At 37.7% G+C, this 72,089-nt stretch overlaps 5 protein-coding genes across 9 annotated transcripts; 4 read left to right on the forward strand and 1 right to left on the reverse strand.

Moving 5' to 3' along the window:
* Positions 1-1,111: 1,111 nt before the first annotated feature.
* Positions 1,112-25,615, forward strand: prickle1b (prickle homolog 1b). Of its 2 annotated transcripts, none has more exons than XM_079868140.1 (8): positions 1,112-1,441; positions 17,305-17,487; positions 19,230-19,343; positions 19,886-20,020; positions 20,863-21,066; positions 21,153-21,339; positions 22,315-23,160; positions 23,251-25,615. In XM_079868140.1, the coding sequence occupies exons 2-8, from the start codon at positions 17,317-17,319 to the stop codon at positions 24,180-24,182; spliced, it is 2,589 nt and encodes an 862-aa protein (XP_079724266.1). In that variant the 5' UTR covers positions 1,112-1,441; positions 17,305-17,316; the 3' UTR covers positions 24,183-25,615. The 2 variants fall into 2 exon arrangements, with proteins under 2 accessions (XP_079724266.1, XP_079724265.1); XM_079868139.1 differs by lacking the exon at positions 1,112-1,441 and adding an exon at positions 14,730-14,950.
* pphln1 (periphilin 1) lies at positions 25,064-42,968 on the reverse strand. 3 transcript variants are annotated; one of them, XM_079868145.1, is made up of 11 exons: positions 42,616-42,968; positions 39,675-39,723; positions 39,314-39,378; positions 38,986-39,216; positions 38,665-38,732; positions 35,564-35,698; positions 35,296-35,471; positions 34,219-34,254; positions 32,779-32,855; positions 30,808-30,939; positions 25,064-25,820 (listed from the first exon to the last, which is right to left on the reverse strand). In XM_079868145.1, coding segments are annotated over exons 2-11 (1,116 nt in total). In that variant the 5' UTR covers positions 39,676-39,723; positions 42,616-42,968; the 3' UTR covers positions 25,064-25,625. The 3 variants fall into 3 exon arrangements, with proteins under 3 accessions (XP_079724271.1, XP_079724273.1, XP_079724272.1); XM_079868147.1 differs by having other exon boundaries at positions 39,004-39,216; positions 42,616-42,890; XM_079868146.1 differs by having other exon boundaries at positions 25,248-25,820; positions 39,675-39,715; positions 42,614-42,803.
* Positions 42,969-42,970: 2 nt separating this feature from the next.
* Positions 42,971-45,389, forward strand: zcrb1 (zinc finger CCHC-type and RNA binding motif 1). Of its 2 annotated transcripts, none has more exons than XM_079868148.1 (8): positions 42,971-43,124; positions 43,218-43,316; positions 43,921-43,949; positions 44,045-44,156; positions 44,245-44,352; positions 44,551-44,660; positions 44,776-44,848; positions 44,951-45,389. In XM_079868148.1, the coding sequence occupies exons 2-8, from the start codon at positions 43,233-43,235 to the stop codon at positions 45,089-45,091; spliced, it is 657 nt and encodes a 218-aa protein (XP_079724274.1). In that variant the 5' UTR covers positions 42,971-43,124; positions 43,218-43,232; the 3' UTR covers positions 45,092-45,389. The 2 variants fall into 2 exon arrangements, with proteins under 2 accessions (XP_079724274.1, XP_079724275.1); XM_079868149.1 differs by having other exon boundaries at positions 42,984-43,105.
* A 1,461-nt stretch (positions 45,390-46,850) lies between these two features.
* yaf2 (YY1 associated factor 2) lies at positions 46,851-59,199 on the forward strand. The gene is made up of 4 exons (XM_079868150.1): positions 46,851-46,975; positions 47,265-47,390; positions 57,178-57,330; positions 58,234-59,199. Exons 1-4 carry the CDS (start codon positions 46,950-46,952, stop codon positions 58,475-58,477), a joined length of 549 nt encoding a protein of 182 aa, XP_079724276.1. The 5' UTR covers positions 46,851-46,949; the 3' UTR covers positions 58,478-59,199.
* A 1,538-nt stretch (positions 59,200-60,737) lies between these two features.
* gxylt1b (glucoside xylosyltransferase 1b) lies at positions 60,738-67,509 on the forward strand. Its single transcript, XM_079868151.1, has 7 exons — positions 60,738-61,012; positions 62,576-62,762; positions 62,993-63,124; positions 64,988-65,239; positions 66,080-66,203; positions 66,283-66,455; positions 66,576-67,509. Exons 1-7 carry the CDS (start codon positions 60,819-60,821, stop codon positions 66,735-66,737), a joined length of 1,224 nt encoding a protein of 407 aa, XP_079724277.1. The 5' UTR covers positions 60,738-60,818; the 3' UTR covers positions 66,738-67,509.
* Positions 67,510-72,089: the final 4,580 nt, after the last annotated feature.

Below are 72,089 nucleotides of genomic sequence, written 5' to 3' on the forward strand. Positions count from 1 at the left end.
CGTCTGCTGTCAAGAGCTGCGGAGCCGGTTCTGTCAAGGTGTCAGAAAAGTGATGTTTCTGTACTCTAAAGCTGTAAAGTGAACGTCTCAGCGCAAACACACACAGTAACAAGGTACTGATGGACAGGACAGACGAGACTGTTAGCTGAAGAAACTCAGCTGGGTAGCATTAACCTGTCAACATTCCAGTTAATGCATTGAACTAATTGCACTTTGAGTCAGGAATTATTGATGTGCAATAACTATTTGATTGATATGAATCAAAGATCTGTCACTTATTTTAAATCTTCAATCAAACACGGTATAGGGTGGAGGGTAAGTGCGCTTGAGCGAGCCACTTCACTTCGGGGAGCCTCAAGAGTGCAGTAAATCTCTCTCCCTGCCTCCCTATTTTTCTCAGACATTCACAGTGCCAAAGAACTGGGATGTTTTTTGCCCTGAAAATATGGTGCTTCAAGACTTGTCGCATCAGGTTTGATGCCAATGACATGAAGTGTTATTGGTTCACGCATGTCTTGTCATTGAGATCAGTACTGGTGCGGTGCGTGTTGACATTTAAGTATACACAAGTATACACATGATATTTGAGAGCTATACGGATGCTTTTTGTCTGTGGACTATTGTCGTATTTGGGGGAAATGCAACAGACAAAATGTTGCTTTCCCGATAAATAAATATGGAATAACAATACAAAACTTTAAGAACTGTATCATTGCACAAATGATAAAGTAAAGTGAACCGATAGGGAATTTTTAAAGCAAAATCAACGTTTAATTCCATCTTAGTCTATTTATAGTATAAAATATTCTTGTAATTTTTCTTAAAATATGTAAAATTATCTAGGTTTTGCTACTGTTAAAAACTAAAGTTGTATAAATGGACTTTAGAAACAACTATTAAAATATTGTCAAAGAGATTTATGATCATTTATGGCTGTAGCTTATTTATAGGCCTAGTACAAATAAAGCATATTTTAGTGTCCCTAGAACATAATTAGATTATATGTGAATGGGTTAAGATTCGGATTTCGCCTCTATATCGCACCAATCGAAGCGCATTCATTCGTCCGATGATGTTTAATTTATTTTGGACCCCACAGTAAGAGAGAGGAGAAGCAAGAATGTGAGTGTGTGGAAGGATTGGTTGGGCCGCGCGTCTCAGCCAATCAGCGCAGAGTATCGCTCATGTCATTTCAGCGCACTGAACACACTGGCTCTTTAACTGACTGCATACTGCATGTTTACTCATCGCAGCTGGGATTCAAACTCGCTTTCTGCGTCTCCACTATGCTGACCCGTTGGTTTGCGCTATTTGGATACTGAACAGCTCCACGTCCTCTACAAAGACCACTGTTTACTTTCTGTCATCTGGACTCGAGCAAATGACACCAGTTGTGAATATTTTCTAACAGCAACGGAATAAATCAGCACATTTCGTCCCCGTAAGTATGCTTGTGCATTCTGTATGCCCTTAAAATAGGTTGATTTGTTTTGTTTAAAATGTTACGTGGTCGTAAATATCGATTTCTAGTATTAACGTGCAAAACACGGAAAAATCAGAAACCATCTTTTTTCAGATGCGTATGCTAGGGAATAACTAATGCGTGAACTAATAGCCATACGAACTTTGTGTGCGCGTGTGGGTCAGTGAAAAATAAAAAGATAATGATGAAAATGATAAATATTTAAGTTAGGTTCTTCAAAAATGTAATCGTTTTATTCATGATGGTTTTAAAGAAGTGTTATTTAAAAATAACAATTTAACATTTTCACACAATTACGGGGATCTAAAGTGGCCCCGCTCTGTTTTATGTTTGTTTTCCCCACACTAATACAAATAGGCTCTCTGCATGTTGGTTTTACACTGACCTGACTTTGTTTTTAAAGTATTAATATTGTCTAGCAAACCAAAGTTGCTTCACTTTAAAAAAATAAAAAAATAAATAATAGGCACACACACACAAAAAAAAAACATGCCAAAAGACTTTCCAAGTCTCCGGACCGGACAGTTAAACCGCCTAGACATTTTCATTCAGAATTCAGAAATTGAAAACATTTTTGTATGCATGATATAATTTTTTGCCTATTTATTTGCATTGCCTAACACAATAAATGTAACGTTAGAGGGAAAAAATGAGCCACTGACCCATGGTCGCTTTAAAAACGCCCGTCTGACTGAATGAACACAAAAAAATCTGGATGTAACGTTAAGGTTAATTGCAATTATGTGAGAAGGAACGCATGGACGTGTGCAACATAACTTAAACTGTAGCAACACAGCACTTTACCTACCAACTTGAGCGTAAAGACGCTCGGTGGGTTACAGCATATGGATTTCTATAGTGTGAAGCCCTGCATGTCTCCAGATGTGTGTGTACACACACTCAGCTGTTCCTTGTCACTCAGGTCACTACCGGCATTAAAGTGTCTCTCTTTCCTGTCAATCAGGGTGCCGTTTGTCTCCTGACCTGTAGCTCACGAATCCATGACCCAGAGACTCACCTTTTCCATAATAAAAAGAAAAGAATGCTGTTAGTTGTTAAATACTAGCCGTTGGGGACCATTTCCATATAAGGCAAAAGAGACTTTACCTTCGCGGTTCTCTGTTGAAAGATTAGTTTGAGCGCGAATTTGCCTGAATGACGCACATAGTTTTACTACACCTTTCGTAAGAGCATTATTTTGATAAAATATACTCTTAAACCTCATAATATCCGTCTGTATTATATTTTTTGAACGTGAGCGAGTTTGCTGTAGGCCTACATTAGGTGTTGGTGTCCCCTAGCGGTTGCTCTGCTCGTGCAGATTTGGTCTGAGTGACGATGTCGTAGTGTCCGTTGCTCAAAAACCGTTGCTCAGCAACAGTTACGAAGAAAAAACATCAGAACTACGGTTAACTTTATTGGCTAACTTATTAAAACAAATTTATCCATTTCATAAACCTAGTGCACGGTGCACCCCAGATATATTTGATCCTTTAGGAATGTTTAACCCGAAAATAAAAACTCATTTAGGCTAATCACCCTCATGCTGCATGGTTTGTGAGTGATAGGCAGAATGACAGCATTGCATCAACGAAAATTAATGATGAAAGTACATTTTTGTCACATGTAAAAATAAATATATTTTTTTTAAACTCATAACAGTTGTATAACTCACATAACAGTGAGTAAAATGCCAGAATTAGGTATTTTTAAAGCAGTGCCTGGTATTTTAAAAGAGACTCCATATGGGAGTGAATGACAAACCAGTTAACTAGACCCCTGGGGCTTCTCAGGTGACTTGAGTGGAAGTGGCAGATTTCCAAATGTGGCACCGAACAGGGATCTGAGTTTGTTATGTAAAGACTCGGTTAATTGATGAACCATTACGACCACATGTAAAGCTCGGATTCAGCTGACGGTACTAGAGAGTGATGTAGTGCGTCCTCATGGGTTGGTCTAAATATCTCTCAGATGTGTTTGAAGTGGTTGTCAAAACGAGTACAAGAAATCAGGATTGTATTGAGAAAAAGCCATAAACAATTTAGACAGTGAGTGGATATGTGAATTTCCATGTGGTTAAAGATAGGAAAATCTTGTAAATGTTTGTAAAATTGCATGTTTTGGAAATAAACAAAACAAAAGCAGCATTATTTAAACTTTTAAAGTTTGGGTTAGTTAAGCTAGAGCCGTGTTTGGAATTTATATGATAAATAAATTTGTCTAGTATGTGAAATAGAGGAATATTTGTGTGAGAACAAGTCTGTGTGTGTGAGTGTAGCTACTAGAACGACAGAAGGAACGATTCTAACCCCAGATCCCAGCCCACAGGATATGCTCTGAGGAGTGCTTGTGTATGTATCTGTGTTGATTTACTAGCGGTGAGCAGAGAAGGTTCACAGTGCCCTGTTTATGCTGGGAGGCCCTGACGTGTGCTCACCTATGCAAATCACCCCACACCTCAAACACATTTGGCAGCTTTCTATCTCTTCTGTTGCCCGGCCTGTGAATGCTGCCAAGCATGGAGAGGGGGACAGAGACAAGCTTCTCTTTAGTTGAGCTGAAAGAGTCAAACAGTCAGGTCCTGATACAGGCCAGCTGGTATTTAAACTAGCAACTTTAGACAACAGATATTTCCTCAGATAGCAACGAGAACAACATCCCAGTGAAGCCAAATAGTCTAAAGCAATGCAAGTCAATGCTAGTAGCTGTTTGATTTAATATATGATGCCATTTTGGTCTTTGGTGCCAGTTTAATCATATCGACAGTAAACAAAGAGAGTGGGAAATGATCAGCAAATCACGCAAGCCAAATTTAAACTTGAATCACCCACATGGTGCTCATTGCCAAGTCATGACTCTGGCATAATTGTTTTCTAATATATATATATATATATATATATATATATATATATATATATATATATATATATATATATATATATACTACCGATCAAAAGTTTGGGGTCAGTAAAGGTTTTTCTTTTTCTTTCTTTTTTAAGAAAAAAAAATATCAACATTAAATCAATCAAAGGTGAAATAATTATTTTGTAACAATGTACAAGTCTACTCTAATTCAAGTCTATTCTTTCCATTCGTCAAAGAATCCTGAAAAAATGCATTGTGGTTTCCACAAAAACAGCAGCACAACTGTTTTCAGCATTGATGTTTCTTGAGCAGCAAATCAGCATATTAATGATTTCTGAAGGATAAGTAATGGCTTCTCACATTTTAAAATAAGAATCTTTTAAAATCTTTAAAATAAATAAATTAAAAAACTTCACCGACCCCAAACTATTGAACAGTAGTGTTGCAAACAGCACAAACCCTATTGAAAGCTACGGAAAGTTGATCAAATGTGAGCGCATAAAAACTGAGAAAATGGAAATTACCCGCCATGACTGACAGCTTGTAGGTCAATGCACTTGTCTGGCTCACTGTGGGAGATGCTTGAGTTGTTTCTAATTATTCGGTGCCTGAAAATGAAACACAAATGTCTGGCCTTGGCTTACTCATGAAACCACATCATATTCACGGGTTCTTCATGTATCACATCCACGTGTTGGGGAACAGCGGGTCTATATTAAAACGTCATACCGCCACAATCCAACTTGAAGGAATACACAAGGGAAGAGACAAACATTGAGTTATGAGTATGAGGTAAGAACAAGTCAATCTTTTGCAAAGCCAATGGATAAGTGTAACTGATTTGATTATTTTTCTTCCTTCTTGTTTAGTTTTTTGTAAATGCAAGTGAGAGCAAGTTGATTTGGCACCGCAGTAATTACCCACAACGAGCCGTATCAGAGCAGGAGATTAAAGGCAGGTAATGATTTGGCTCAGTCAGACAGACGGCTGCCGGCAGTTGCCTTATAATCAGAGTGTGAGGATGAGACAAGGTAAACATGTACGGCAGACGTTCAGCAGCCGGCCGCTTCTGACAGCATGGAGATAAGGGCATCTCAACTGCTGAGGAGATGATCCTGACAGCTGAAAGGCGGCATGTTGCTTGAATTACAGTTGTTTGGATTGAGAAGTAGCACAGATCAATGCTTCCGCCGGCATGATAACCGATTTGCGTTGTGATTAAATATACATTTACATCACAACTACAAGAGCAGGTTTCGTGGCGTGTGCGCAAATGGATTTCCCGCTTAATTCCTCTGATTACTCTCATGTGAATGGTCACATTTCCAGGCCTTAAAAAGCCAATGCTGATTCAATCAGGACATGCCTTTTTAAGTACATGTAAACTTCTTTTTTTACCTTTCCTTCTCTCTCATGCACATTTGATGTCTCTTGATCTCAGAATGTTCTTCCTTACTAAAATAAAATAGGTGAAATATTCTATCAGAGCCATGGCTGTGTGCTCCGATACATTCAGCCATGGTGTAAACATGGGTGACGTGAATTCAAAATTGACTGCAACATTTGCCAATACTGTCCATCCTATCATTTCATATTGCATAGTGTTCTGAATGCAAAAACAAATAATTAAAACCATTATCTAATAAGTGGAAGCAATTTTGAGCAATTGGAAAAATCAAGGAATTTCATTGGTCAAAAGGTGTAGAGAAACAAAGAGTGTATGAACAACTTACTTAATATGCAGCGACACCTATAAGTATTTGAACATCAAAAACAAAAGATAAACATTTCAACGCTGAGATACTGTAATGGCTTTTTCCGCATAGCGTGGGATGGAAGACATGCTCATAAATTTTCTGAGGTTTACTAATGAATGCTTGGGGCTTTCCAGCACACTGCAACCAAACAGAGATTTTATTGTGTGCTTGTTTGGCTAGTAAAGGTATGGGGGTTTAATAGCTAGCATAAGTAACAAGTTGTAAAGAATCATCCTGTGTGCTATGAATGAACCCCGGAAACCAGACCGTTTGCTTTTCTATGAAAAGAAAAACGTCAGGACAAGATTCATTATCTAAACACATTCAGCTGTGAAATGCAACATGCAAAGGCTTGTTTTGGAGTCTCATCCTTTCTGCTTCATGGTTTTCATGCCATGATGCTGCTGAAATTCACACTGTAACTTATATATGTGTGCGCATGTGTGCAGTTTACTTCACTGAGAAACCCAGAATACCCCAAAGGGCCACTGACATCTGTTTGGAGACAGAGGGCTTTACCTTTCATTTCAATAACACTTGTTGCTCCTCAGAGAGACTTGATGAAGACCATTATGCATTGTACTCCCATAAACCATATCTTCAATGCCTAATGAGCTGAAATGTATTTCTCTCTCTCTCTCTCTCTCTCTCTCTGCATATTCATTTACACAGATCTCACAACATATCATAAACAAGATGACAATATACAGACTAAAGTAGAACAAATTATGATATCAGTGTCTTTGCAGCACCAAAGATGTGGCGTATCTCTTTACAATAACTACATGCCCACAAAAAAGATTAGGCTATGGAGGAAGTAAAGCTTCAGCCCAGGTTTAAGGAACAGAATAGCATTATTTTGTCAAAGGGGCCCCTGACACAGACAGGCATTATGTGAGGATTACTATATCATCCTATGGTGTCGAATTACATATCATCACCGCCACCCCAATGCGGCACTATTCTAACAGGTATAAATAGCCTTGCAGTGAAAGTAAAGTACAGTCTTGTTGGTCAAAAAGTAGGGTTGGTGATTAGCACCAGGCTTGTCATGCTACTACCAGTTGATGGATCATGTGAAACAGACTGGATTGTATAACAGCGTATGTGTGTTTTAAGCCCAAACAATCAACCTGCCCTGGGGTCTAGTGTCATCACGGTTGCATTCTCCCCTCTTCGTTTTTCTGGCTTGCATTTCCCTGCTGAGAGAGGAGTAATTACCTTCCAAATGGGGATGATGCAAGATAACATTCACAGTTGCACAATTTATCATCAGAATGACTGAGGTCTGTGTTTGGCACTCTCAAAGTGGTGTGTAGGTGGCCTCCGTTACGTCCCCATATCGCTTTCTAACACTTGACCAAATGAGCCAAAAATAGGCTTGCTAACTTCAACAAATGAACATAATGGATACTCTTGGTTCAATTTAAGATTTTAGGACCACAAATGCCATTTGAGATTTAACATCATGATACAAATGAAGTAGTGACAGATTTTTTCCTCTGTACACTCTTAAAATAAAGGTTCTTTACTGGCATCTATGGTTCCATGAAGAACCTTTAACATTTATCGAAACTTTCCATTCCACAAAAGTCTCTTTATAGGTGGAAAGGGGTTCTTTAGACTTTCAAAATACTAAGGTATATCTACTATCTATAAGATACTACTATCTTCTATATGGCATCATGCTGAGAAATTAGATGGAGGCGGATCGAAATGTAAGTGCAGTAAATTGTAAGAAAAGGGCAGGTTTTAAGCCGACAAAATGATTGGAGAAGTCCTGCATATATCACCAGAGAAAAGTCTGTCTGCTCACCAACATCAAGTTATGACATTTTGATTAAAAATTTGAAGCAAACTTTAAGCCATTCTAGGTGACAAATGGCATTATGTAAAATAAAATAAAATGCTACACAGTCAAAGTATACGGCAAAAGCTATGCATTTGTTTAAAAATTATACTCACCGCTTGACTGAATTCAAAGTCAGTTCACTCGGCAGCCATCTTGGAAATGCCCCTACTTCCAGTTATGCAAGTACAGCTCCTATCTATTTGAGTAAAGACCAAAATCTTTAAAACTGTTTGTATTTAATAACACATTTCAAATCAGACTTTAAAATCTGATAGTAATCGTTTCATAAAATGCACTTCTTCAGCACAAAACTTGCAAAAATTAGCATTTTTCAGGTTTGTCAAACTAACACACATTCAAACGTAAACAGACATTGGCTCCTTTAATTGTGAGGTCGGACCATTCTATTAAAAATATGGCTATAACTGTAAAACAAGACCACAGCTGAGCGTTGCGATTTGTGAAAGTAATACTATTTTGTAGTATAGATGACAAGCCAAAAGATAGAGTGACTGAAGTGATCATTAAAACTCATTAACAAAAGTTGTTTACTTAGAGGCAGAGCCTGTAAATCTCCATACATTAGCTAGATTTGCTTCGCTGTTTTTGTTACAGCCACATGAGTGTAAACTGACGTAAGACTGTGAGGTTCGTCAACCACATTAAGTCAATGATCTCTTCATCAGCACCTGGTTAAACGGCATGCCAGGATCCTGAGCCAGGAAAAACAGACTAATGAACTAGCAAAACATATCAGGCTCATTGCTTCAACATGTTGCAGTGTATCCTCGCTAATAAAAACAAATCGCACGGACTTGTACCTCTCCTTGTGATTCCTGTCTGTTGTGCTTCCTCTGTGTGTCGACCTGGGAGTAAATTCTCTTTAATAATCACAGTCAGCAGCATTAGGAGCAGATGTTCTGTGTTCGTTTGGTATGAGGCAAATGATTGTAATTAGGAGATGTAGAGGTAAGGGGCCGTTGCGCTCAGTGGAAACCCGGTCGAGTTTGAGGAGGGTTGTAGTTGGGCTGGGTGGTCTTCAGCTCTCTACATGAGGCCCTCAAGACATTTTTCAGACCACCTCTAATTATACATGATTTTGTGGTTTCAGGACTTTAAAAATGTCTTCTCATTACTAGTAATGAATGCACATATGTACAACATATACATTTACAAATTAAAAATTGCTGGCTGTCAGACACAAGCCCTGGTGGCCATTGCACGCATGCCTTATCTGCAGTTGATTTGCTTCGGTCTTATATTTATTTCACACTTGCACGTCATTTCTCGATCACATTCCCATCAAAATCTTCATGTGGGAACCCTACACTGTAAAAAAATATTTGATCAATAAGTTATGACCTTTTTACATTGCTTTAACTCGTTAAAATAAGTTAATGAGTTATTCAAGATTCAACAGATTTTTAAGTCAGTTTAATATAATTTAAGTTGAAATGATAAACAACCAAGTTGATTGTACTTAAAAATGTATAACTTTTTTTTTTTTTACAGTCCAGACTGATATCTCAATCCATATGGTGTCATGAGGCAAAAAATCTTTATAATCTTAAAAATAAGCAAAATTATCTTTATGCAAAAAATATAATTTCTTATATAACTTTAAAGCAAACTGTTTTTTTGTATTAAATGAGACTTTTTTTGTAGCAAACAATAAAACAAAATTGATGGTTTTGTGCATGCCTTTTATGTCATTGTTGAACTTGTGTATATCTTCTACAGGTAAGCCCACCTGTGTCTGGAGAGGTTAGCGTGACCTCTCCTTTTTTAAAGTGGAATGTATCAGTTAACAATATCAAATTAGGCAGGCAGGATAGGGCGCAGAGGCCAGTAATAAAACAAGGTCCATTATGAACTAAATGCATGCACACACGCAGCTGGATCCCTGTAGATGAGAAGCCAGACACGCTCTGCATATATCATCATTACTATAATCTTCTCCACATTATACTGTATACTTTTATAATGCAGTCACACCTAAATGCAATTACAGTACTTTAAAGTCTTAATTACAGTATTTTACAGTCAACAAAGGTTCAGGTCAGGATTTCCAAACTGAATGGACATGTTCATTCATCCACAAGAGGACACAATCTATCTTTTTAGCCCAGAGGACTCGTTCTTTTCAGTCTAGTGCAATACATATAATTTATGTGGCAATCATCTTGAATAATGTTGTTTTTACTGTACTACGGCATGAGAACTATCAAAACTGGCTTATGTAACAATACGCTATAAATCCCCATGGGATTAGCATAGGAAGGCAATGTTTTTTTTTATTCTGAGACCTTTATGTACTTGTTAATTGTTTGAAATGGTGGCTGATTTCTAAAGGTTTTAAATTAGCTTGTGTGAAGTCCTTTAAAAAAAAAAAGCTCTTTATCACACAATGTGTCTCTACACATTACTGCGTGTCTGTAATGTCGGCTAATCTGACCTTCTTTTCACTTGAAATCTATTCAGGAACACGACTGACGCCTTTTTATTAGGCTTCACAACCCCGTGAAGGTGTCTTGCAAATATTTATTGCCGTGCTATAAAGTTTTGGCACACATAAGTTTGCCGTTTTCTTTTATGGCCCTATATCTCACACCAGCTTGTGTCTTTTTACTCTTCCGTGACTCTGAATATTAACAGAGCAGTGAGAAAAGCACTTGCTAAAGCATTGCTGATGGATGTGGGGCTTTGACTGGCAGCAATGGTGAGACTTTAATCACTTTAATCAGACTTCAATGTCTGTAAAGCAGTTTAAAGGTGTGAATCAAGTCAATTCAAATTCAGACTTCAGGAGTCTGTGTGTGCTAAATGTGAATGGGTTGATAATGGGTGTGAATTAGGACTTTCTGATTGGAGGGAAAGTAAATGCTTGTTGATCTGCACTGTGTAGAAAATAGCGAAGACAGCCATTGGAGATATCAATGAACGTTTGAAATGGAGATGCTTAGGATTAAGTTTTGTGACTATGTTTTACTGATTATCTGAGATCATTTTTGCTGATTCTTTTGTAAATGATTTTAACCTGCCTTACTGCTAGGTTTTTGCTTTAGAGCACCTAAATAGCACATAAGTTTGTCAAGGAAGTAAATTTATACCTATCTAGTTTCAACGTAAACAGAGACGGAGCGCAGAAATGACCTGAATGTGGTTTTAAATATCTATGCCATAGTTGAACTGATACGAGATACCATTGGAAGGCATAAAAACTTTCCACCTTTTATTACTAAAAATCTTTTTATTTATTAAAATCTTTTAAAAATAATATTGGAATTATGGAAAATCTTGGTAAAAAAAGCCTTTACTTAAAGCCTTTACGTATACTGCTTTATAAAAGTATTTTTAATGCAGTAATTATGCCTTATAATGCACTGTATGGCCTCATGAATAATTGTAACCACAGTTATAATATATTATAATTCTTATCTAATCATTGAACACACCTTTAGAACGTGTAATGAACTGAAATAGATGACAAAAACAATTTCAGAAACAGCAAATATTATAATGCATTTTAACTTTGGTTTATGTAACTTAACTTTATGAAAAGATATAATGCATTATAACATACATTATGAATACCTTTATAATGCATAAGGGCTTTAAGTAAAATGCTACCAAAAGGGTATACGAGCTAAAATAATAATCCCTAAATCATTGTTGAAAAAACAAATAATATAAAAATGTATATTTTTGGCTGAAGTTGAACTTTCTTATTTGTTGCTCACATCTTTTCTCCTTTATTTCTTTCAGCGATTTAGCGCACAAACCATGCGTAACCAGGCCAGTTGCATAATGAATATTAATGACAGTATGTGACGTTCACCCTAAATGTTTAAAAACAGATGTTAGTAAGTGTTCATCCCATTGCTAAATTAACCATTTGGCAGATGCATCTGCTAGATCTTAAAACTGACTACATTTCTGTGCGTCATAATTCAATTACATGGCAAAAATGCTCAGACAGGGAAAATATGTCAGAGCGAATCTGAGTCAATTCGCAGCTTTGCCCTGAAAGAGCATTCAATGCGTCATTACTTCCTCCTCCGTAATCTTCAGTGTTACTAAAATTACAATGACTGATCTAAAGAAGTGGCATTCGAGAGACTGACTGCAGTTGTCAGGTGTAAACTGTCCTACATCAGAGACACTCTGATGTGTTGTCCTGACAGTGTGAATTAAAACACACACGTCGTGAGACACACTGATTCGGTCGTTATCAAATCAATAGTGCAATCACCATCCTACAGAGGCAGCGATAAAAAAATCAAAATAAGACAAAACAGGTTATCAAAAATGAATGATCAAAGCCTGAATGCAGAGAAAAGAGATTATTGTTTAATCCAAAAACCCTAGCTTGGCATTCAACACTTTATTTTTACACAAACATGACCTTATTTGCTTACAAATGTTGGTTTTTGCAGTAATTGGAGCAGCTGCGTGTGAGCAATTGTGCCATGTTCCATTAGTTTGATGCCTTGTCATTAACATGGGAAGGAAAGAGCGAATCTAAAGACTTGGAGAGATGAGCAGAGGGAGCAGGGTGTGTGCGGGGGTCAGGGGTCACTGAAAAAAGTGTCATTAGTTAGGTAGCACTGACATGTGAATGCAGCAGGGCAGCATCCATTCTTAAACACTTGTCAATTGGTGTGGCAATGAGGTGAAATATGCGTTATCGCTTATAATGGCTTGCCAGGGGATGGTCGGGCCATTTTACAATAGGAAGAGGAGGATGTGAACATCGTGTTTCGCAAGTAGCTTCCCTTTCCTTTAAGATAGCACAGAGGTAACTGTGCAGGGTTTTGGGGTAATAGACAGCAACTTAAGCTTTCTAAGGAAGCAGGAAGGGTTGTGCTCTCCCATCCTTCACATACACTACAAACACATTGAAGAACCTGCTCCAGGAAATGATGGGAACATTGTCTGCTAATTGTGGTTTCTTTCTGTCTACATCTGGACAAACAGTCGCAGTAATGTGTTATTTCTTTAGATAAACAAGGTTATTACCCAGTTCTTCACCCGGTTTTATATTTCGCTTTTGCGAAATGGCATTTTCTACCATTTCAATGGTGTTCCTGATAAACATCTTAAGCAGGGAAAAGGGTTTCTAACAAAGGTTATCTTGATAGGTAAGTGGTTCTTCATGGTTTCTGCCAAAAACCAGAGAGGAATCAATCTTGGTTTGTTTGTTCTCTCATTGCTATCTTATCTTGCTGTCTAAAACTACCTCTCAGATTTGGTAGATGCTCAAACTCAAGTTCTTCACGGTGACTTGAAATTTAACTGGGATGATTTGGCAATTGTTCAGCAATTTCACACAGGCTTAATGTGGCATTTCAACTGGATCGTGATGAAGTAGCTATGACCAAACAGAGATGCATGTGAAGATGGTCCAGCTTTTGTGTTTTGTAAGCAAAAACAGCACATTTATCACAAGATGCTTAGCCACAGTGGCATCCTGGAGCTTATGCTGCAATCCTTAAAATGGTTAGATGTTAGCATTATGAGAATAAATACAACCCTAAAACTTATTGATTATACTTGTTAACCATTATTCTTAAAGCTTCTTGAGAGAAGACGACTTCTCAGTGGTTTTTCCTTTGTGAGATTGAGATTTGGAAAGGAATCAACACAATAAGGTCATTGTATTCAACTGAAGTGTGGAGGTGAGAGATGGCCATTGGGGCCATAGTCACTGTCAACACACTGAGCTCAGTCTGAAGGAATGAAGAGGAGGGGGATATTGAGCTTATGGAAATGCCTTGGAACTTGTGAGAAGTGACTCACAAGTAGGGTTGGGAACCAACCCGCATTACCGTTTATGTCTAATATGAGAACAAATGATTCTGAATTGATTCTTTTTAGTGAATTTACTAAATACAGAGCAAGTGTAGTCTGATTCCCTAAAGAATAACCCTGAGTCAGTTCTTTTTAGTGAATCAAACACAAATAACTACAAAAACTAAGTGTAAAAACGTAGTTACATTTTAGATGATTGGCTTTGTCAGTATTTATAAAAATATTTATTACTTAAAAAATATACTAAAAGAACAGTTAAGGAGCCAGAATTGGTCACACTAAAATTGAAATTATTTGATCATTTACTCATCCTCATGTCATTCCAAACCTTTATGATTTACTTTCTTCTGCAGAACACAAAAAAATTAGAATTTGAAAAATGTTGTTGTAAGTAAATGGGGTCTAATGATGTGTTGGACCCAATGACTTTCATTGTAAGGACAAAAATATTCTTCCAAATATCTTCTTTAGTGTTCTACAGAAGAAAGATAGCCATTCAGGTTTGGAACGATGTGAGGGTGAACGCCTCAATTCTGGACACAAATGCATAAATTATTGTAACACATGCTTACTTGAAATGCAGGTACAGTAATGTTATATGATTCATTACACCATTCCAGTTTCTGATTCTGTGAGGTTAACATATTTCCTGAGCACACTTCATTCTTCCTTGACATGCCAAATGTAGCTAAAATAACAGGAACTCTTGGCCATTGGTGGAAAACAACAAGCACTTGATGCAACATTCAATGCCAAATGAACTTCTCCAGGATGTACTTGACTTTGAATGCTTAGGGACTAAACAAATGGCTCTGTGGATTGAAGAGAGTTTGTTGTGGGATGTGGACAGCTCTCTTACAGCAGGAATGTGGATGAAGGTTGTTTGGGGTGGGGGTGGATTTCAGTTTGAAGTATAGGGGGAGGGCTTAAATGTGAAGAGGGCTGTCCCGGGGCTGGCTCTGACTACAAGGAGACATGCTACTTGGCACACACATCGATACATTCATTTCAACGTTTTGAGAAACACAGGACACAACTGAATTCTCACCGACTATCTAAGCTACAAATTTTCAGGGGAATTTAGATGGAATTTACCCGGTAGACATGCTTGTTAGACTGTTCCTCTGCAACTTGCACTAATTGGAGGCTTTTCCTGAGTGCTGCAGGATGCATTACACACAGGTAAGATGCTTCTCGAAATGCAATCAAGTCTAAACTAGTCTCACATTGTAAATATGAAACTCTAGACTTTGCAGTGCATATAGTCACACAATCAGACTGATTGGGTGATAAGTATTTGATGACAGACAGAAAGCAGCAGTTTAAATAACATGTTACGATCACATGCAGTTTTGGCATAAGGGAGATCAAAAATTGGTCAAAAAATGGGATGTGAAAGAGGATGACAAGTGCACTTGGAATGTATCAGGCCTCATTTATACCTGATGTTAAGATTAATTTTTGGTGGACAGCTCTGAGATTCATAGGTAGCTAGTCGGAACTGTAAAATTCCGGAAATTGGGGATGATTTTTCTTTCTTTTTTTACATTATCAACATGCAGTTACTAGGAACCCTTTTTAATACTGCAGATTAATTTCCATTTTCTTTGAAATTTGCTGAACTTAAGGGAAAGGATTTAACAAAATGTCCAAATATAAAAGATTAAAAATCAGTCAAAAAACTGTAATTGATCATGCATAAATCTGAGTATTGGGGGATATGTGCCATTCAGATTACATGCAGGTATAATTGACCTACAGTGGTTTTTAGCTTGGTGGCCAGAGAATACATGAAACAATAATATAAAACAATATTTGAAAGATTAAATGCATGTTGCACGTCATCTCATGTTTTTTTGCTGCTTTCACTCTACACAGAGGTCAACTGTAGTCAGATTAATGTGATTAATTAATTAAGTACTATAGGTTTCATTCAGCTCTATCTTTGGTCTCTACACTGCATGAATCAATGCTTAGCTAAATCGATGCATGTAGCATGTCAGACTCACTTAGCTTTACTGGACATTTGCATTACAGAAAATGTTATATCCCAGACCTGACAACAGAGGCACTGTGAAGCCCAGGCTTGTTGAATCTTAGCCTCAGGTGGAATGGTTGTAATCCAAACCTCAGTTAATCCTGACACCAGTCTTTGTTTATTTTATAAGTGTTTCATATTTGACACGGTAAAACCCGGTCAGCGCTCACTCCCCTGTCTGAGGTGCCCGTCAGATCAGTGGCGTACATCTGGAGTGTGTTTATATTTCTCTACCGTTGTGACTTTTTAAAAATGACCTCTCTTCAAATGTACTTTCCTCCTATGCATGTTTCTTTGAAAACAGGGCAGGGTAGAAAATTCTGTTTTTGTTTTTGCCACAAAGACACACATTGTGTCGGTGCCAGAGAGTGACAAGGTGTAACACGAGTGCTTGTGTATGTTGGCCCTGGAAGCCACAGCAGGCATTTCCTACACTGCAAGAATTTTTTCAAGAAAGCTGGCAGAGAAAGTTCCAAGGGTTTGATGTATATAAATTTAATCACACACAAACACAAATATCTAATCATAAAATCCTAGTCTACTCTTTTACTCATTGCTTAGTTTGAAGGATCCATATATGGTGCTGCATGGGCGTATCTGACTGTTCATTTCCATCCAGGTGTGGTAATTGTGGTGAGAGGTTACTGGACACTATTGTGAGAAGTTAATTTGCATTTGACTGGGGTCATAGAAGGTGAGCTGGATTGTGATTGAGGCAATCCCAATTACATTTTCCATTGACAGAACAGGGAAAAGTGTTATCTGTAAGATATCCCTATCGATGCATCTTCGTATTGCAAATCTATTATCTTTGCTTCGTATCGTATAAATACGCAGAATAACAGGTAACTTACAACATGCACAAGACCAGAACCCATCTAAACTTATACTGGACAATGAAGACCTAAGATAAAACATCCATAATCTATCACATAATGGGCTAAGAGTACAAGGACTTTCCCGGTGACTCGGGGCAAACTGAGAGGGGGATCATCAAACTCCAACCTCAACCCAAACAAGGGCGTTCACACACTATACGGACTCATTTGCAATTCAAAACATTTGAAGTAGGAGTGTTCTTTTCAACACCTAGGGACCAAAGGCATTTTATCTGACAGAAAATACTCTGAAGTGCTTAAGCATCAAGATAAAGAAGGCCTGGAGAAAGAACCACGAGTGTTTAATCCTGCTTCATGTACACATTGACATCTTATCTGCAAGCTTAAGGCTTGGCCTGAAAGGCAATACTCTGACATTTCAAAGCACAACTTCCCCATCGTTTTAAATATCTGGCAACTCTGAAGGCCCAGATAGATAAAGGAAACCCCACAATGGGTAGCAGCACTGGAAGTCGCTCACCATCTCCATTTTAAGATGTTCTGAGAACATTCTTCCACAAAGGATAATGCATATTTCATAAAACAGATGCAGCTGTAAACTTTGGGTATAACCCAATTTAGTCTTTAAAAACTAATACCTCTTTTTATTATCTGAACAGTGCCCCCATCTGATGAGTCTTGAAACTACATCAGGGATCTGGCCCATTACTCGGGCACCGGACATGAACTCAAGGGGAGCCAAAGTGGCACTTGGGTTTCAGAGGAGTTCAACCTCTGATGACGACTCTGGATGCGCTTTGGAGGAGTACACATGGGTTCCTCCTGGACTACGACCCGAGCAGGTAAACCTTGAGCCTCATATCTCCTTATTTGTGTAGATTTCTCATCAAAGTTGAGGGCAGGCAGCCATAAGTAAAAAGCATATCACATTGTTTATAATTCTAATTATTTGCAGACTTCCAAAAAATCAGGAAGAAACGGTCTCGCCCTTTCTGACTCTACAGAAAGGGTCTTTAAATCAGATTCTCAGCCAATTTAGGCTTTTGATGTAAAACCAGCCAGTCAAGCTATTGAAGTTTGATGGCTGCCTTCACACTTGGGTATGAGATTTTCAAGAGGATCTGAGCTTGTACGTGAGGTTTAGGCAGTGCATGCATCCTCAGTGTTTCATCTATCCTGAGACAAAGCAACACATGACCTTGCAGGGAGCCAACAGCTCTTAATGAATCTATTCTTTGACATGTGCAAAGTCTGGCAAGCTTTCTAAGTGGAAACTGGACACTCTCAACCTTGATATTGTGCACACATGCGACCTACAGTATATCTGACTGACAGCGTGTTGATGGGCAGCACAAAGCAGGCTGAAAGTAGCCGAAATTTTTTAAAGGGCAGAGAACTGACATGAGTACTAGGAAAATTAGGGGAGAGAAAATATTTACATGTTGAAAAGTCAAGCATTTTCCTTAGAAAAGAAATGCCACATTGAGGAACAAGAATATGTGGTAATTGCTTTGAATCTTCCCTGCGGTGCACAAACTGTTGCAGGCATTTAATTTCCCCAAAGAAAGGAGTCTCTTAATGACAAAGTGAAGTCATTAATGGCCAAATGCTTAAACAAACTACTGAGATGATCTGGCATTAAAAGTAATAGCCTTGTTTTCAAAAAATATACCAAATGACGTTTTTAGTCATTGTTGTTCCAAGTTAACTACTGAATTAGAAGTTACCATACAGATACTTTATTGTAAAGTCTTTCCATTTTCAACATAGTTCCACTCTCAAAGGTATGCTCCTCAGTGTGTTGGCTTAAACTACCCGCATTTTACTTGTGTGGTTCAAGCACCAGTCCCAACAAAACAGCCATTTAGATAACCTACTTTCTTGCCCTGCTGTATGCAGTAAGCAAACAGAACTGAGCCTGTGCCGAGGGGCTAGCTGGCACTTTCCTGACACAAGGCAATACACAAATACACACAGAACCAATGAGGGTGGAGGTAGGACTAGAGTGAAAGAAGGTCTGCAGTGAAGTTGAATGTGTTTTTCTAACACCCACCTTCTCCTCGTTTTTCAAAACGTAAAGTGGGAGGCCTGACATCCTCATGAAAGCTCTTCCCCCAGTTCTGTGAAAGGCACTGCAATGAGCTTAAAAAAAAAAAAGTAACTTGAAGGCAAAAACATTCCTGAGAATTTAGGGCAATTTGTATGACAGCTCTCCATATCAAATCCCACTCATATCCCATATAGACTCAACCCCACAGTTACAGAAATAACAATCTGCCTTCATCTAGATAGTAACACTTAAACACAAGGAACATTCCAGCAGACATCTATCTTTGTGTCTTTGATGACGTACCGCCCCATAAATATTCTTCAGGGTCACCACTGACAGACACCACTGTTTAAACGCTTTATCCCAGTCAATGATATAGCCACTTCCCCCTTGTTGGGGGAGACAATCGGGAGAAGCCTGTATGACAGGTTGAACGATGTAGCACCAATTGAGGCTGGTGTCTCATTTCAGCTTTCAGCTGTTGAAAGCAAACCCTAATCCTCTCACTCTCTGTGTACCTTCTTTCCCCATCAGGTTCAGATCTACTTTTCTTGCCTGCCAGAGGAGAAGGTGCCATATGTCAACAGTCCTGGAGAAAAACACAGGATCAGACAACTACTCTATCAGCTGCCACCACATGACAATGAGGTATGAGGGGGAAAAAAAGAGAACAATGAAAGTGACAGAGAAGACATTTATGCTGCTAGAATACACAACAGCTTTACTAGAGGACTTTATGATCTTGCAGATAAATGTTCATACAAATCCTTTTCGAGTTTGCATATAAAGATGTTTTAGTGGTATGCATCACAGAGGGACATCTTTCTCCTTTACACTAGCAGCAATAAAATGTTTTATGGTGCTTGCTGTAAGACCTGGAACTGTTTACTTTAGCAAATTCCTGGCATGACTGTGGGTTACAGATCTAAAAAGCTCTTCACGTGTGGCATCATTGTTTACCCCCCTGCAGGGCCAAACAGAGCAAATGATTTGTCTTTTGTCATTTTGTATGAGTTCCACAAGTCTGTTGTAAACTCTTTGATTTGTGTACTTTTCAACTTAGCCCCAGAAAAGTGGGAAAATCGAAACAACTTTGGCTTCAAGCCTTTGATAAAACTTACTGCAGCTATTCATCTGTTCTTCATTTAGGCACACAAACAATTTTTTTTAATACCTTTGCTTCAACACAGATCCGATACTGCCAGTCCCTCAGTGATGAGGAGAGACGTGAACTCCACATGTTCAGCATTCAGAGGAAAAAAGAGGCACTCGGGAGGGGAACCCCAAAACTGCTTCCCAGAGCCCTGGAGCACATTTGTGAGCATGTATGTATAAATATTCCTGCTCTTTTTCCCACAAAGTTAAAGGTAGTGCACAAAAGAGGCCACATTCAAACTCCTAAAGGTCTTTTGATTAACTGCCACACTTGGAATATCTGTAGTTGTTTCTGTGACCATTAATTCTGGCCATATCAAGTTTACTTTGATGGTTTCTGCTTCATGCTACATACCCTTGGAAGCAATGTTGACTTGTCATGGCAAATCAGACAACTTGGAATCATGCAAATGGTCCAATTATGGCCTAAAGACAACCAAAGCACAGAGAAAATTCATGGAAAAGATTAAGTATTTCAACACACAGTCTTTGGCCGAAGACCATCTCCTTCAGGGGCTGGAGTTAGCACATGAGAGCCAGTGCAGAGGGTTGTTTCCTGTTGAGAAGACTATAAACACAAACCAAAAAAGTCTAGCATCATAATACCTCAGAAAAACAGATGTATCCCTTCACCACAAATTGCCACACACGACATTGCAGAGCAGTGCTAATCTCGGGTCTCTGGTTTCCGTTGCCGAAAAAATTTGCGGGACACTCAACACCCCTGTTTCCAAGGCCAACGGCCATGTAGTAATAATGGGAAGCAGCTGTGAAATTAATACTTTGGCAAAAGTACTTATAAAAAGACTCATGATCATGCATTTGGCCATGCTCAGTTGGTCTTTAGAGGACCATTTCAACAGATATGGGGATCCCTTTTAATTAAAACTTAAAGTCTCTTTTCCAAAGAAATATGAAGAGTAAGATCCAATACAATGTAAGATGACTTTGTATGACTAAAGCAGCCATATGCCAGCCCTTGATTCTCATAAAATCTTACTTTGAATTGCAGTGCAAAGAGAACATCAAGGGTGGAGAGATGGCAGTGTTTGCTTCACGAGCAGGGCCCAGCCTGTGCTGGCACCCAGCATGCTTTACTTGCTCCACCTGTCATGAACTTATGGTAGACCTCATCTATTTCTACCACAATGGCAAAATCTACTGTGGTAGACATCATGCAGAGCTTCTGAAGCCACGGTGTTCAGCTTGTGATGAGGTGAGGATATAAATCCTTTTCTAAAGAGCCAATACACAAAGAAAGAATTGGCCAAGAAGAATTTAAAAAAATGTCTCTCTTCACAGATAATCTTTGCTGATGAGTGTACTGAAGCTGAGGGACGTCACTGGCACATGAAACATTTCTCTTGTTTTGAGTGCGAGACTATTTTAGGAGGACAGAGATACATCATGAAGGATGGCCGACCTTTCTGTTGTGGATGCTTTGAGTCCCTGTATGCAGAGTACTGCGAGGCCTGTGGGGAGAATATTGGTGAGTTACCTCTGTAAGAACTGAACTTGTATGGCAGGAATGTCCATTCCTGCACCTGGAGGGCCACTTTCTTGCAGAGTTTAGCTCCAATTCAGTCTAACATACCTGCTAGAACAAGGGTTTTCAAACTATGGGTTGCAACCCATTTGTGGGACGCAGAGTGGGAAAGGGTGGGTTGAGCAAAGTCACTTGGCTAAATTTACACTTCATTGAATGAGTGACACACACACACACACACACACACACACACTGTGCTGTGTTCTGCATGAGACTGCATTACACATGGAAATTCAGATGTCACGAAAGGCCCATTTCTTGAGTCCTTTTGAGGTCTGAGGTGTGAAAGACCAGTGCTGCAACGTTACATGACACTTTAAGGGCTCCCTGTAGTTTTCCGCCAAAATAAAAGCTTGATGGTTTAATCAGTGTTTGTAAATGAAGAAATTAAAATGTAAATTTTAGTATTGAAACGTTACAGTTGTACTATAAAATACAATTATTTTTATTAAATACTTGATTTCTGTATTTAGTACAGTACTACAATACAGTACTATTGGAGCACCCCATTTTTTTTCATTCCTTTTGTCATGTCGGTGTAAATCAGTTGAGGCAGCAGACTGAAACTACTCAGTTATTCTTCTCATTATTTCAACATAGACATAGGCTGCTATTTTTATGGGTTATTATAATTTTTTATAACGTACCATAAGTATTTTATCCCTCCGGTGAGTTTTGAGATGGATTATACTTGAATAGGTGAGTCCTGGAATAGAAACATTTGGGAACCACTGTGCTAGAAAGTATCGAGTAATTCTGAAGACCTTGATTAGCCGGTTTAAGTTTGTTTAATTAAAGTTGGAGCAAACCTCTGCAGGAAGATGGCCCTCCAGGTGCAGGATTTGACACCTATGTTGTATGTTTATCTGGTTGAAAAAGTACAGCATTTCTCACTTTTATAAATTTACTTTTATTCAGGTGTCGACCATGCTCAAATGACATATGAGGGTATACACTGGCATGCTACTGACAAATGCTTCTGTTGTGCCCAATGCAAAACTTCCCTGCTGGGCTGTCCCTTCCTTCCAAAAGAGGGCCGGATCTACTGCTCTAAGGACTGTAGCCTAGGTGAGGATGTCCATGCTTCTGACTCTTCAGATTCAGCCTTTCAGTCCGCCAGATCACGGGAATCTAGGCGTAGCATACGAATGGGCAAGAGTAGTCGCCCTACAGAGCAGTGCCAGCAGACAAAACTCTATTCCGCAACAGATTGCAGGACCTCTAGTTTCTGTGGTGACAACACAGAGACTATGTGTAATCAGTTGGAGAGAATCAACTTGGCAGAGGACAACTACTGGAGAGACCGGGATGAACAGGAAGCCCCTGAGGACTCTGTGGAAGATTGGGCTGAGCATGAGGACTATATGACTCAGCTGCTCCTGAAATTTGGAGACCGTGGTGTCATCCACATGGAGGACACCAGGCCAGCTGAGCCATGGATGACGAAAGACTCTGAGACCAACAGGACCAAACCAGAGATGAAGATCAGCGGCCACAATTTGTCAAGTAAGAAGCACCACACCGATATGTATTGGGCCCAGTCTCAGGATGGACTTGGAGACTCTGCCTATGGTAGTCACCCTGGCCCAGCTAGTGCTAGAAAGATTCAAGAGCTGGAGATGGATCAGGGAGCAGTGCCTGGATTCTGGTCTGAGCCTAGGCAATGGTATGAAGACTCACTGGAGTGCATTACAAGTGAACTCCGGAAGGCAGAACACAACATTGGAGATTCTATGGATTCTCTAGCTCTCTCAAATATTACAGGTAGGAACATCTTCAAACAGTCTCTATCAGAGTCATGCATTTCTTGTCCCTTCTTAAATTAATCAATTACTCATATCTTTAATTTCTCAGGAGCTTCAGTGGATGGAGAGAGAGAAGACAGACCGACCATCTACTCCCTCCAAAACATGAAAGAGCAGGAGAGAGAGATGGAAGAGTGTGATAACATTAGTAACATGGGCACACTTAACTCCTCAATGCTCCACAGAAGTGCTAATTCATTGAGGAGTTTAAACTCTGAGCTGGACCGTGATGAGACACTGGAACAAGGAGGGAGAGAAGACAGGGAAGAAGAGGAGAGAATTCCACCTTATTTTGGAGAGGAACTACCCTCTCCTCTGCATCTTCCAGTGCTGAGAAGGACCAAGTCTCAATCTCAGACCCAATCCAGACCTCAGCAAGTGAAGTTCTCTGATGATGTTATGGATAGAGGATATTATGGCGGACTAGGCTTAAGGCAACCACCAATGAGCGAGAGGACCCACCGACGGACCTACCACATGGAGGAGGAGACACAGAGACATCCTGCTAACAGACATCATCACAAACGCAGACAGGGCCGGAAAACACGTTCAGAAAATGCCTTGCACCTGCCTTCCAAAAATCGGGGTAAATTGCATGTTGTGCCTCAAGTAATTGGCTCAAGCATACCAGAACCCAGGAATGGTATTCTTCTAAACCACTCGGCACACAGTCAGCACCCTTATCATCAAACCACATCAGACTTTGCGCAGCAGGGCATGGTGAGAAAAGACCACTTCCAAGACTTTTGCGATGATGATGATGATGACGACGACTGGTGTTCGACATGCTCCTCTTCATCTTCAGAGTCTGAAGAGGAGGGGTTCTTTCTTGGCCAGCCAATTCCTAAGCCCCGATCCCAAAGCTTTCATTATTATACAGAGGACTATCCAACTCGCGTGACCGCTTTAACACCTCCTTTCGGATCACGGACCAAACTGAAAAAGAAAGGTCACAAGGGCAAAAACTGCATAATTTCTTAGACTTGAGACTGAAAGCATGCCTATTGTTGCCGCTGGAACATAAACATGACTGATCCTAAAGAAGCTGGACAACAAAACCTTTTTTCTTGAGTTTTAAGTTGTCTTTACAATTGCAGAGTGTCAGTTGTGTTGCTGGTATATGAACAATGAAAGCAACATGCAATATTTCCTTGTACATTGTATAGCAAAAGCATTATTCCCAAAAGCAAAATTACTGGGTAGCATGTAGACTAACTGAATAATTATTTAATAGTGCACGCAATGTATATTTGTTAAATTAAGATTGGAATACTGATATTTTTATATCCAAATATGTTAAATGATTAATTACAATTCCTGGCCTCAGATTTTTTTTTATTTTATGATTATTAGTGAACAAAATTGAGGTCTTACAGAGCAATTCTTACCATTTTTACCAATTCTGCCATTTTTTTGACCAGGGGTTTGCAAATGCAAAATATATATGCACTATTCAAGTTTGATGATCTCGTTACATTACTCTGCAGGTGTAATAACTGCACCCTTAAACATTTCTCTGTCCACAATTTGCTTATGCGCTTAAACAGTGTTGGGGTAATCTTCCCTCTACTATGTACATTTCACCACAGGTAACCATAATATCCCTTTTTAACATTAAGATGTCAATAAAATAATTCAAGAGAGATTTAATACATTCCCTTGCAACTTTTCATTTATTCACTGACTGCTTGAGAAAACTACAAAATATATTTGATTACTAAACACAGCGACTTTATTTAATTGCAAACATGAGATCACAAAAAGGGTGTATTAAATCAAAAGGAAAAACATGCATTATAGTAACTTCAAGACAAGTTCTTTAATACTATACAAAGAAAAACTACACAAATACTTGTGTTGGGCTTCATAATATAGTGGCTGGAAATCTGGATTTTGAAATAAAATGAAAATGCATTATTTTCAGCTGCACAGCTTAACCGTACTACAGATAGCAGCAATTAACTGAACCCATAAAGACTACTTACCATAATTCATTCATCAACATTTATCATTGCTCTGTAAGAATTTAAGTGATTTAATTGGCAACAACATGGAACCCTTTCAATTTATACATACTTGATTAGGACAACCAGCGTTATCTTGTAAATCTCCTCAATGGGTTAATAAACCTTAGCTTCTGCAATAAATAAGGAACAGAGCAAACCATCTTCTGGCATTCATTTCCTTGTGTTTGCAATCTATTTTCTTTTTTATTACTCCTTAATGTTGAAAGGTTACAAAGAGATTATACAATCTATCATCAATGGATAAACGGGACTGCATAAATGAAAAATATAACGAGATTTTCCTTGCCCCGGGAAGATTTCTTTTAGGGGGACACATAAGTCATAAAAACAATGAAGGACTCTTGTGTAGGTTCAGAGATAAACAACAAAACTGCTGGTCAAGTAAAATGGGGCCATCTTAGACAGCAGGTTCAGGCTGTCGTACCACCTCATCGAGTTCAGCAATGAAGTGTTGCAAGTCCGCAAGGCATCGCTCACGGATCTCAACCAGGTTCTCTTTTAGTGGGTTCTGCAGGTGCTTCTCTAAGGTGGGTTCCTTGGACACAAGCATCTTCACCACCATGCCAAACGTCTCACAGTCCTGGCGATAGACCTATACAACACACAGCCCAATGTTTGAAATTATAATGCCGCAAAAATGTCCAACAGGATGATTTAAGAAAATGTACGCATCTGCTTTAAAATGAGGATTGTGTGCATTCAAATGTTAATGGGAAATCCCAAATCACCACATTACAGTATATGTTCATGTCTAGCCACTTACAAAAACTACAACTCAAAAAATAAGAAGGAACTTAAAAGAAAAGGTATTGTAAAGAAAGTTAAATGTGCTGTATTGAGTAATTTTTATTTCCATTTGGCTTTCTAACCAACACAGAAACACATGCCTTGATATGCTCAGACAATTCCTTGAAAATAAAAATTAATCCTGGAGCTCAAGAATACGATTTTTTCACCGGCTTGCCCAGGTATCATACTTGCATTTTACTTGGCAAATGCATTGTGTGGACAATCAGAGCATGGTCTCAAGAACCATCGAACTTTTGATCAAAACGCGTGGTTTTGTTGTGTATGTGGGAGAACGTTCTGTCTTCTGATCTGCCATCCAGACGATAGTACAAAGCCCCAAACCAAAACTCTCAGAGCTCAGTTATGTTTACTGTGGTTGGATAATCAAACACTTCTGGACATCAAAGCAATGCTTCAGACCCAGGGGAGTCTGCATAACCTCTGCAATTACCTTCACTTACACACAGCCCTTAGGACATGTAACTTATAGCTGAAGATCATATCTTGAAATTTACTCTACAATTTACATCAGGAGACCGATATAAAATCAGACTGTCATGAATTTACGATGGTACAGACCAACACAATACACCCAACTGAACTAAAAGAAACTGAAACTGGTTAAAGATCTCAACATAGCTTTTGACATGACCCCAACTTTACATAACCAGACAACAACATCTGGAAGTACTTAAAATATAACAGGAACTAAAAAATTGGGCATAATAATAATATTTAAATAAATAAAGACAATTCATATCCTCAGTGATTCCCACTACCTGTCCCCACAAGAAATGTGCCCACCCAACTAATTGTGCTGACTAATAATTTTAGCAGTGAGCTCCTCATTAGCTTTCACATAGGCTCTTTCCCATGGCTGAGTCAGGTACTAGTAAAATGAGATCACCTGGTTCCAGGAATCACAGAGGCCCACACACAAAGCCCACAAAGTTCTTGTGTGAGAACTGCCTCTAATAGTCATTTAGTCAAATAGGTTCAATGAGAAGACTCTAATAGTCAATTAGAACATTCCAGAATAGAATGGATAAATGATGTAGAAAGGAAGTTCTCTGTAACCCGAGGCTGCGCATTATGAGAGACTGCAGTTACAGAGTCAATCTGTGTGACTGTTTAAACTGCATTAACGCTCAGCCAATAAACCTTATAGCCTACAATGCAAGAAGCACAGCTCACATAGAAGTCAAACCAAACCACGCAGCATTCTGTTGGTCAATGTGGTGAATTTGTGTGAAAAACTTGAAAGAGAAATTCGTGTGGGGAAATGTTTCACCCTTACATAAAATTTGTGATTGCGTAAACTCCTATTAAAATGACAGGATTTCACCAACGGAATTTCAGCAAGGAGAGGTAAATATGACCACACCTTTAGCCTCTATGATTTTCGAGTCCTTACAATCTATGGGATTTATATCAGCCGGACTGTTTAAACCAATAATAGCACAAGTAGTGTCTCCACAAAACACGATTTGAGGTGCCATTTATACCTGCAGTACAAACTGTGCTAATACTTTGGGGTTAATAGTTTGTTTAAATCTGTAACCAAATATGAGTAACAGGTCCTGGACCTGCAAATGGAAACACAAGATAAAGTCAGCATACAAGCTTACCATGAATAACTTTTATTAAAAGAAAAGACTGACAACTGTGTGGCCTAATGCAATTCACAATGCCATCCGAGTACAGTATAAAAGACTTCTAGGCTCAGAATAAACCACCACTAAACTCAGTAAGGAAGGATGTTGGCCGAGGTTAACAGAAAGTTTCGAAAGACCACTATTTTTTAAAGTGAATGCTACTTCTGCTGCTTTAGAACTATTAAAATAAACATTTTAACAGCATCAGTTGTGATTCATGAAGCAAATTTTAGGAAAAAAATATCTGAACACCTATTGCTGTGTCCTATTATGAGTTGCTTTATAACCTTGAACATACAAAGCCACTAGAACCACGCTAAGATTAAATAATTCATAACAATGCCAAGAATGCTGGGAAGTGATTTCCTGGTGCATGCTCTACTTCCATACACTTCCTATGAACCCCACCTCTGTTACCCAATCAAACAGGAAGGCTGAACGGGACCTCGCGAGTGTGTGTGTGTTCTTGGTCAGCCTTTCATGTGTCATTTTTGTACTGTGGGAGGCTGATTCCTGATTCCGGGTAAAGATAGCAGAGAATTATTCAGGAAGGGTGGGAGAGACAAGCAGGGAAAAGTGGGAAAGTATCTATACACTAATAACTTTCAGAGTGGTTCACTGAAAGTTCACTTATAGTTTAGTAAGACCAAAGCTGGTTTTATTCTATAAAAAGTATTACATTTTGGTGCATGGTATTTCAATATATTCAGCTGTACGCCCAAGCATTATGGACTAAATATATGAAGGCTAAATGCAATGAAATTCTCCAATGGAATCATTTCTGTCATCAAATTTATTGTATATACATTAGAATAGAGATGCCCTCAAAGCTAGCAGACATGCACTAAAAACCACAAAGCACTAATTTACAATCACAAACAATGTTTTTCTTTTTAAAGATGCATATTCAAATTGATAAGAGCAAAAAGAGGTATACGCTAATGTCTGCGTTCTAGAACAGGAGCATAGAAAACATAAGTATAGCAAAAAACATGAAAGTGGATGATCTTTAGAGGTAACTGTGTATCAGTCTATTATTTTATTTGATCTGACATTTTCAGTTCAGACACATCAAACGCGATTAAAGAACGAAGGAATCAAACATCCCTTATGGACCTCAAAAGCTAAGCTTCAGACCCAGATTAAGCCTCACCGTGGACTGCAGAACTATCACAACAAAGATGCCCTACTTACAGTTCTTTAGCAGCAAGGAATTCAGTCTTGTTAGAATTCACACGGGCTCATTTGTAAAATAAACCTCTTGCTGGTCATAACAAAACATTCTAGATTCCTCTTTGAGCATGACTTGAACTGAACTTGTTTGAAGAATACGCTCACTTTCATGAAGAAACATAACTAGTAAATAAAAAGGCAATAATATTGAGAGAAATAAGGAATAGTTTTTTCCATAAATTAAACTTCTTTCATCATTTATTCACCCTCATGTTGTTTCAAAACTATATGGCTATTTCTTTGGAGCCAATTTTAGCTGTATATGGCAGTCTCATTGATCAATATAATAACGTTGTACTACTTTGCTCTTTATCTAAATATGTCAAACGAAACACGCGAGAGAGACCCAGCAAGCGAGAGAGCGAGTGAATCAACGGTTTCAGTTTCAATCAACGGTTTCAGTTTCCGCACTGCCTGCACAAACACACGGGACGCACACTGTTATAGTCTGGTTATAGTCAGGTATAGTCAGTGACAGCAGCTTTACGTCACCGTTCGTTCCAAGTTTATGGAAACACACGGCCGGTTCGCGACAGGCTCCATTTCGTCTGGCCGAGAACAGGCTCTGGCTCTAGAACGCAAACCATTCTAGTGGAAAAGGGGTATCAGTGAGTTGAACCCAAGAACCAGATCAGTCTCATTCATGAATGGATAATTCAGATAAGCTTCTGAACTGAACAGTTTAAACTTAGAACTATTTGTTATCGAATCAGAGATCTGACTTGTCACAAACTCTCACGATCGAGTCAAGGAGAGCTGAGCCGATTTTAAATTTCTTGTTTTTCACACAAAGCCATCGTACGGTTTCAGAAGACATGGAATCATTTGAAGCTTGAAATCTTTAGACCCTGCTCAATAGTATTGCATGGAAAATATTGACTGGCACATTTTTAAAAATTTCTCCTTTTGTGTCCCACAGACCTTAATATGTATATTGTTCAAGTGTATATAAAAAGCATGCTGTATAGAGCATGCAAGCTAAACGTTTGTTAAAAAAAGGTAAAGTAAAGAGTTTAGAGATGGCTAGACCAGATTGAAGGAGAAGCTAAACATCTGGTGGACACTTAAACAGAAACACACACACTTTGTGAAATAACAGGCTTTGGCCTGAAAGGCATCCACACACTGTCACTAAAGTATGTGTGTTCAGGGCAAATCAAAACACACTTCAACATCAATTGAAGGACAGAAAAAAAAAAAATCCTGAACAAATTACAGAAATGTAGATATGTCAGTCAATTATGCAGAAAAATATGCTTAAGTGATAGTTTGAGAATACAAAGAGCTATTCAAACACAAAAACAGATTGATTCAAAGGGCCTCCTGTGAATTAAGAGGAAAACTTGGCCATGCATACACAAATCAGATGTGTTTTCTGTATATAAATAACCCAATAAAGCTCAAGGTTGGATCAAAAGCAGACAGTTAAAATCTTGCAGCGTCAGCACCTAGGCTGGTGCTCAATAGGAGGGCTGGCTCACCGCTCCTAGGGGATCCCATCTCTCGTTTAATAGGGCCAGTAAAGAGGAAGAGGAGAGAGCAGGAACTTAATTATGATCATTTTGAAGCTGAGACAGTGGGTGTTTTACCCTTGTATCTCCTTAGTAGATGCAGTGACCAAAAAGGAGGGGAGAAAAGAAAATGCATGCAAACGTATTTTAAATTATGTTGTTATGATGCTGTTGAACAGAATCAATTCTGTAACTTCTATGTAATTAATCTCTCAATGCATTAAAGCATTAATTCACCTAAAAATGTGTTTAACTCTGGCGGTCCTATTAATACAGCATCCTAAACAGGAGGCATTAAAACAAAAATGACAACACACTCTTGCCAACTATTTTAGATACTCTCAGACCCACGGAAATAAAAGATTAAAAGCAACTGGAGCGTTTCTCAAACCTTCTCAATTTCCCGAGCCTTGGCAGCAATAGCTTGAGCTCGTCGCTCCTGAAAGTCGTCCATGACGGATGAAGCTTCATCCACAGTGGCCTGAACTTCATCTGTGGGCCCTTCCACCGATGGCATTTCCTCCTGCAGTTCACAGAACCAGGCATTGTTAAAGCTAGAATAATCCAGAAACATGTTCAGCATAAAACTGCTATAAAGATGCTGGAAATCATCATTCAGGAAAGTAGGAAAGAAAGATGCCTTTTCCCCAGACAGAAAACAGGCAAAGCAGAACATCACTGTGTGACAGGATGGAAACAAGCTGGCTCTATTTAGATCTACGTCTTGGACCTGAAAATACTTTTTGTCTGAGAAAATGAATCGTTTCATACCAATTAACCAAACTTAAACCAATAACAATAATTTGTTCTAATAGGGGAGGAATATAAATTTGAGAAAATAACTCCAAAAGGCATTGTAAACAAATATGAGCCCACCACAGCGAACTACATGCACTTCATTTGTTCTTTGTTCTTCAAAAAATGAATCCCCAAAACAAGTGTGTTTGTTGAACTTGAGAGACCGCCTATCGGGCCCAGTTTACACTGGCAAATTCTTTTCATCTAAGGCACAAGGTTATGGCTTATGCCCCATGAACAGAGCTATGGAAGAAGATCAAAGGCTCAAGGACTGAGACGTCCACTAACTAGAAACAACTTTCATCTGCACATGGTTCAGAGGTGAAACTAAGTGATCAAACAAAAGAAACACACACACAGGTTCTTTAGTAAGGGATTTCATGTTGCTTTGGTTCACATATCACAAAATTATTCTAGATAAATTTATCGGAGATGTTCAGATGTATTCATCCATGTTTAGGTGCAACCTCCCGCTTCAGTTGCTTATATATATATGTGTGTGTGTGTGTGTATGTAAATATTATACATTGTTATATCTTATTTATTATAAATAGCATTTATAATATTATAAATATTAAGATTATTTCTGCACATCACACAGAAACAATAAACCATTAAGGATTTTTTGGTGTTCCAAGCTATTAATAAGACCTACTTAAAATGATGAAAATATTTTTTAAAGCATTTTGTCCACTATTTGGGTGACAGAAGATATATTATAGTTGTAATAGATAAAATGTACACACAATTATCTGTAATTAAACCATTAAAAAAAAAAAAAGTTTAGAAAAAAGTTTAGAAAAAAGTTAAGCTTATTAAGGAAAGCAGGTCTGTCTCATGTCTTGCGAATCAGTAAAATAACTCAACTTGCATTATAGATAAACTCCATAAATCACAGAGAACCAAATTAAATTTAAATCATTTTGTGAAAAAACAAAAATTAGCAAAAATATTTTTACATGATTGTTCTCTGATTCAGTTGACCTAAACGAACAAAAAAAGGAAAAAAGAGGAGAGTACATGAGAAATAAAGTTAAACAAATTTATTTTAGGCTCTCAGAGCTCCCTAGAGTATGTCCAGAGTGCTCTGAGCCTCCGATAAGATCTTGTGATAAAGGCGAGAGTTGAGCTAATGGATTTCACCCTTTTTTTTTTAGCCTTGCTGCGGTCTGGGTGGCCCCATGATATCCACAAACTCTCCTTCAGCGACCCGCCGTGTTTTGTGTCAGAACCGTGCTTACAGTCTGAATAAACACGACACGGACCACTTGCCTTTCATGCGCCAAACAGGACCCTTTAAAACCCATAATATGAGAGAGAGAGAGAGAGAGAGAGAGAGAGAGAGAGAGAGAGAGAGAGAGAGAGAGAGGAGCACAAGCAAACAGCTTTTAAAAATGAAGGAAAAAATCTCCAGTCACTGGTGGAAATTCAAAGAAGATTTGTGGTTTCTTTTGCCATCAGCTGAAATGGCTGGCATGTCACACTTATTATTATTTTTGCGGATGAAAGGGAGTGTTCTGGTAAGCACATCTGTTTGGGAGCTGTGTGTGTGTGCGCAACTCACCTTAGTGACTGATACGGAGCTATGGGGCGAACCGTCTCGTGATGCACTCACGGAGGGGACGGGGGGCCTTTCCTTGTCTGTAGAAGATGAAAGACTGGGATCAGAACGTAAGAAACAAAGCATCTGTTGTAGGACGCAAGCCAACAATGCAGCTATAGTTTGGACTTGGATCAACATCCCCCAGAAAGCCATGGAAAATGGCCTTGCTTGACTCATTTGGTGCAGTAAACGTTTTCGCATGCTGGAACGGATCCTGCTCGCTTTCCGAATATCCAGCTGGCATGCAGAACCAGGTGGTTCCCTCACTGCTGATCAGGGCTCTTCCCTGCAGGCAAACCACAGCCAGGTGCCTGCAGTGTCACCCCGTGACCCTCTCCGTGTGAGCTGTGGGCTCAACACCTACGGATTCGTTCGGAAAGAGACGGAGTGCTCGCCAAATTGATTTGGAGCGGAGAGGAGTCTATGACCAGAAGTTATGTTTAGATTTAAACAGATTTCAGATTCAAATCTAAACCTCCTTGCAATGTACATGGCATGCTATCAAACATCTGGCAAAGAAAAGTAAAAAGGGAACGGATAAAAGCTAGAAAAGAATGGAAGGTTTAGCAATCAGACACTGGAACACACGCCTGTAGACTTTTTACGATCCCCAGCCAAAGGAAGTGAGAGGAAAGCAGACAAACAAAACGAGGCTCTACGATGGTGCGATTAGCAACGCTTTCTCTCATGTTACTGTGACTGCAGGCTGACCTTTAACTTATAAAGCAAAGCGAAACAAAATCTCATTGTGTGTGAGCCATAAGCTTTCTTGATCAGGATTCAAGAGGAGTATGACTTTTTTCTTTTGCACAAATTAATTTATTCAGCAAGGATGCATTAAATTGGTCAAAATTAAAGACGTTTATAATGGTTCAAAAGATTTATCATTTTTACTTTTGAACTTTGTCAAAAAAATCCTGAAAATAAAGTGTCTTGCAGTTTCCACAAAAATATCAAGCAGCACAACTGTTTTCAACACAGTTCATGTGACCCTGAAGACAGGAGAAATGACTGCTGAAAATTCAGCTTTGCCATCAAAGGAATTACTTACATTGTCAAATATTTTTAAATAACTGTTCTATTTGAATTGTAATAATATTTCACATGATTACTGCTTTACTGTTACTCTTCACTAAGAGACGTCTTTCAAAAACCAACCCCAAACATTTCAACGGTAGTGTAGCTTTGCTAATATGCCTCTCGTATTAATTAATTTATTTGGCAAGTACTGAGTCACACTCATATTGAGTTATTGTTAGCTTAAAATTAAGCAACATATTTAAAACTTTGTGACTAACAGGTGATAGAATTGTGCTGCATTCTGCAGGCTAAAATTCAGGTGGGACTTTTGATGCATAATAAACATGACTGGATCACCCTTAAGGACACTGTTTTACTCACCCGGTCCTCTGCCTAGCCCAATCGGCTCCTCATATCCTGAAACAGAGGAAAACATTTTTGTACATTATAAAAAAAAAAAAAAAAAAAAAAAAATACCAGCACTGTATTTTTTAGTGACCAACAATTCAGGTGTTTTTGATGCATTTCTTCCATCAGTAATAGAGGTTAGATCATACAGTATCATGCAAATCCTGCTCCATCTTATTAGAACAGCATAATCTAGAGACTTTTTTGGAGTATGTCAACCAAACCATGTGCATCCAATATTGGCTGCTCAAAGCGTCTCTCTGGAGCTTATTACTGAGGATCTCATTATAGTAACAGAGACCAGGGAAACAAACACAGATGGGAGTCTTTATTAGGACAGCTTGAGTGACATCATCTGTGATCTGAGGTCTGCAGTGGACACTTGGGTACAGTCATGTCCAAGCATGTCTATTTTCAAACATAACGACTCAAATCAAACCTGTCTAGGAATCATTTAGGATGTTTATCTAGTTTATATAAGGAATAAAGCATCCAGGCAAAGTCTTTTCACTCTACAGCTTGGCATATTAAAATGGCACGCAAATGAAGCGTGTAAATTTGTCAAGAAATCCTTTAAATTAATCAACAGGCTTTCCCACGTCTCTAAAAGTCAATGACAGTTCAAATACTACACTGCAAGCTGTGCACTGATCCTTTGTATCATCTACAGTCTGTGTGTGTGGGAGATCCCACCAATGAGATTTCTACATTGAAATGGCTTGGAATACTGTCAATACATGTGATGTGAACACCACTGGCATTAGTCAATTTAATTTAAATGATTTATGAAGGATCTTGTGACACTGAAGTCTGGAGAAACAGCTGCGGAAAATTCAGCTTTGCCATCACAGCAAAAAATTACATTTAAAAATAGTAAAACATAGAAATAGTTATATTAAAATTTAGTAGTATTTTACAATTTTAGCTGGATTTTAAACAATTAAATGCAGTGTTGGTGAGCATAAAAGACTTACTTAAAAAAAAAAACAACCCCAAACTTGTGTGTATGTAATATAAATCACTGAAGTGAAGACTGAAGATGTTTCATACTTTTCCCCTGCTGGGGCAAGATAGGGTGCGCTTTGCCCCGCTCTGGTGAGTAGCTGCGGCTGCTTATGCTGGACCCCGACCGACTGTGAGGGGAAGGGGGGACGTCCCGCCGGGCTGGAGAGCGTTCACGTACTGGCGGGAAGGGTGCCTTTCGTCTCAAGCTGTCCCGCTCCTCCCTGTGACAGAGCACAAACACATTCAGGTTTTAAGTATGTGTTTCCTAGTAGAACAATATGGTGCATTTTACATAACATGTCTGAATACAAACCCCCGGTCCAGGTTCATAATGGCCTGCATGAGATTGTCGTCTCCTGCATCGGGGGCTATTGCAGGCAGAGACCTGGGCTGAGGGTAAGAAGCCTGGACTCGAGCGTTTGGGGGAGGACCAGCGCGATTACTCGGTCTGAACAGGGAAAGGAAAAAGAAGACAAATATTTGCATTCACATTATGGATAAAAAATATTAGCATAAGATATTCTCATTAAACAGTTAAATAGATTCTAAACCAAAACAGACAAAATTAAGAAAATGTACCTTAAAATATATATATATATATATATATATATATATATATATATATATATATATATTTTTTTTTTTTTTTTTTTTTTTTTTTAATCAAAGTATGTGTGGTTTAAGTTGTTGCCTACTGTCCTCTGACAGTTTAAGGAGGAGGTTAAAGTGGGGACAGTCATTTAATCTTGTTTATATGAACCATGCCCTGTAGGGTCATACACTGAGTGTACTGAGAAGAACTGGTGTGACTGGGATGGTCATTTCAAATGTCTAAATAAATGTTTTTGACCTGTACAATGTCATATCTAACACTTATGACTTTCTATCCTCTGCGGAACACAAAAGAAGATATTTTAAAGAATGTTTCAATTGTTTTTGTCCATATTATGAATGCCAACGGGGTCCAAAACAACACTTGAACTCACTTTCATTCTATGTTAAATGATTTCTAAGGGTCACTGAATATTCAGAAAATCAGGGTCAATTATGATTTAGTAATGTCCATAAAGACTTATTTGAAACCTATTAGTTATGCAGGGCATATGCAGGTCCTGATACAGAGGAGAATGGAGATTCTCTTAAACTAGTCTCCACACTGGGCTCTGCCTCATTTAAGACTTTACCTCTATGTGTAAGACCATGCCAGAGGCTTCACATCCTGCTTGTAAATTGCAACTCAATATAAACTGCACAAAGAGGAGGGCAAAATGAGGCTTGTAAAAAGTTGCAGTGCTGCCTAACAGAGCAGCACCGCAGCTCTGCCGAGTTCACCCGCAACCAAGACATTCATTAACACACATCTGTTCTAGCGGCAGTAAAACCCCCTTCAGTTTACTCTGCTCCCCCTCGACTCGGTTTCCTTGCTAAGGCCCTCCGGTCGCGCGGGCCGATTACGTGCCACTTATATGGCCTGCCGCGCAGGAGAGCGGGACGTAAAAGAATCACAGGCACCTGGTCTGAGTGACCCTGGCCTGAACCCCAGCCAGGTTCCTCTCTCACAAACACACACGACAATGTGTCCGCACACAGTGACCTCGCAAAACTTTAATGACCCTCACATCTGTTTGAAGTGCAGGTGACCCTGTCTGCCCTGGACTAACAGAGCAAATTACCACATGTCTGTCTTTACTGCCAATATGAAGCCAGGATATTAGCCCAAGCCAAAAAAAGGTTAACCTCTCACTCCCAATCACAAGCCATCACAATAGATTAAAGCACTGAAAAGGTCAAAACAAGTACTTTAAAGCATGCCTGACATCCAAGATTATACGAATTAGCAGGAAAATGCTTTATATGGCCATATAAAGAACATTTATTTAAAACGGAATCTTTAAAAATGTCTGATTTTAATATGAAGAGAGGCTTAGACAAGCATGCTTTACTGACTAAATACAAAAGCGCCACCAAGTGGTAAGACTGGGTTTTGTACAAATATTCTTTTTGGTATTATTTTAAAGTTTTTTTTTATTTTTTTTATTAATAATTTAATATGTCAGAATTAAATGTGTGTGTGAGTGTTTAAAATGAATGAAATATTTAATTGCATGTATATTTATTTATAGAATATAATATATATATATATATATATATATATATAAATATATTTATTTATTTATATATGTGTGTGTGTGTGTGTGCGCATACAAAATTATATAAAATTTATCTTTGTCAGCATGCTCAATGTTTAGCCAGTGTCCTCATTTGTTAAATGTCTATTAAGAAATGTAATCCCTATGCAAGTGTATTCGGTTTCTACTTTTAAGAAAAATACTGCATTCTTGTACAGACTCTGAATTTGACCAATTAAGAAAACCACGATGTCGCCATTTAAAAGTTTTGCTGACGCTGTCTTTTAGAAGGGGTGGACCAACACGAGGTTCTTTTGGCTGCCCTCCATCCCTGCTGTGAAAAGTTGCGATTCATTACTGGAAATAGTCAGATTAAAGGGGTGGCTGAATATGATTTAACTACACAAGCTACATAAATTTACCAACTAACCATTCAGAAATGTTGTCTACATGTTGTCACTTCTTCTTGAGTCTCTCCATCTTTCTGACTTCGGTTTGAACATAAAAGGCTAGAGGTTTTTGAAATTTCCAGTGCACGTCTGTGTGAGGTAAAGGGACACAAACTGTTGAAGCTCCGCCCCCTGTGCTAGGAGCAGCAGCTGTGTTTTTGCTCACCCTCAAAAAGTGACAACTTTAACATGCTATATAAAAATATCTGTGGGGTATTTGAGCTAAAACTTCACATACACACTCATTACATTAAAGACTTATTTTACATCTTGTGAAAAGGGCATTATACCACCCCTTTAAGACATACGGAAAACCACTGGGATGCTGGGTGACTGTCTGTGGGTATTTCCAAGGGAGCTGAACCAAAAAAAACAAACAGAGAATGTAGGACAACTCAGAGTTTGATTTATGCTCTGTATTAAGAAACTTCACTTTGAGTGAGAGAAGAAGGGAAGCCAAGAAAGAAAGTATAAAAACAAGCTGGAGGGAACACAGCTTGTTTCCAAGAGGAACAGGTCTGCCATCTGCTGGGGAAATTAAATTAGTTTGAATGAACATCCCTCCCTACCCTTGACCCCGTTTACACTCCGTATTAAGATCCACAAGTGGTCAGCACTAAATAAGAGTGTAAAGAGGATTCAAAATGTTTTTTAAGGTCACTCAAACCACATTTGGAGGTTAACTTTCGCAAACTCTAATCTGAATATATGGCAAGAGAGAGTACTTCCTCAATTTCCAAAGAGTGAAAAGAAATAAAAGAAGTCTTAGTTTATTCAGAATAAGCCCATCATATAATACATATTTTCCTTTATGGCAAGCTGTACTCTTGAAATACCTAAAGTCAATTTGGCGACCACCATGAGGTTCCTCTCTTGGCCCTCTGTAGTACGGGAAGTCTTCCTGCTGAAATGCAAAACACAATGATATGATGAAAATGCAAGACACACAATTGTAAAGTGTTGAGTGTTTTCCATATCTGATCTTTTAATTTTACATAGCTTTTTCTTTTTATTGAACTGATTGAAAACATTACAAAGAGTCATCTCAGGACAATCAAATAGCAATAATATTAATATCCCTATAATACAAACATCACAAAATACACTAACACTAACTTAAAAAGAAAGTAAAAAATATATAAAAAATGAATCCATACCTGATCTTTGATGCTTACCCTTCGACCAGGTGGCCCACCCCTGTGGTCATTTGGAAACGAGTGATGGCTGTCTCCATGGTAACCTCTCTGATCATCTCCATGGTAGTTGCGAGGGGCACCGTTTGGGTAAAACCGAGGGCCATCGTATTCAAAACCACCACGGCCATAGTCCTCGTCCGGCCGCCCAAAGGGAGGTCTCCTATCTCCTTGAGCTCCTCTTGGAAATGGACCCTGGAACGTCAAAAGAGCTCAAGCAAGGCTGTTTCTTTCACAGCATGATCCAAATGTCTGATCATGGCCAAAACAATTATGACAAATAAGCATTTACCGTTCTGTCTGGAGGAAACCGGTCCTCGTATATATCTCTAATATTTCGATCTCTCCTAAAAGCCACTGAGGTACAAACAAACAGACACAGATGACAATTAACATTATTTAAACCACTGTAACAATATGGAACTTACACATGAGTTATCTAAAAATGTTATTACATCAAAGTTAAATTATTTTAAACTGTATCAAATTAAAACAAAAGAACAGGCATTTATGACAACCAGAAAACCAATAAATAACTTTAAACACTACATAATATTGACAAATATTTTATATTTATTAATATAATCATATTAAATATTTTTTTATTATATTTTAATCAAACTTTAAAAAACATATTCCTCTAAATAACTTACTTTTAGTTTCTGGATGGAAAGTCGATGTCTTCAGTTGTATGACGGTTATCTAGTAACAAATGAGACAGAAATATAAATGTACCAATACCTAGGGCAGATAATTATTTATAGCCCATAATAACCATTTTTCTGGTCGGTTCCATGCTATTGGAATGACCTGCCCAACTCAACCAGAGCAGTTGAGTTTTATATATATTAGGGCTGTCAAAAGATTAATCGCGATTAATCGCATCCAAAATAAAAGTTTGTGTTTACATATATGTGTGTGTACTCTGTATAATTATTTAGTATATATAAATACACACACATGCATGTATATATTTAAAAAATATTTGCATATACTGTATATATTTATATATAATTTATATTATATATAAATATTTTTTTTTATATATATAAATTACACATTTTTCTTAAATATATACAAGCATGTGTGTGTATTTATATATACAAATTTAATTATACACAGTACACACACATATATTATTTAAACACAAACCTTTATTTTGGATGCGATTAATCGCGATTAATCTTTTGACAGCCCTAATATATATATATATATATATATATATATATATATATATATATATATATATATATATATATATATATATATATATATATACACAGTACCAGTCAAAAGTTTGGAAACACTACTATTTTTAATGCTTTTGAAAGAAGTCTCTTATGCTCATCAAGCCTGCAGTTAAAAACAAAAAAAAAAACAACAAAAAAACTAATATTATGAAATATTATTACAATTTAAAATAATGGTTCTCTTTTTTAATATACTTTAAAATGTAATTTATTTTTGTGATGCAAAGCTGAATTTTCATCAGCAAGTACTCCAGTCTTTGGTGTCTTATGATCCTTCAGAAATCATTCTAATATGATAATTTGATACTCAGTTATTATCAATGATGGAAACAGTTGTGCTGTTTAATATATTTTTTTGGAATACTTTTTTCAGGATTCATTGATGAGTAAAACGTTAACAGCATTTATTCATAAAAACAGCATTTATTCAAAATAAAAACATTTCTAACAATATAAATCGTTACCATCACCTTTTATCAATTTAACGCATCCTTGTTGAATTAAAGTACTAATTTCTTTAAAAAAAAATAGTTATTGTTCCCAAACTTTTGAACGGTAGTGTATATTGTTACAAAAGATTTCTATTCTAAATAAATACAGTTCTTTTTAACTTTTTATTCATCAAATAATCCTGAAAAAAGTATCTCAGGTTATAAAAAAATATTAAGCAGCACAACTGTTTCCAACATTGATCATAAATCATCATATTAGAATGATTTCTGAAGGATCATAAGACACCAAAGACTGGAGTACTTGCTGATGAAAATTCAGCTTTGCATCACAAAAATAAATTACATTTTAAAGTATATTAAAAAAGAGAACCATTATTTTAAATTGTAATAATATTTCATAATATTAGTGTTTTTTTTTGTTTTGTTTTGTTTTTAACTGCAGGCTTGATGAGCATAAGAGACTTCTTTCAAAAGCATTAAAAATAGTAGTGTTTCCAAACTTTTGACTGGTACTGTATATATATATGAAGAGTTCAGATGCAAAAGCCTCTAAGTGCCATCTGAAATTTTCTTCTAGAATGATCATTTTTATCAAGTTTGTATATTTAAGGTCAGTCATTTCACTTAAATGACAATTAATAGGTAATTTGCATTGCCATTTAAGTGAAATTATTGAACTTAAATATACGAGCTTGATAAAAATGATCATTCTAGGAGAAAATTTCAGATGGCACTTAGAGGCTTTTGCATCTGAACTCTTCATATATATATATATATATATATATATATATATATATATATATATATATATATATATATATATATATAAAACATATTTCGGCAACACTTGATCCATTAATACTAACACTTTATCTTATATTCTATAGCCTAACTTATCTATTATCTTTATATATGGAAGGGTCATAGCACTTGCATATTGTTGTCCTATTGTTAGTTTAACTGCTTATATTGCTCTCATTTGAAAGTCACGTTGGATAAAAGCGTCTGCTAAATGAATAAATGTAAATTTAACCATTAAGTATTACTGATAAATATATAGAGTTTTGCCTAACAGAAAATAGAAAACATGCAAAAAAAAAAAATAGCATTATTCTTTATTATTATTTTATTATTTTCTATTATTAGTCATTCACGTAACATGCAGGCTTTGTATTGTAGAAAATACACATTTTTAGTTTAAAAATAAAATATTAAAGGCTAGATGGCGTTGTTGGCGCACAACCCCTTTTTTCATGTATTTTACAATGCAGCAGGGCCCCGAGTTCATTGTTGTTTTTGCAAAACAGTTGCTATTTGATTTTGAACACAAATCGTTACTGGTTAAATGTAAGCAAATTCAGTCTCATTATTCCGCTAAAATATACATTTCCTGACGTACGAGAACGTTGCTATGCAACAAAAAACAACGGTAGATACGCTGCGCATTGACAAGCTAATCGGGCTGAAATGCTGTATTGACCAATCAGTAACTAGACCTAAAACTAAACTTTTTATGATTTAATTGAAATAATAGCGTATAATATTTTATTATATTATCATCTGCTTTCAACATTGTGCTTATTAGATCAATAAGTACAAATGCTCAGCGTAATCGAAACCTATATATGTTTGTATCACAGAAAGCACGCGCTCATCCGAACCATAGTATCCGAACCTTTCTTTATAGCTCAGCTGCGTTGACCTGTTTGTTTGTGCTACAATTCACAATCAACTCCAATTTATAATAATGTGTGTTTTTACCCAAATGCACGTATCTCCAGCAAACAAACTCTTATTTATAATAAACTCATTTCAATCAGACTCTGCAATACCGTTTTTCACCAGTACATACTGAGAACACATGCATAGCCCCAAAACAAGCGTTTACATACCGTTCACGTGCTTTGCTTGACATATCTCCTCTCAGTTTACCATTTTTTAATCTTTCGTAGTCAAAAAACTTTTATGAAATAATAATTTTGAGACCAAACGTGGCGAAACACTTAGCCCGTTGACAAACAAAACTCCACAGCCTCAATCAAAAACACGTTTCCGGATCCAGACCAAATATTTTTTTCAAAATAATGACTGACAATCTTTAAAAAATAACTGCTAAATTAAAATTGATGCTATTGTTCACTATATATTTACTTTAATGTCTTTTAATGAGTCCTGTTGATTTATATTTGTAGAAATACATTTTGTGAATTTGTTTTCTGAGAGAGACTGCTATGTTGTGACAGCGGCTTCGTTTTTTAACTTCCGGGTCACGCTGAGCTGCTGATATTTTGAATTCGCATTACACGCTGGTTAAACATCTACATTTTAGACAAGTTAAACATGACAAACGCAGTTATTTTCATCATCGTAAACATGCTTTAAGTAAGATTCTCGTGGTTAAGTAAGTCTGAAATATCCCGTAAGCTCTTTTTAGTACCATATTTTGCTTTATGTGTATATGCGTGTTGTGATAAATGTTATTGTTCCTTTTCAGATATCAGAGATAAAGATGAGTGGTGGTTTAGCGCCCAGCAAAAGCACTGTTTATGTGTCGAACATCCCATTCTCATTGACAAACAACGATTTGCACAAGGTACCCTGTTGCATGTTACAATTATGTTGACAATAAGTGGACCCATTAATTATATAGGGGAGAGTTGGGTAATATACATAATTATATTTCAGTTGAAATTAGAATAAAGCATCTATATCATATAGGGACAAAGAAATAGGACTTGGGGATAAGCTGTCTCATGTCATAGGGGAAAGTTGAGTCATTTGTGGAATACCTGCGCAATTTGCATAACAATCTAAGGCATAGGAACATACAAAATGTTTCCTCATTGAGTTCTCAAAGCTTATCTAACATATCATGTTGTGGGAAATCCATTATCATATTCTTGGGGTTCTTATCAGAAATCCTGCTTGATGTTTTTCAACAAGACCAGTAATTTCCTGCACTCGGATGCAAAGCTCACTATCACTAGTATTAGTTGAGCAAATGACACATCTTACCTTGAAGCATCTGACACAATTCACTGTTTATGTTGGGCGCACTCTAAATATTTGATTAAATATATGATTAAGTTTCTTAGAATAAGGGATATATACTCTCCCTATATTACATTATTTTACTACAAAATTTTTGCATTTTATTTATAAATATTGTTGACTTATATATTGCAATTTCCCCACAGCTATGCTCGAAATATGGCAAGGTTGTCAAGTAAGTTTCCTTTGGTCTGCAATGAAGAGATTGTTATACTCATATCACTATATCAAAGTATATCTTGATCATAGTCACAATGTCATTTTCTGAAGGGTGACTGTTGTCAAAGATAAGCAGACACGGATGAGTAAGGGAGTGGCGTTTGTGCTGTTCCTAGACAGAGAGACTGCTCATAATTGTGCCCGCTCGCTAAACAACAAACAGGTATGCTGTTTTAACATAACATTAAGACTTAGTAAGTGTTTGATTTAAAAAAAACACATGGAGCCAAAGTGCTTGATTGCTCTCTCAGTTGTTTGGGAGAACGGTGAAGGCCAGCATCGCCATTGACAATGGGAGAGCTACAGAATTCATCAGAAAGAGAAACTACACAGACAAATCCAAGTGTTATGAATGTGGGGTAAGTTTTCTGATCCATTGATATTGTGTTGGTTGTGTTGTATTTATCATAGATAGATAGGATAGAACTTCCTATATGAACAATTTCACCTGTTTACTAATACAGTTTTAGTGAAGCCTTGTACAATTTAAACTTTATGGATGGAGAAAAGTTTTTGAGATTCTTACACTGTTTTGTCATGTCATTTGTCTCTGCTAGGAAGAAGGGCACTTGAGTTACGCCTGTCCCAAAAATTTACTTGGAGAGAGAGAACCTCCACCTAAAAAAGAAAAGAAAAAGAAGAAAAAGGTTCAGCAGCCTGAGGAGGTGTAAGTACTTCTTAGTAGAATTAATCATTTAAACTAGTACCTAGTATGCACTTAATGCAATTAATATTTTATATGTAATTAATTGAAAATAAATATGTTGTTTTTGTCCTTTTAGAGAACCAGAGGACAGTGAGGAAGAAGGAGAGGATCCAGCATTGGACAGTTTAAGTCAGGCAATTGCTTTCCAGGTCAGTGAATATTATATAAACTATGGTTCAGTCTTCATACATTAATATTCCCTGTAAAAATGGGCTCAAAGAGAAATCTAACTTTTTGCCTGTCATCATCAGCAAGCACACGTTGAGGAGGAGGAGAAGAGAAAGAAGCAGGTCACAGAGGATGCGTCTCACGCATCTACATCAGACGACACCCACAAGCCCAGGATCAAAAAGAGCACCTACTTCAGTGATGAGGAGGAGCTCAGTGACTGATTCATACTTTTATGTGCTCAGAACAGACTGCCTCTTCTCAACTGCTTTTAGGTCACATATTGATCTAAATTTCTAATTTTGTCAAACTATATGTTGTCATGAAAGGCAGAGAAAACTTCTACTTATCTTGATCTGAGATGTTGGTTGTGATTTTATGCTCCTCATTCAGATAATTACACATCTAAATATTTGGTATATAGTATTGTGATTGTTTTTTTTATCTTGTAAATATAGTTTAGTTTTGTGCATTTCACATATACATTATTATTTTTGTGCCAGGAAGCATGGAAAATAAACCGTTTTAAAATAACTTTCTGTCTGCTCTCAGCTGTCATTTGAAAGCTTTTGAATGCATTTTATTCACCCACTGATATAATTCAAGCACACTGGTCTTGATAACCAATAATATTTCATATTATTATCAAGGTTTAAAATAAGTGTCTGCATTCTCAGTAAGAAAGACATCAAACATCAAAAATAGCAGTTTGCATTAATTGCATGATATTACTTAATAGCATTAGCAGATGTAAGCTTGAGAAATTTCCACACATTTCAGGAATATACATAGCCTGGAAATCCAGACCTAAATCTAAAAGATTAATGGTCTGGCGTCGACTAATGAAAATCGGCCAGCTCGAGGGGCGGCACCAAGCATGCATTTGAAGATCTCACTGCAGTCTGCACGCAACTGAATAACACTACGACCAATCACAACAAGTTATCGCTTAGCTACCAGCGGAGCTAACTGGTAGATTATACTCTTGCGTATCCGGTCGTCAAAACAGCAAAAACGCCCTTCTTGCAAATGAACGATTCGAGCGCCATCTTCTGTTCCTCTTTTAGAGAAAAAGTCTAAATCTTTCATTGTAGTGGCCAAAGCCGTTTCAAACAAATGGTGTTCATCCATAGCCATCTTGAAATGTTTACTAATGACTTCGACTCGCAGCACTGTCCTCATCTCGCCTCTGGCCCGCCTATATCAGATAACCCGATGTGATTGGTGCAGCTCAGATAGAGGGGCATATTTAATGAGCATCATTACTCGACACCAGAGTAACTCGCTGAGCAAATTCAACTTGTGCTCTCGCGAGAACTCTGGATTACCAGGGTAGAATATACATACAAAAGATACGTCTAAAGATTAAAATCATACAACAAATCATAATTTAAATGAACGATTGAACTGACATTGTTCATTTTAGTAAAAATCACTGAGTACACTTGTCAGTCTCAAGTTCAACCAATCAACCCAGTTATCAAAGTTATTGTAAGGAGAGAAAAAAATCATGCTAATATTCTTTTGGGAATGGAAAAATGGGAAAACATTTGGCTGCAGACTTGCTAGTCCTTATAGCCTAATTTAGGCCGAAATTGCAACCATCTTAACCATGTTTTTGTATTCTTTGTTTGTTTAGGTTTTATTTATTTTATAAACAGTCTATTTCCTTTTGATATTTGTTGTTAGAAAATAGCAAAACACAAATCAAGGTTTTAAGCTGCATTTAGACCCATATTTTGGTAACATCATTGGAAAACAATAGAAAAACAAAATGGCTAATTTAAAAAGTTTTCACTGACCATTTGCTAAAACAGAAAAACACTTGACTTTTTCGAGTTTCGAGTCTTGTACACTATTCATGGGAAGTGCCAGGGACGAATGACTTTAATTTAAGAGGGGTGCAGTAAAACCCACGACCCTACTTTTGAGAAAATAAATCGACGCTGGATTGGTCGAGCACAGTCACGTGACCACCGCTGCGCTGGAGTTTTTCTACGACAGCTGGGAGCCGCGCGAGAGAGAGAGGACAGAGCGCGAGAGGCGGCTGTGCCTGCACGCTTCGCACAAAGTTTCTGCAGCATGGGAGACAAGAGGAGTCCGACGAGGTAAAAACAAACAGAAAGAAACTCCCACAGCCGTGGCTTCAAGACACTCGAGGCCATCTCAGGACTCGAAACAGACCATTAGGCAGCGCGCGTGAATGAGAAAGACGCAACAGAGTGGCCACCATGGCGGACTGGCTGTTTTATCAACCTAAAGTGTCATTTCATTAAAGAACGCGTCGCTTGCGCAGGCCTCCCGCTGACTTTTTGCATGGATAAAATCACATATGTGTTACGGAGCTTTCTACAGTCCGAGATGTGATGTTCTTTCTGTTTGTTTTGCTTTTTGAAGGCCGAAACGGCAAGCGAAGCCCTCCTCTGACGACGGCTACTGGGACTGCAGCGTGTGTACATTCAAGAACAGCGCCGAAGCGTTCAAATGCATGATGTGCGATGTCAGGAAGGGAACGTCAACGCGGTGAGTGCCACACGATATCTGAATGCTAACAATCCTCAAATCTAGTGAGCTGCCTAACTGGACGTAATATTTGGACTTTATTCGGTAGCCACAATAGCAGTCCTGATAGCCAGCTCACTATGTTTTGAGACTCAGCCATTAGCCGTGTGTGTGTATTAATAATTACACAGTTAATACAATGTTTATAACCTCAGGAACAAATGTGAGCAATCAGTGTCACATTACTAAACAGCTCTGTTGGTAAAACATCAATGAAATCCTTATCAATTTAGGCTATTTCAGAAGTAATTGGGGTGTATTTCAGTTAATTTGTAATTCTAGACAAGTACATTGGCAAGTCATGACACATCCTATAAGCAAATAACTGTAAGTTGTTCTTTTGGCAGTTCAAACAACTTTGGGATTCACCAATCCTACCGTTAGTATCTACTCATGTCGTAAAATTGGAAGATTAATACTTGTATGATTCATTGTTTCCAAGCATCTTGATGTAATGATGTGTTTGGTAAAGACCAGTTGAAAAGCATGTTAGTGATTTGGAAGGATGAAAACAGACCGCCTATTGCAATATGTGTAATAGAGCATTTTTAATGAAGAGGAACAAATTCAGCAGGACAAGCAATTAACTTTCAAAGAATTAATGCTTGGGTAAAGCTGTTCCTAAATGTGCGGTCAAAATTACTTATGTTCAGAGAATTTTCATGGTCGAAATCAATGCATGTCATTTCCCAACACAGATTTCGCAACTGGTTCAAGTTGGTAATGGGAATTTGCCGCGTTGACTAACAGAAAGCTGTCTGCTTTGAAAGTGACTTCTATGTGAGCTATGCTTTATATGTTGCAACGCTATTGCCGATAGACAATGGGCCTTTTTTGCCCATGAAATGTCACCGAAAATGCATTGGTGCTACTGATTGTTGCTTTCAGCTCTGACAATTTCACTGAAATTTCGCTAATGTGTCTACTGTCTAGGGCTGGAACAAACAATATCTTTTTTTCAATCGATTAATCTACCGATTAATCGAATAGTCTAATGGTTATTTTTTTCCCTCCTGGTTAATGTGTATTGATTTTTTTTTTTTTTTTTTCTGAATAGTTGATTAATCCTTAAGTTAATTTACGTACTTGGGTGTTTACTATGGCTGCGTTCACAGTCGCTTTTGGGGGATTTACAGCAGCAACTGCTTACAAGTGTGATTCCTAAAATGTTTTGTTCATTCAGGAGATTAAAGTAGCTGCTTGAATTTGTTCATTCAGCTGTATGATCAAACAACCGCATTCAACTATCCAAAGTAACAGTGTCAAACATTGCGGTGTCCATAAAACCGTGAAGTTTTACCACGATCGACTAGCCTGGCTAACGTCAGACCTCTTTCTCATTGAGACGTGGTCTGGGAACCACATGTTCATTTTCTCGTATTTGAGGCGTGGTTTACGAATGCCCAGAGCCGTTTATTGGGTGCTATGAATGTCTATCAAATGCGCCTGTACGTAGCTCATAGCCAATCGTTTCAATTATACCAGATGACGTATGTAGAGCGACAGAAATTCGACGAGGAAGAAGACGAAATAAACTTGCGTTCTGAACTACTTAGACCACTATCTAAGGCTGCATCGAAAGGTAACTTCGCGTCTGATGCCATGTTGGATCCATAGATATTAACAAACTGCTTCGGTGTGTCGCATAGACGTAATCATCGTCTTGCTGCTCCCTCCCCGTTCTGTGATTGGTCCCCTCGCTGAGGCGAAAATCTGGTCCATGGTGTCCAGGCTGCCTAGCAGCGTGAATAAAATCGCGCTGCGCACAAGGCAGCATGGGGAAACCCAGGCTAACGATCGACAGCGCGTAATTAAATAAATGAGTCAAATTGAGGCACAAGTTTAAATAACCAACAACAGCGTTGTATGCTTTGTAACATGTCGCAGCCACGACAGCTCGTAAAAAGCAGAATGCTGTATTATCTAGTGCTGTGTAAAATTCCACTGTAGTAGTCCAAATACTAACGCTGCCGTCTCGTCGTTTTGAGGTAAGAGAGCGCCTGGAGGTTTTTTCTTTTTAGATGCTTTTGCAAGTTGTGCTGCCTTGGTTTGAAATGTCTAAAACATTTCCACACTTTAGATCGGGCTCTATTTTTGTAATTGCTGATTTTCTGCATGTTTCCCGGGACCCGCCATCATTGGGGAACATATACAGTGCGAGGAATCAACGCATATCAACTAATTTACAGAATCGATTACGTCGAAGTGTCGTTCCAGCCCTAAATGTGATTGCACCTTAGGACGATATTACAGTGACTGTATATGGAGGAAAACAAGAGTACATAGTCAAATAAAATCAGAGATTTTAATTAGTTGTAGAGAATGAGGGGTCCAATCATACACAGTAGGCCTACGTGTTTTTTTTCGGAGAATCTACAGTCGGTATCAGCCGATGCTCTGCTTTTATCGGCCTCACAGATAGCATCTATCCCGTGGCAGAGATCCAGGAGAGAGCGCTAATGACCTCATCAAAGAAGACATTTAATGGGCTCGTATTTTCTCACCTTCATCTTATCCGTCATAAAAATCCTGTTTTGGAACAGCCAGCGACTGAGTCGGCAGTCAGTTATTTCCCTTATGTCATTAAGATGAGATCAGGTCAGGAAGTAAAGCATTCCTCATCTGCGTTTCGGAACATAAACGCACACTAAAAGCAGATGATGATGATGATGATGACAGACCTCAGCTCTCAACAACAGCACCAGATAATGATCATCTTTCTTTAGGGAGATTGTTTATAAAGCTTTAATTATCTTTCAAGTTTCAGATCCCATTACCACTGCTGAATTAAAGTATTACAGCAGCTATTTGAAGCCAACAAATGTTCATTTTCACTGCAAAAGTGCGTGTGGGAGGGCGGAGGATTTTTATGTGGGGGTGGGGTGCTGTCACTCGTCCAGGCCACCGCAGCAGCTGGCGTCCAGACGGCCTGAACTCATTTGCATTCAACGGCTTAATCAAGAATGCTGTCATCAGAGGAGGCATCATCACATCAGGATGCGCGCACAGCACACACACACACACGGACACTCATACCCATAAATAAACCCATGATTGCACATCTGCCCTGTTATAATGCCTCGGAGACGGCCACAAATGATGGGTTTTAATGATGATGTCCTCTTGATTGTGTGATACTCGCAGGCCATTCATTTACGAAGAATGGAGAGCTTCTTGACACACCGCGTGTTCACTTTTCTGCTGTAAATCTGCTGTTATGCTGCGTTAGGAAAGCAATTGTATACGTAAACGCAAAGACCATGCATTGATTCTGATTGCTGCTTTTTGCTTCATTATCTTTCCAAGCAACCGTCAAATGTGAATGACAACAGGGTGTTTGTATAAATTGCGGTTGTGTGCAGCGGATTGCAGATTAATGTTTTATAAGGGCACGATTTAGCTGAGCCTGACTGATGTGTGGTGAATGATACACGGGTTAATTTAGAGCATGTTTGTTGGCCATCTTATCAGATATTTCATTTGGGTCAGAAGACATGTTTTTCAGCAAGATATTATGAAAAATGTATACGTCCTTTTTTTTTCCCTGTCAAATCAATGAAAATCAGTGGGGTTCTATGTTGTTTTGGACCCCATTAACTTTCATTATAAGGACAAAAACAGGTGGAACCATCTTCAAAATATCTTGTTTTCCACATATTGTAAGAAACTCATACAGGTTTAGAATAACCTGAGGGTGAAAAAATTGGCAAGTTTTATTTTAAGGTGAATAATCTCTTTAAAATCACGCAATACAAGCCTCTGAGTGAATGTTTTTTTAATGTTGCTTCGACACTGGCTATATTTGCTCTTGTTCGAAGAGTGGTTTGTTTACCTAGTTTGTTACCTTGTGCTGACAGACTTGACAGTTAATTGATGAAGCTGCAGAGCTTCTTGTTGAACATTTCAAGCCATTCCCCCATTGACCCACAGAACCTGCCGGCAAACCTCTAATTTCAGTGTACCGACACTCTTTGCCCCCCAGCAAAAGTATTCACACTGCAGTATTATACCATTCAATTACCACAAATAGAGAGAATGTCCCCTCTAGACCAAGCACTTTTTTTCTTTTTACTCGACCTCTCGCGATGACAGATTGAGCAAAAGAACGCTGTATTATGTTGTGTTTCACATTGGAGCTCTATTTGACTTGACATTAATGTACATTTGTGCTGTCACAACAAATTTAAGGCAGTCGATTATAATTTGTTGACATAACCTGTGCGCTCTATAGGGGTATCACTTAGAGAACTGGACCGACCAATCATCCCTTATGACTGTCAGTGTCGGTGAGGTGATGACAAACAGGATTTCGAATGCGAATGATTACTGAGGAAAGCATGAATCTAACCATCATATTTTGCAGTCATAGGCATGTTTTTTAATGCTCAATGATGCAAAAAAAAAAAGCACTATGGTAGAAATGTGAAATATCAAGGAATCCATGTATAATTAGGCTGTAATTTTAATATTTTAATTTTAATTATATTTCTGAAATATTTATTTTTATATGTACAGGACAGGAGGCATTATATTAGTCCGTTGCTACAGTGTGCCATTTGAAGGAGTTGAGCAGCATGTGAAATCCTCTCTAATTGCATGTGTGCAGAAACCCAGAGTGCTGCACTGTGAGTTCTCGTCTCTTTGCCCAAAAAGGCGAAACTAATGCAGTCTGAGAAAGCGTTCCCTGCATGCCAATGCCAAATAAACCAAAAGCCACATAAAACATCCACATTATTAAGTAATTACAATAGCCTGTTATCATTTATTAGAGAAATTTTGCATATGTTTTGCAAAAGCACATGCCCATACAGTCTCAAACGGGTTGACCTCATTTCGATTCTGACAGTTATGAGCCTTTGATGAAAGGAGAGAAAGCTGGATCCCAAAGCGAGGGAGAAGCAATGTGTAACTGCAGTGTGGGATTTTGAAAAGCAGCTAAAAGAAAACGCAAATGCTTGGAAAGAACAGCCGAAAACGGAGTGTGGAGAGGTGGGACAGTGGGAGGCAGTGGGCCATCTGTCAAACGGGGCTTGGCAGTGGAGCGAAGGAAGGAGCAGTATGGAGACTGCATGTTCACACAGTGTAGCGCATTAATCATGGTGTCCCCTCCCATCGCTCAAGCCCATGAGTACACAATCCTCCCCAGTACAGTCATTACACCATAATACAAACATGCAGATATGAACACATCTGAGAGACTCTTGGCTCAGAGGAGAGAACGCAGCCCTTGTGTCCTTCTAAATTAACACAGTAATGTGGGAAAAATGTTTTTGTTTGTGCACTTCTGTAAGAAAAGACATCTTTGCAGACACATTTGGTTACTGTGCTTACATAATAGCTGACATTGACATGATTATATGAAAAAAATTCAAATGAATCAATTTATTTACTAATGAAACTGACTTAAATGTATGAGATGCCAAGTCACATTGTGAGAGCCTCCACATTCAGTGACGTTTTGCTAAGAATACACAATATATTGGTACCATATCAGTTAGCCTTTCTTTCTTTTTTTTTTGCATTTTTAAATATTGGATATACGCTCGTCCAAAAATAAAAGTCGCTGTTTGGATTTAAATAGCCAAATGCTTAAGAGTCTATGATTGGATGGTTATTGTAGTGATTATGTTTCTAGCATGTTATGTGTTTGGCAACAGTTCTTCTAACCCTAATTGATGGAGTATGTAGCTTTTCATTTCTTAAACAACCATGTAGGAAGACACATCATGGCCATATTCCAGGATGACAATGTCAAGATTCATCAGGCTCAGATTGTGAAAGATTGGTTGGGAGGGAGCATGAAGAATAATTTTTACACATGAATTGGCACCTCTGAGTCCAGACCTTAAATCCATTGAAAGTATGGGATGTGCTGGATTTCTGTACCTGACCCGAATCACTTCTTACCCAAAACCGACATGCATAATTTCTTTTCAAAAGAAAAACCCGACCTGAGACAGACCTGATAAAATTAGACCCGAGTCTGACACGACGGCATTTATTTTCGAACCCAAATGGCCCCGAACGTACTCGGCATTGCACAGCCTGCAGCTCCATGGTCAGTCATGAACAATCCCGGTGTCCTGCTGACTGATTTGGCCACTGTTCCATTACTTTAATTTATTTACTTACTTATTATTATTATTAATTTATATTATTGCCTGCCCGATGGATACACGTTATTTCTGAGTTCTGCTTTCAATTGTGACCAGTGGATTGGATAAATAAACGTAATGGCTCGATAAAAATTAAATCGATAGTCTAATAAATCATGGATTCGTTAGTGTCTGCAATGCTATTTACGTCATGTCGGGCGAAGGACTCTGCACACACAAAAAAAAAGCCCTGCATGACCATGCAGCGTAATGACGTGAGTGGCTTTTCCTGGTGGATCTCATAGCTATAAGATGGATTTCTGAGTGCGAGGTAACAAACGTTTGTTCCTTTTCTATGTGCGTTTCTCAAAAATGCACTTAACACGAACGTGCAAGTACGCGTTGAAGTGCCGAAATGTCAAATCAACTATAAACTTTAATTCAACTATAATCCCTGGCTTCCGGGAAACGGCCGTACGTAAGTAGAGTTCCGGCAGAAGAGTGACCTTTGACGTAGGAGTAGCGTAAGCTTAGGTGAGAGTAGGGCTGGGCGATATATCGCATGACATTGTTAGGCGCATCTCGTCAGTAAAGCCGGTTCCTTGATTAGTAGTAAATCGCCATCACCTGCTTTCAGATTGAGCGGCATTTACTACAAAGAGCCGTAGTTAACTGACAAGCTGAGCCATATCGCATTAATTATCGCAGGCGATATGTCCGCGATAATTAATGCGATACGTCTCAGCTTGTCAAACTCAATCACATCTTTTCTTATATCGAAATCCTTTTACATTTCTCTTAAAAAGATTCTTGCTTTAGACTTCTAATTCATGACCGGTGTTTTGCTTTGCTCTATCCTCTGCACTTCCGCGCTCGTAAATACATCATGTGTCGGGTCTTAGATCACACTTCTGCTGGAACTAGACTCGCGGAAGTGGAATTAGGCCGTTACCGAAAGCCAGAGATTATAGTTTATAAACAAGGGTGCACATGCGTAGTAAATAAACTATGCACACCAGAAAATGTGGAGGGAAGCGCTTTTAAGTACCAACATTTTTGGGGACAGGGACACGTTTACTTACTGGAGTAGGATTTTTCTCCATCTCTGGTAAGATAGCAATAATGATGATAAGTGTGTTTATTAATTATTAGTGGTGCAACGAATCACAGTTGATCCGTGATCCCATGGTTCGGCACGCATGTGATTCGTGGATTAACTGCTAAGTTTAACCATCATAGAGTGTTGATTGGACGTGTTTTGTCTTGCCAATTCACACATTCAAACAATTTTAAATGCAGAAGAAGAGGTGAAAATAGGGACTTGCGTGCTGTTATCACAGCCGCAAAAACCCAATGCTCGCACAGAGAAGAGCGAAAGGCGTGTGTCAGACAGTTCTCTAACACCGAATTGATTCCTGTTTTATGTTTAATTGCGCTTAAACGGACACATACACACAAGATTGTCAAAATACCCGTCTCTGCAAGTATTCTCATTGTTATGTCAAGTGAACAGTTGAGAAAGAAACCGAATGCGTCTCACTCTCAGTATATTTGGTCCGTACATTCATTCGGTCTTAAAGTGACAGCAGCCTGCTGTTGTCTGTGTCATAAATGTTAATCAAATAAAAAAACATCATCATCTTCCATGTGCGAGTGAAAGGAAGATAGTGAGGAGAGCAGTCAGGAGGAAAGTGATGACGAAAGCTTGTAGGACAAGTGTGCCGTGTAAAGTCTGAGTAACAAGCAGCATATCCAGGTGCTCCCTTGAGAACCAGACCAAAAAAAGTTGTGTGCACCCCGTTTATAAAGTTATGAATATAGATATTTTTCTTACAAAAACGCATCGCTTTGCTTTATAAGGCCTTTATTAACACCCTTGAGCCGTATGGATTACTTTTATCATGGATGGATGTGCTTTTTTGGGCTTTAAAATCTAAGGGACCATTCACTCCCATTATAAAGCTTAGCAGAGCCAGGTTTTTTTTTATATAACTCCAAGTGTGAAAGAGTCATATACACCTAGGATGGCTTGAGGGTGAGTAAATTATGGGATGATTATTATTTTTAGGTGAACTAACCCTTTAATACCAAGTGTAAATGGGGCCCTTCACTAAGTTATTTTATTATGTCCATTTTATTTATTTAAAAAGTAGCCATGTAATAAGCAGGATTATATAAAGTCAGTGAGTCATTATTGCAAAAATAAACCCAGTATTGACCAAATAGTTTGGATTATATAAAAGCGTAGTTGCAACTTGAATGCGTGAGACGAAGAGTGACTAATGACTGAGTAATTTCACAAAATCTCTCAATCGCTCATAACAAACATTCAGAATTAAGCAGGATCAGCAATGTTAAGGCCGAATTAATCTTGTCTGGCATGGAAGAAATGCATCACAAAGTGATCGATTGATTTACTCTGAATGGCACGTCTAACAGTGCTGAGTGTGACGGGTGTGACAAATCCACAGCAAGCAGCAAGGTCTTGACATGCAGCGAGGTAACAACAATAATAATGGCCATTTTCACTTGCTTTGGGCTCAGGATCAATGCTAATGACCAGTTCTTGGCTGCTCCGCTTTAAAGCTCTAGATGTCCTAATTTCACAATGTGTGACTTAATTAGCTATTCCCAAAGCACTCGGGGGTTATGGATGAAAGCGTAAACATTGCACCAGTGCACAGATACTGAGAAGCTGTTTTTAAAATCACTGTGTGTGTGCTGGCAAAGCAGACAGCAACTATGCTGGCCTTCATACTGCTCTGTTGTGGTCTGTTTTTGGTGTAACAGCTGTTGTTCCTGACATTAGAGCAACAGTCGTTCTAAACACCACGCTACTGAGGGGACTTGACCCCGAGCTCTGATCTGAGATCAGTATGGGTAGTTCAGCTCGTAGGTCCAGATATAATCTGTAATTGCCACAGCGGTCGGATCGTTAATTAGGGGTGTAACAACTGATGCGTTAAAATAAGAGCAAGACAGTATTCTACAAACAGACCTCAGTAGAACAAGGGCTGTTCTAGCAGTGGCCAATTGGTCATTTACATCCATTGGTTCAATCAAGAGCTGGTGTTTTAAATAGATTTTTATGAGAATTATTATTATAGAATTGTTCTTTTTTTCTCTCTCTCTCTTCAGTGTGGTTTAGTTTTTCTTAGTCTATCATTCATGCCAAAGTGGATGTTAATTTGTATAATTTAAAATTTTATTTTCTCAGCACAGTCTAGTGTAATTACAGTCTAGTTCCATTTTATTTTTATTTATTTTATTTTTATTTGATAAAATTTTTATAAAATGTTATAGCATTTTTATTAATATTTAAGGTTCATGTTTAGGCATGGAAAGCTAGTATATTAGGGATATATTAGCTTGTATTAGGAAGTGAAATTACCAGGCTTTTTGTTTCCCTGCTCTATAAAGGAAAACCGATGAGTGAAATTGTGTCTGTTTCTCAACTACTGAGAAAACACATTCTTCTCCGATTACTCCATGTAGGCAAGATTTCTCAACTGGCTACAACACTTGCTTGTTTTAACTTGTTTCCCCCCCCCCCCACATAGTCCTTTTCATTTGGCCCTAGTGAGGTTGTTATCCCGATTTGAGAAATCTCACTTTCTCGCCTCTCACACTTTCTTATTTTTTTCCCCTCACAGGAAACCTCGTCCTGTTCCCCAACTGGTAGCCCAGCAAGTCACACAGCAGTTTGCTTCACCCACACAGCCTAAAAAAGAGAAAAAGGAAAAGACTGAGAAGGACAAGAATGAGAGAGCACCGACACTGAAAAAGAACAGCCACAAGAAAATGAGGTGAAACATTGCAATACTGTGTTTATGAATTTACTAAGTAGTTCCTACTCCCCAAACTAATTAACTAGTTGTTTATTTTGCATTTTACGTAGCACACCTCACACTGTGGAAAATGTATATGGTTGTTCTCTATTTCAATATAAAATTTTACCTGCCACAATGTACTGAGAATTATAGAACATTTTTCTCCCTTTAGTGACAGGTTTTACAAAAGAATTTCAACAAAAAAAAAAAAAAATTTGTTTCTTGAGCACCAGATATTAGAATGATTTCTTACGGATTATGTGACACTGAAGTAATGATGGTGAAAATCAGCTTGTAATATTTAAAATTGTAGTATTTTACCATATCGCTGTTTTACTCCATTTTAAAAAATTTGTATATTTGCTTAATGTTACTATGCATTTTAAATATGTTAGGGTTCCTTATGAAAAATGTAAAGTACAGAGTTTTGTTCAAATATACGTTTATGTATGCCAAGTAAGTCTTCAAAATCAATGTTTCTGATGTCATGATTAATCTCTTAGCTCATTAGTTTGGTTCATTGCCTCCCTAAGTCTTTTTTAATTGCCTATGGATGAGAAAATGCCTGCAAAACCAAGCCTGCTGGTCTTTACATAGTGCTTTATTCAATACAGATTGTTTTAAAGCAGCTGCACGGTAATAAACGGGTAAATGAGTGTTAATTTAGCAAAATTCATAAGTTCTACTGAAGACAGTTGTGTCAGAAATGTTAAATGTTGATTCAGTTCAGTTCAATAACGGTGTCAATGTTGCAAAGTTCATCAATTGTAAACATTCAATTCATCTAATAAAGCAGCTCTACAGAAGGCAATAGTGTCATTATTCAGCTCAAGTGAAGTCAATTTTCTGATTTGTTCTTTATTGCTCTCTATCCTGCAGGCCCAGGTTAAAAAATGTGGACCGGAGCAGCGCACAGCATCTGGAAGTGACAGTGGGAGATCTGACGGTTATCATAACAGACTTTAAGGAGAAAACTAAGCCCTCCTCCAGCTCGTCCTCCAGCGCGACATCTGGAGACCACCACAGCCAGAGCGGATCCAACTCAGACAACACAGAGAAGGGGATCTCCAGATCCTCGTCCCCGCGAGGGGAGGTTTCCTCACTCAACGGAGAGTCTCACTAGGAACCCGTGGAGTATGAACATTACTTCCAGTCTCCTGCACCTAATATATCCATTTTAAACGAACAGACACAGGAGTGCGCTTATGTATGTCAAGACTTAACGAGACACAGACTTAACCCAGCAATATAAGCCATCTCTCTCTACTACCACAGTTATGGGATCTGGAACATAGGATTTCACCATGATATTCTTGATTTGTCCTGATTTGTTACAATGCCTAGTAGGTCAGCTCGAGATAAACTGTAGAGTTTGTAAGCAGATTTGAATTTGATGACATTTAGACAGTTTAATTAACATGGTGGTATTATTAATTTAGATAAGTGTTGTTGTCTGTTTGGATGTGGACACTCCGTTCATGTTCTCTTCACTATAGTTTCGTAAACCATTTTTTAAAACCACAGTCTGTAATTGTTGCAACAGCACACATTACATCCTGGGAATTGACCCTGGGGCTTAAAAACATGTTGATTCAACTAGAACGTTGTAGTAAACATACTTGCTTTTACATTAATGACAGTTGCAGCAGTTGCGTATTGAAACTTTAATATACTTTCAATGCATTACGGGGTGAGCGTTCAGCCCTCTATGAATAACTGTGATCGAAACAGTACTTCCTTTTTCAATTGTTTGTTGCACCTGCTGGTACTTTTGTACAGTTTTACGAAAACCCCATCAAATTCATTGTTTATTTGTTCTTGTTCATGCCGTTTTATTTGACACTTGTCATGGTAGATTGCATCACATTTGTGCGGCTAGTTGTTCTACCAGCGCTGTTTTGTGTTAGATTGTCTTTATATAATTCTGTTAATTCCATGAGAAACATTTTTGACAAAAAAAGGCAAATGAATTTGTAAGATGTTAAATTCATCCCCTACTTTATGATGAATGGTGGTATATAAATATATTGCAGTATAGGAAATATCTCTTAATAAAATTTAAGATTTAGACTCCTGTCGTCAGTAAACAGATTTATTTCTAGGGCAAACAAAGACCTTAAGGGAGTGATTATCAAATTTGTTTTTTTTGTGTGGTGAAATGTCTTTTCATTTCTTTGTGAAATGCACATGACATGCATGAGGGTGATATTCAAAGTGTTGTGGTTTTTACCTCACCATGAGGAGTGATGCAATATGTGACATACAGGTTCAGTCAGAGTCAATGTAGAGCATTGTTGCTTGACAGCTAATAGCAGTGTCTTAACTCAACTTGACAATCCATTTCTCAATAGACATTGCCTTATACAGCAGGAGGAAACGTTTAATTATTTTTATCTGACTGAAGCACAGAGCAGAAAGCCTGTTTTGCTGGTAGACAAATCCAGTTCCTCTGTGCTCCCCTTAGGGAATATTGAATATTCATGATGTTGTGACATTTTAGTCTACATGTACTATTGTTATGTTTGACATTTATTCCTCTATACATAAAAGTAAATATTTTAAATGTACAATTAAAATTTTAGTTACTAACCATTATTACACAAGTCATGCTTTTAATTTTACTAGTAGGTACGGTTCTAAGAATTAAAAAATAATAATTTTAATTACTAGTCATAATGGCTATTAAGTTCACTTAAAAAAATCCTACTTGTAAGATTAAAATGCATGTAACAATTGCTATTATTAATAATCATTTAAAATCAGAAGTTCGTGATTAAAATACTTATAACTTTGCTTGTAAATTGAGGAATCAGTCTTGAAAGGTTTGTTGTAGTGTAGGGGTCTTTCTCACGCCACTTGTATGTGGGGGATGGTGGTGGTCGTTAATGATAGGAAGCTTGCCTCATTTGTGCGAATCGGTTCTCTCGAAGTTCATTTCAAAGAACCGATACAGTTGTTCTTTAGGAAATGACGTCATTACGTGGTCTCAGACAGCCTGGCAAACATAAACGTTCCAGTAAATTCACAGTTTTTTTTTTTTTTTTTTTTAAGTTTTATTAATACGTTTGTTAATTATAATTTGATGTATCCAAGTTCAGTTTGTTGTTGCAGCCATGATTTAGTTCATAACTGTTAATTTAGAATCTAAATTTATGTTTTGCATGTTTTTTTAACAAAGTGCTATTTATTTAAAATGCTATTTATAAAAAAAGTCATTTTTATTAAAACTGTAAATAACGATTTTATTACACATATTTCTAGAACGATTTATTCTTCGTAACATTTCAGATATTTGGCTACTCCTACATATGTTCTATGAATCAGTGAATCCGATTCTTGGAAAAGATCCGACTCAAATGAACGATTCGTTTCGTTCACGAAACGGACATCGCTAGTGGTCATTAGTGGGGCGAGTACACACTCAGTGTACTCTTTTTAAGTGAAAACTGCTCTTGCCCTTTAGAATGCGTGGATATATTCGTACATTTAGTCTGTGCATAGTTATCGCTCTTCTATCGTTACTATTTTTGTTCAGTAAACATGATGCTGAGAGTTTTTTAAAGCAAGATAGGGCGCCGCTGGAACCGTCCGTCGCAAAGAACTTAAACGGAGTAAAATCAAAACAACGACCCACTGCGACCAGATCACACAGACTCGGGTAATCAGATTTGTTTCGTTCCTTTAGATAATGTATGTGTTTAACAAGCGGAATTCGCGTAAATAACATTTCAAAGGTGTGTTTGTCTTTTTTTCAAAATAATGTTTGAACTCAATTTTGGAAAGTTGCACTGAAAATACTATCCCAAAAATCGAAATGTGACATTCAGTTTGAGTTTATGCCGTTTAATCTGGGTTCTACATACGAGGCCAGAAATACTGGGAACGTTCACCACTACTGAAATCCACTTGAAAGGGAAACGATGCACATGTCAACAGCCTGTGAAATTCCACACTGACTTGAGACACTCTTTATGATGGAAGCTGTTGACACCTTCCTGTACTGATTCATTGTCAAGAGAGAGTGCTGGCATGTCGAGAGCATTGAGATGTTGTTGGGCACTGATGCAACATAACGAACAGCCAAATCACGCCCCTCTCACGCACACCTGTGTTTCAGGCGATAGGCTGAGCTTACAGACAAATGGGGCATGAATTTGTGCAATTAATTTCACCTAATTCTGATCAAAATTGTAAAAAACAAAAAACAACAACAGCAGACCGAATACTGTACCCTCCATTTAACTAATAAATGACAAAAAATGAATCAATGTAACATACAGTTGCATTATTGGCATTCCACTAATATGGGACATTATTGTATGCCATGTTTTCTTTTTTGTTGTAAGACCAGTTAGATATGTTTAATAAACTATTATTACAAAGTCTTATCATATTATATTTTCATTTTTAAAACATTTTGTCTGTTTAATTTAGATGTTTATTTAATGTTAATAGCCAAAATGTTTAATTAGAAAATGATTGTAAATTATTAGGAAATAACAACAGCTCATTTAAAATTTAGTTAAGCACCATTAAGCAGCTCCTTTCTCTGACCGTTTGTGGTCTTGTTTACTCATCCATCCCTTTATCAGCCCATCTATGTTTTTGTTTTTTTTTCTTTGTTGCAAGACCAATTACGTTTAATAAACTATTATAACAAAGGTAGTTTTAAACATCAAGTATCTTTTTTATCGCTTTATCTTTTTTCATTTTTTAAAACATTTTGTCCATTTGATTTATTTAATGTTTATTGCAAAAAAAAAGCTGAATTAGAAATTTATTGCAAATTATTAGGAAATAAAAACAGCTCATTTAAAATTGAATTTCTGTCATTTTCTGAACATTGAGCATCCCTGTTCTCTAACCATTTGTTGGAAAATAAGTTATGTTCTCATCCATCCTTTTATCAGCCTATCTATGTTTTTTTTTCTTTGCCGTGAGACCTATTAAAAACATTTACTAAACTATTATAAAGTTATTTTTAAACATAAAATATCTTTATCTCATTTTTATTTTATTTGAATGTTTATAGCAAAAAACGATGCATGTTATTAGAAAATACAAGCAACTTTTAAAAATTAGTTTCTGACCATTTCTAAATAAGAACCTCTTTTCACAGACCATTTGTTGGAAAAGAAGTTGTGATCTCGTTTATTTATTCATCCATACTTTTATACTTTATGGGTTGAGTATAAAGCTAAAACTGACTGTCCGTTTTCAGAGATGTTGCACACAAGGTGACTTCACCTGGACAGCGAGAGACGTTGATGCATCTGGCTGTGGTGGCTTGTGGAGAGAGACACAGGGAAGCTGTCAACATGCTGAAGACCACAGCCATGCTCAGCAGTCGAGACTTGAGATTTCACATCTTTGCAGAAGAGCAGTTACACACCAACATAAAAACCGCGGTTAGTATGAGCCAATCATCATTTCTGACATATATGCATGCGCATCTATATTGTTGCACAACAACGGGGCACATCTCTCCAGTGTTAAAGGGGATGTGAGTCATTTTAGGTGAACATTTTTCCCCTGTATATCCCAAGAGTGCAAACTCTATGCACTTTAATCTGCTAGACTAGAGAACCATTGAGAAACTGTTGAGATAAAAGATTTACTCCATTTTCCTCTTGCACAGCTGGATTCCTGGCCCGCTTACATCCGAGTGAAATTCAGCTATGTTGTTCACCCCATTTCATTTCCCCATGAGAACCATGAAGAGTGGAGTCAGCTTTTCAAGCCATGTGCATCACAGAGACTCTTCTTACCGGTGAGAATTACTGCAGGATTGGTTACTGAAACAGCATGTTTAGTTTCAAATATTTGAAGCAAAAGCTGATTTGATTTTTTTTTTGTCATTTATGATCATTTACTATGTAACTTTTGACCCTCTAGTGGTTAAAAAACAAAACTGCATGCATTTTGCGGAAGAACATTGTTTTGGTTGTGCTTTGGATCTGGGTGACTGTGTGGAGGAATATGGTTATCCTGCTGTTCATAAAACATTCACTTCTAGGCTTAAAAGACCAGTTTAGATGGAAAGGATCTCAAGCTGACTAGCTGAAGACATAATGTAGACGTGGTACTTCCTTGAAAATAAATTTCAGCACAGTGCTACAACAACCATAATGCCATGACCCTTCACTTTATATAATGGTTAGAGAGCTACATATGGCAATTTATCTGTTCAATAAAATACATTACTAACCTGTTGAGTAATAAAAATGACATCTCACTTTTACGACATTTCCAATACATACAACCGGCACATCCGGGAACTTAACTGTCAATTTCGTAACCGCCCCTTTTTAGGGGAAAACAAACCAGACTTCCCATAGACTTCAATACAAAATAGCGGCACAAAACAACGTCCGTACACAGCCGGCAGACGTGTATAACTTCAGAAATCACTTAGATGAAATATGTCGAGTAATTATATATCCACCCTGCCTTCCATAGAGCGTGAACGATACATTTATAAACTTAATTTGGGTCAATTTAAAAACATGCCCCTACAGCGTCAAATTGGTCTAACAACCCCACCCAGTGGCCAGAAGTGTCTTACCTGGACATTTACTCGTACCTCATTGAGTCACCAGGTAGCCAGTGAATGATTTTACTTCGGTTTTTTAGAAGTAAACATCTTTAAATGTATAATATTATGTCTTTATATTTAGAGTAGCTACTGAGTGCACTTTTCTGTCCAGCCATACAACTAGCCTGATTTAGCTTTCGATAGCATCATCCGTAATTCATGATATTTCCATAACAGCAAGATATTGATGATGATGGCAGGCAGAGATGGGCATAAATACATGGAAATGTATTTAAAATAAAATAAAAATACAAAATACTGTGTGGAAAAATTTAATTAAATATAAATACATAATAGGGGTAGCCTACTGTGTGAAAAAAAATGTTTAAATACAAATTACATGTTTGTAAGGGTTAGTACACGTCCTCAATCCGATACTGTGTATGTTTTTTTTTTCCCTAAAAGTGGGCGTGAACCTTTTCAGAGACGTTCTATGACGCTACGCCGGTTGTGCGTATCTCCGAAAAGCTAAGCCGGTGTTGATTCTTGTTTTATTACGAGCTCTATCACATTCTCTTTTTTTCCAGCAGGCTCTCCACTGTTCTGCGTTTTTTAAAAACGGGTGATTCCCTTGAAATTCGAGATTTAGGTGATCCATGTCTCGCTCGTTGTAACAACTAACATATATATATATATTTATTTATATAATCGAGACACACACGGGCAAGTGACGTATGTACACAATTTCCCATGAAAACCATCCCAACAGTCTAAATTATAAACACTTATAATAGGCTTACCATAGTGAATCAGGGTTAGACAAAAACAATTTTGGAAAAAGGATTGACGATTTATTGATTTAAATACTATTTAAAATTAGTTAATCTTGAACAAAAAAAGTTACAAAGTGTACCTTTAAAATGGCAGTGACTACACCTAACAATGCTGTGCTCCTTCTATAAGAAAAAAATCATAAACTATGCATTAATCTTTTCTGAAGTGGTGGTCTCTTTTTTTCTGAGAACAGAACATTTATTTTTGAACTCAAAAACATTGCAGTTTGACAAACTATTTGCAATTTCTTTCTATTCTCTACAGATGATTCTGAGGGAGGTGGACTCCTTACTCTATGTGGACACCGATGTCCTCTTCCTGCAGCCTGTAGAGCTGATCTGGGACATGTTGGCGCTCTTTAACTCCACTCAGTTAGTAGCTATGGCACCAGAGCACGAGGAGCCACGGATTGCCTGGTACAGTCGCTTCTCCCGGCATCCTTATTATGGAAGAACTGGCATCAACTCTGGTGTCATGCTGATGAATTTGACCCGGATGCGAAGGACACATTTCAAGGTGAGATAAGAGAGCCGCATGAGGTCAGCTATTCCTATTCATCTCAATAGCAGGAACACATGCTGAACTTCATAACCTGGAGGCCGCCATCTTTGCTTCATAGGCAAACCAATCATGTGAGCTGGAAATGTCATGTGACATTCTATATTACTATATTAAAACTCCTGGCAGCAAACGGGGGAAAAATATTTAAAATATAATTCAAAATGATATAATAATTAATATAACAATATAAAATACAGATAAATAATAAAACTCAATATAAAGATACGTATTTTAAGTTTGGGGTCAATAAGCTATTTAAAAATATTTTTGAAAGAATTCTCTTGTGCTCACCCAGGCTGCATTTATTTGATCATTTGTTTTTGTGGTAAAAACAGGAATATTGTGAAAAAAATATTATAATTTAGTAACAGTTTCTATTTGAATATATTTTAAAATGTAATTTATTCATGCGATGGCAAAGCTGAATTTTCAGCATCACTACTCCTGTCTTCAGTGTCACATGATCATTCAGAAATCATTCTAATATGATGATTTGGTGCTCAAGAAACATTTCATTTTATTATCAGTGTTGAAAACAGTTGTGCTGCTTAATATTTTAGTGAAAACCATGATACATTCTTTTCAGAACATTGAATAGAAAGCTCATCAAAATAAAAAAATTTTGTGTGTGTGTGTGTATATATATATATATATATATATATATATATATATATATATATATACAATGTTGTAATTCCATTTAAGTCCAGAAGAGGACGCCAACTGTCTCTTTTTTTCTTGGCTTTTAGATAGAGATACTTAACTCTTTTTTTCTTTTTTACTCTTTATGGACAGAATGACATGACCTCTGTTGGTCTGCACTGGGACGAGCTTCTCATGCCTTTATTGCAGAAATACAAGCTTAACATTACCTGGGGTGATCAAGACCTGATTAATATCATCTTCCATTACAATCCAGGTAAGCCTATCTGGATTTCTTCTATTTCTTGTATCTTTATTACCTTTCAAGTCTCTGTAACAGATGTGTGTTCACCCAGAGATGGTATTTACCTTCCCCTGCCACTGGAACTATCGTCCTGACCATTGTATCTACGGCAGCAACTGCATCCCGGCTGAAGAAGAGGGTGTTGTCATTTTGCACGGCAACAGAGGAGTGTTTCACAGCGACAAACAGCCTGCCTTCAAGGCTGTGTATGATGCTTTCAAACATGTGAGTTACTGTATTGTTTTAGAGGAGTTTAACACTAACGGAAGTTTCTAAACCTTTTGTTGAGTTCCAACCAACGTGTCTTTCCAAAGCTAATGAATCACTCTTTACTTTTTCTGGCAGCACACATTTGGAGAGGATCTCGTAAAATCATTCTTGTTGCCGCTGGAAGTGGCGCTGAATGAAACCACACACACATACTGTGGGAAAGTTAGTTATTTCTTTACCAGAGGACTTGGAAAGTATGTAAAGAGGATCCAGAGAAGGACTCCTCCTGGTGGCTGAGATGTGATACTGTCACTGTAGCTGAATAAGGACAGAAATGGATTCTGGGAGACTGGATAAGAACGTCACCGCCTTTCAAGTCGTATCTGTGCAATGTTAGTGGTGAACGTTCAGTTCGAAACCTTGAAGCTGATGTAGGACGTGCTGAATGATGAAATGTGCATTTAAACCTTTGTCATTTCACTTTTTTATCCTGGTTAAAGGGACAGTCAACAAAAAAGGGAGATTGACATCATTTATTCACCTAAATGTCATTCCAAACTTCCTTTCCAGGAACAAATAAGGCGAATTGATGTTCCTCACACTGTATGACTTCTGAAGACTTTATAGACAAAAACTCACTTTTATGATTGTTTTTTAGTGCTTTTGGATGTACTGTTCCTTTAAGAGTGTACTTATTGAATGTACTGAAAGATGTAAAAGCATTAATTGGAAAATACTTGAAAATGTAAATATTCATTTTACATAATGTTCATATGAAATAAAACTATATATGTCATTAATCAGATTTTTTTACTATCAATATCATACTCCACTGAAGAATTACATCAGTAAGGATATATTTCATTTTTAAGTGGACAGTTCATAAGATTTTGCATTTATAATGTGATGTATTTCTGAGTGAAAGCATATTCATGAAAAAAAAAAGTGTAGGAAAAAAATCGACTGGATCTTAATGAAGGGCACTTTTTTCATATGGAGACTAAATATAATATACTATCAAAATTGTAAATGTTTTTGATTTTTTCTTTAAATACAACTTTCCACCACCAGGGTGCAGCATTGATTCAGGTTTTTACAAACACAGATAGTGTCTTGGAATGATTACAGTGGCTTTGTTCTGTGATAACATCACACAGCAGTATACTGAACAACTTCCTAACAATATATAATATAACAGCTTGATACAGACTTTTACAAGTGAACATTTGAGGGAATTTTAAAACACACCTCAAGATAAATTCTTGGAGTATAAGAAAGGAGGAAATAACCCCCAGGAAAATCTATAATGGGATCATGGATTAAAATATCATTACTTGGCAAGCCTTAAAGCAGTTGATGTCAATGACACAGGAAGACCTGATTCATTTCTAATCCAGAAGTAGTCCTGCATAAAGACCATTTGAAGCATCAGCAACCTGTGCTTGAAGGTCGAGGTGACTTCAAAGATTAACAGGACACAATGAGACATAGTTACATCTCATGGATCAATGTAGCAACAAATAAACCATGTCTGGACCACCTGAGGCACAAGAGCTGATTTACAAGGATGTTCAGGTCAAAGGCTAGACTTGATACAGCAATAATGAGGGTCTGTCGGTGGTCTTCCTCTTGTACAGTATATGACAACCTGGATGATGGTACTATGAGTCTATTTTCCAACATTTAAAAGAGAAAATGAGTGAGGATTAATCTGCATCAAGTTTCAATTCACAATTCACATTTAATATTACAGGCCTCACTGGGAGATAAAGTTTGGAGACTTTTAAAAGGAAAATACCAGTCTACCAGTATTCATTAATTTAGATTTTTACTTCTTCATTTAATATTTTTTATACTTACCCATTTTTTTTTTAGTTCAAGTTGACAAGTTTTTTTTTTATCAACTAATGTTAACAAAAATTAAAAATACTCTAATAATTGTGTTGCCCATTGATAGTTAATGTTAGTTAATGCACTAACCAACTTTAACTAATAGGACCTTATTGTAAAGCGTTTTCATATATATATATATATATATATATAATACTTTAATATGTTGAGTTATTACAAATGATGCAACCCAGTTCATTTATTGAATAGTCTAAACAAACTCCTTTCATAGTGTGGCATTATACTATTTACATATTCACTCTTAATCGCTTCATTTCAGGGACAGGAGAGGCATAGAGGCTAAAACAAATCAAATTTGTTGGTCTATTGTCTCATCTGTGTGTCCTCCATCAAACACTGCATGTCTGAATCAGCCCCTCGTTTACAATGGATCCTCTATCTTTGCTTTCCTTTCCATCGTTTCTCCCTTGGACAATATTTACCTCAAGTGGCAACAAATAGATGTTTTTTTTTCCCCTGCTCAACAGAAAAGCAGCCTCTGGTTTGGTGAAAGACACCTTATCTCTCGCTCCTATTTCCCCCCAGTGAGTTTTTCAATTAGGTAATTACAGCCATGTGAAAGGAGCCTCGGCAGAGAGCCCCGCTGCTTTGTGGGAGCACCTGTCCCCCACAGACGCCAATTACCTGGCACGTGAACCATCTCCATTGTGTGGCCACTCGGAGGGGTCCGAGTCTGCAGGACGTGCAAACCAGCCAATACGGCATCTAATCAATGAGCAAGCGGTGTCTGGGAAACGGGCACAGAGAAAGAGAAATAAACGAGCAGGTTGCTTTTCTCACTTGCTTATGCATTTGTATTCAAATTGGAAAGCCACAATCACACAGTGAAGCTTGGAAACACATTTCATGACTGATATCAACATTATGCTATGAATTTATCACAATATTTGCTATAGGCTAAACATTGTTTTGGTGTCATAGTCTTAAAGAAACAGCTTAATGAAATGAAAACATTTACTTACACTAAAGTCATCCCAAACCTGTATGCATTTCTTCCACCCCCCCCCCACCCCCACCCCCACCCCCCCCCCCACACACATATATATATATATATATATATATATATATATATATATATATATATATATATATATATATATATATATATATATATATATATATATATATATATATTCAAGTCTATATTTCTAAAGAAATCACACTTTTAAAGTTAGGCTACATCAGTTGTTGAAGGGGTGAATTCAACTTTTTTTTGTTGTAATTTTAATCATTATTTCGTCTTATTTTAAATCATTCTAGGTCATCTTGAGGTTTGAGGCCCTTTTAAAAGTTGGCTGTGGCCCCTTGGTTGAGAATCGCTGAACTAAAATATCAAATTTCTGATTTGCCAAAGTGTTAATGTAAATGCATTTGGTTCTCAAGCATTCATTGGAAGCAAACAGGCAGAACAACAAAAATATGTGGGATTTGAAATCATTACACTTGTGTCTCATTAATAGTATTATTCACACAACAATGACAAGAAATTAATTTGAATGGGTTTCCCAAAAGATCTGTCCCTTTTTGACTTTCCCCTTGAGACTTGCTCTTGGGAAACACAGCCCAGATCAGTACAGTACAAACCCCCTTTAAATCTCACCAACAGACCAGCCTGACAAGGTTCGAAGACCAGCAAACCTTTTAGAGGAGAGTTTGGCTGAATAACTTCAGAAGCATTAATAAAGTCATTTAAAAATCGAGAAGGAACTGAAATATCTGTCCATATATCTATTCATCCATCCATCCGTATAAATTTGGAGTGGAATTGTTATCTAAATTTTAGATTTTATTTTTTATTATTTGATAAGCATCAGCATTTACATTTTTCAGTGAAAAATCATTATAGGTTGACCACTGAACGTTTACTTCTTCCAAAAAAAAAATCTTAATAACTAGCAGAAAGCCTTTAAAATTAATAATAATAATAATAATAATAAAAAGACTAAATGAGAGTGGACAATCACCAATCAGTGGAAGAAATGACCAACAATCAACAGGAAACAAGATAAAGTAAAAAACAAGATAAATCAACCTGCATCTCTTACAGTGGAAAACAACCTTAAACAAAACGAAAAATACAAGAAATACGATTAAGCTGTTTCCTGCAATATGTCTCAAAAATGTCAGTATTCATCACCCTGCTACTGAATTAATGTATGTGCTTATGGTGACCTGAATAAAGATCTTCTCTCTTACTGTATTCTGTCTCCCAAGTGAGCCAATTTACGCTGGAGTCCACTTCATTGTGTGCCGTATCGATTCAGTCTGAACTCTTTTTCCTGATAAAGAAAGCCAATGAGCTGGATGCAGATGTCTGCGGGGTGAGATGCAAGGAAATCTCATTCAGGAAATGAAAGCGAAACTCAACCTGTGGGCTTCAAAGTGGCAAAACATGTCAGTCAGCTGTCCTTGCCCAAAAGGCAGTTCAAAGCATTTTTTTTACATGGATGTCAATGAAGAGGAGCATGTGTGTGATTACAGTCTGCAACAAACCCATCATGTATATGTTACACTAATGGAAATTATTTTTTGTTGGGAAAAAAAGAGGACCATTCCTTCAGGATACTATAGTCATGGGTGCTGTGGCTGGTATACTGAGCAGAGGAAAATACCAAGGACATCTTCAGGGAGACAGATACACTTTGATCCGAGTTAGAGCTGAGAGACACTAGGTCTGACAGGTTATATAACTTTCGCTTTTGTGACTCAGTTCGTGACTGACTGCATGTTGGGGCTGTGAGAATGGAAGAAGAAAAGGGAGGAAAATCCTAATCGAGATTAGAAGTCAAATATTTAATTCAAACTAAACATGTAAATGGGTAATGAACGGAAACAAATGTGATGTTCATGTCCTTGCTAAGTTAAAGTAAATCAAAAAGGATATTTTTTGGTACATGATTTACATTGAGTATAATACTCTCAGAAAAATGGTACACAAGCTGTCCCTGGGGCAGTACCCTATCAGAAGTACATTTTTGTACCTTATTTACCCCTCAAGGATGCATATTAGTACCGATATGTATAATTACCTGAAATGCATATTAGTACCTAAATGGTGCATATTAGTACCTTATTGATGGGTGTTGCCAAAGTGACAGCTGTTGTATCATTTTTCTGAGAGTGAAGCATATCACACCGCTATCACTTTCCCAAACATCAAACTACCAAATGGTTTTCAAACCATTAAACCTTGAATGCACTTTGGTAAAAGCAACATCATTTAAACTCGGTAAAGCGAATGGTGTTATGAACACAAAGTCTAATCATGTCTGATTTCAGCTGTGGATCCATGTGAGCGATGGGGAGGTAACGAAAGTGCTGTGCTTGCCAAAACGGTGAGCATTTGTGTGATTCATAGGATCATTTAAAAGAAAAAAAAAGAAAAAACACTGCAAAATGTGCACGTGCTCTCAGAGACTCGGACCCTTTCCATCTTCACGTTAGGCAAAGGTAATTAAACTGTCACGTTTGCATTGCAAAAAATGCAGGAGTCACCACATTCCCCGAACATCGAGGAATATCTGTCACTGGTGGATGACTTCTAAATGGTCCATTTCCTTATCTGAAGCTTTGATTTGTGCGAAGACCCGTGTCAATAAAGCCCTCCTCCACATCGCCTCTGATGTTGTCTCAAAATGAACATCTCCAATTAGACTCAAGCAATCATTCATTTGATGGCTTACCGTTTACGTTCATTGTTGCAATATGTGTGAATGTGTGTGAGATAATTCGTTGTAC

The sequence above is a fragment of the Squalius cephalus genome (genome assembly GCF_949319135.1).
Source record: "Squalius cephalus genome assembly, chromosome: 4".
Lineage (NCBI taxonomy): Eukaryota > Metazoa > Chordata > Actinopteri > Cypriniformes > Leuciscidae > Squalius > Squalius cephalus.

Bases quoted from the DNA above. Each gene is read 5' to 3' on its own strand.
- gxylt1b (XM_079868151.1), top strand. From the start codon at position 60,819: ATGCGTGGATATATTCGTACATTTAGTCTGTGCATAGTTATCGCTCTT. The intron at 61,013-62,575 runs GTAATCAGATTT...GTCCGTTTTCAG, and splicing joins ACCAGATCACACAGACTCGG to AGATGTTGCACACAAGGTGA. The intron at 66,456-66,575 runs GTGAGTTACTGT...TTTTTCTGGCAG, and splicing joins TGTATGATGCTTTCAAACAT to CACACATTTGGAGAGGATCT.
- zcrb1 (XM_079868148.1), top strand. From the start codon at position 43,233: ATGAGTGGTGGTTTAGCGCCCAGCAAAAGCACTGTTTATGTGTCGAAC. The intron at 44,157-44,244 runs GTATGCTGTTTT...TTGCTCTCTCAG, and splicing joins GCTCGCTAAACAACAAACAG to TTGTTTGGGAGAACGGTGAA. The intron at 44,353-44,550 runs GTAAGTTTTCTG...TGTCTCTGCTAG, and splicing joins CCAAGTGTTATGAATGTGGG to GAAGAAGGGCACTTGAGTTA.
- yaf2 (XM_079868150.1), top strand. From the start codon at position 46,950: ATGGGAGACAAGAGGAGTCCGACGAG. The intron at 46,976-47,264 runs GTAAAAACAAAC...TGCTTTTTGAAG, and splicing joins GACAAGAGGAGTCCGACGAG to GCCGAAACGGCAAGCGAAGC. The intron at 47,391-57,177 runs GTGAGTGCCACA...TTCCCCTCACAG, and splicing joins AGGAAGGGAACGTCAACGCG to GAAACCTCGTCCTGTTCCCC.
- prickle1b (XM_079868139.1), top strand. The intron at 21,067-21,152 runs GTGAGGATATAA...CTCTCTTCACAG, and splicing joins GGTGTTCAGCTTGTGATGAG to ATAATCTTTGCTGATGAGTG. The intron at 21,340-22,314 runs GTGAGTTACCTC...ACTTTTATTCAG, and splicing joins GGCCTGTGGGGAGAATATTG to GTGTCGACCATGCTCAAATG.
- pphln1 (XM_079868145.1), bottom strand. The intron at 38,733-38,985 runs GTATGGATTCAT...TTTGCATTTCAG, and splicing joins GGGTAAGCATCAAAGATCAG to CAGGAAGACTTCCCGTACTA. The intron at 30,940-32,778 runs GTGAGTTGCGCA...TGTGAACTGCAG, and splicing joins GCTCCGTATCAGTCACTAAG to GAGGAAATGCCATCGGTGGA.